The sequence below is a fragment of the Lycium barbarum genome, chromosome 4 (genome assembly GCF_019175385.1).
Source record: "Lycium barbarum isolate Lr01 chromosome 4, ASM1917538v2, whole genome shotgun sequence".
Lineage (NCBI taxonomy): Eukaryota > Viridiplantae > Streptophyta > Magnoliopsida > Solanales > Solanaceae > Lycium > Lycium barbarum.
In genome coordinates this window covers 23,167,335-23,239,423 of record NC_083340.1, presented here as the reverse complement: position 1 = coordinate 23,239,423, position 72,089 = coordinate 23,167,335, and the positions used below count along the sequence as shown (strand labels likewise).

Here is a 72,089-nt window from a genome sequence, read left to right as displayed (position 1 = left end):
TTCGTTCAATTGGGTGGCGGAAAGGAAAAAATATAAAAATAAAAGGAAAACGTTTTCAGAGACAAAAAAGAAGTTTTCAATAACTAAACTATCTGGGCAAAGCTTTGATAGAAATTTTTACTATATTAGAAGAGTGGTTGAATCGTCGTCCACCCATTCTTTTTTATTTCTACTACAATTAGAAGAGTGGGTTGGATAGTCGTCCACCTGCTCTTCTAATATAGTAGAAAAAATAAAAAAAAATTAAGGTAGGGCCCACTCTTCTATAATAGTAGAAATATAAAAAAAAATTAAGATGGGATCCACGTGAAGAAGTAGGAGACAATTGCAAAAAATAAAAATAAAAAATAAGATGGGGTCCACGTGAAGAAGTAGGAGACAATTGAAAAAAAAGGACATTTAAATAATCATAATAAATTCAGAAAATGGTAAAGGTACGCTTAGAGAAAATTTAAAGAAGAGAAATTCAGGAAAAAAGAAATAACGATTTAAATTGATCTATGATAGTAAGTTAAAAAAAAATTAAGGTGGGCTCACTCTTCTATAATATTAGAAATAAAAAAATTAAGGTGGGGACACGTGAAGAATTAGGAGACAATTTGCCAAAAAAAAAAATAAGGTGGGGTCCACTCGAAGAAGTAGGAGACAATTGCAACAAAAAAAATGACATTTAAATAATGATAATAAGTTCAGAAAATGGTAAAGGTACACTTAGAGAAAATTTAAAGAAGAGAAATTCAGGAAAAAGAAATAACGATTTAAATTGAACACAAAAACCACTAAAAAAGTCATAAAACCAAAAGATTTAAAACTTATACCCACATACATCTCACACAAATAATGAGGAATAACATTAAGAAGACGAAATATAAACGGTCAAGAAACATATGCACATATTTTCTTTAAATGATGAAGTTGGTTTGTACTTAAAAATTTAAGACTACAACAGATGCTGACACATGAAAGCGCTTTTCAGTGTTGTTGAGTAGAAAGAGATGATGACATAAAACTTGGTAGCATAAGGTGTATTTCAAATCTTTCAATTGGAGAACCAAAACCCAGGAAAGTCATAAATGGGAGAAACCGATTAAGTAAAATAATTTATTGATATTTTCAATTAACTGAATTAGAATACTTTCTATAATAAAATTTTCATAATTATATTACGAAAACGTACTCTCTCTGTCCTAATTTATGTGATACAGTTTGACTAGGCACGAAGTTTAAAAGAGAGGAAAGATCCTTGAAACTTGTGATCTAAAACAAGTCATAGATATTTGTGTGAATTTAAATCATTTCATCTATATCTATATTTTTTACTATATTAGAAGCATGAGTTGGGGGTGATTTCGTCGTCCACCTCCAACTCATGTATTAAAAAAAAAAAAAAAAAGGTGCCTACTAGAGAGAGAGGTACCAGAGGAAGGATAGTCAAAGAATATGTATTGTGACAGAAATTAAATGATAACTGGTTTATTATTACGTATTCGCAAACATAATGATCTTGGAATTCAATTAGAAGATAATAATCGAGATCATTTATGGTAGACCATTTAATCCTCCATATATTAAGCGTAGAAGTGCTGCAATATTTTAATGCAGAGGTAAGTTAAATGTTAGTAATAATTTTTGGATTTAGTTGTTGTAAGAATTATTCATCTTTTTATATTGTACTACATATCAGCCCACTTATGCAGGTTGACTAAATGGCTAGCGGTGAATGATAGTTGTGCACCTCAAAATACATATCGTAACATGTAGTAGCATGTTTGTGGTTCTCCTTTGCTTCACATTGTTGGTTTCATGAATTAATAATTTACTCTAATTTTTAAGTTTATTATCTTTGAATTGTTAGAACCAAGTTGTGTTTTTTATTTGTGCTATTGCATATCAAAGCTATATTAACACTTTTCGTTGACCTTGCACTGCTCAGTTGACTTCTTTGTGGTAATAATTAGATTTTTACACTTGAATTCCTCCAATTAATCACTAAGATATATTTTCTAAACGGTGTTCTCATACCCACGTCAATTATGTGGCCCTTATGCTTCCTACTTTTTCATCACTGGATCTTTTGAATCAGCCTCTTGCTGGTAGTTCCTGCATCTACAACATTATTGTTAGTCAAGTTAATCCTGTGGATCGTGAGTTTTCAAAGTCCACATAGCCTCTCAACTCTTTTCGTCCTAGCTAATGGTTTTCTATGACAGACAATTTGAAAGCTCACTTAATGTTTTTCCAATGGCATATGAATTGAGAGTTCAAATGGCAGAAGACCCGATGGACTTCCATCAACTTATTGGAGATATATTTAGTTTTGGTAACTCTTATTTCTGTAGTAACGAATTTGAAAAGTTGTAATTAAAATATCTTAGTTTGTACCATTAATTTGGTGACACTCACTTAATACTTAGACATAAGTGTTGGGTCCGTGCAGCACACGGGCAAGTCATTGCTAGTATTATTAAAAGCCAAGGATAAAAGCACCACATTAAGCCAAGTGACAGTCTACAAAAAAGCCACATGTAATTAGGAACTAATTAACTATTAACTAATAACTAATTCAACCATGTGGCATAATTAGAAATAGTCACATAAACATATTAAGTAATTAATTTAAGTGGCATAATAAAAAAAAAATAGACACGTAGTAAGTTTTGAATAAAATATTGGGCAATTCCAATAAAATAATAATAATAATGATAATAAAAACTTATTCACTAATTAATTTAAGTGGCATAACAAAAAATAGACATGTAGTAAGTTTTGAATAAATTTTGTTGGTTTAGAATTAATGTAGTTAATTTAAAGTTTGACTCAATCCAACTTTTTACATGTATTTCGGGTGAAAATATCTATATATTATTAAAAGCAGAGGAAGAAGCCCCCACATTAAGCCGAGGTTGGTATTCATTTCCTTTCTATTTTGAGAACTAATACAAAGCTTTGAGACCACTTTTGTCATTCAAGCAACTTATTTGTTCACCTTTGTTGATAATAATTATATCCTTGTAGTAAGGATGTGTTGGGTGTGCGAACAAAGTACTACATTGATAGCTGAAAAGAAAAAGGAGTTGTTTATAAGGAGTTGAATACTCTTAATGATGTGAGGCCTTTTGGAGAAAACCGTGCGGGCTTGGCCCAAAGCGGACAATATCACATCATGTTAAGAGTATCTTTGGGTCGTTTTAGCCCAACAAGACGTTGAATGACGAGCATTCTAATAAAAAAAAATAAAAAAAAGGGGATCCATGCTAACAACTGTTTGATCTTTTCCTTTGCAAATTATACCGTGCCCATGAACATATTAAAGATGTTTAAATCATGTATTCTGCTGTGTATCGGTTTGTAGATATTGGATGAACATATTAAAGATGTTTAAATCATGTATTCTGCTGTTTACCGGTTTGTAGATATTGGATGAACATATTAAAGATGTTTAAATCATGTATTCTGCTGTTTACCGGTTTGTAGATATTGGTGCTGTTGATATGCCAAAATACTGCTAGCGCTATCTCTGCTACTTTGCCTACTGTGTTCTTTCACTAAAACCTTCAAGATCGTTCATTTTCTTACACCCTTCAACCTATATTTTTGTGGGTATTCAATCAAATTATAAGCACCATATTAAAAATTCACATCTATATGTCATTATAGTGCTGAGGAGGTCGAAAATGGGTAGGAAAGTTGAGTTTGGTGGGCTGGAACTCTATGGAACTACAGCAACAAGATAGCAATGGCTGAGAAGTACATGAAGTACAAGGAACCAAAACAACCAGTTGGGGTTAGAGTTAAAGATCTTCTTCGTCTAATGACCCTTCAAGCAAAGATAGGCCAGATGATTCAGATTGATAGGACTGCTACTACACTTGAAATCATGAAAGACTACCACTACTTTTACTATTTTCAAATCTGTATAGTACTATTGTTTCCATGTTTGTAAATTTCTTTGTGCTATATACGTTGTCTTGCAGCTAATTTTTCTTGTGTAGTTGTTTTTTTGTCACTTTTTGGAGATTTGATAATGTCAGTCTAAAGAAGATAGTAAGCCCTCTTTACTTGGACTACTACTTCATTAAAATCTCAAATCTATATAGTTGTATTGTATCATTTGAATATTTGTTTAGTTTTTTACTACTTAGGAATAAAGGAGCAACCTCCTTATACTTTGTAGAGAAAAAGAATGAGATGCATGTAGTAATTTTGACTGACTAGCTATATTATCGCTATTCTTTGAATATCACCATTTGATTCTACCTTAGTAATGTGATTGTTATGTAAACTTAACTATTAACTGTATCTTCTTTTTTACTCTTGACGTTTTTAGGATAGTATAGGGCTTTGGATATATTGAGACATTCCTTTTTTTTATAGGTTAAAAAGTAGAGATATCATTTGAGGTACAGCGTCTGCAAGATAGGTTTCCATTTATTGTGTTCGAGATAAAATAACGTGCTTCTGGCATTTGAAAGGAGATTATTTAAGGGGCTTGAAATTTTGAAATTTCTCTGAACAGTTATGGATAAATGAGTCCTATTAAAAATGCAATACTACATAAATAATTATATTGGCGGTGATGGTAGTAAATGCGTACGTGACTTTTTTTTTTAAACTATTCACGCATCACGCGGGTACGTATACTAGTTATATTATTAAAAGCCAGGGATAAAAGCACCAAATTAAGCCAAGTGGCAGTCTACAAAAAAGCCACATGTAATTAGTAACTAATTAACTATTAACTAATAACCATGTGGCATAATTAAAAATAGTCACATATAACATATTAAGTAATTAATTTAAGTGGCATAATAAAAAAATAGACACGTAGTAAGTTTTGAATAAAATATTGGGCAATTCCAATAAAATAATAATAATGATAATAAAAACTTATTAACTAATTAATTTAAGTGGCATAGCAAAAAATAGACACGTAGTAAGTTTTGAATAAATTTTGTTAGCTTAGAATTATTATTATTATTATTATTATTATTATTATTATTATTATATTATATTATTAAAAGCCAGGGATAAAAGCACCACATTAAGCCAAGTGGCAGTCTACAAAAAAGCCACATGTAATTAGTAACTAATTAACTATTAACTAATAACTAATTCAACCATGTGGCATAATTAGAAATAGTCACATATAACTTATTAAGTAATTAATTTAAGTGGCATAATAAAAAAAAATAGACACGTAGTAAGTTTTGAATAAAATATTGGGCAATTCCAATAAAATAATAATAATGATAATAAAAACTTATTAACTAATTAATTAAAGTGGCATAGCAAAAAATAGACACGTAGTAAGTTTTGAATAAATTTTGTTAGCTTAGAATTATTATTATTATTATTATTATTATTATTATTATTATATTATATTATATTATTAAAAGACAGGGATAAAAGCACCACATTAAGTCAAGTGGCAGTCTACAAAAAAGCCACATGTAATTAGTAACTAATTAACTATTAACTAATAACTAATTCAACCATGTGGCATAATTAGAAATAGTCACATATAACATATTAAGTAATTAATTTAAGCGGCAAAATAAAAAAATAGACACGTAGTCAGTTTTGAATAAAATATTGGGCAATTCCAATAAAATAATAATAATGATAATAAAAACTTATTAACTAATTAATTTAAGTGGCATAACAAAAAATAGACACGTAGTAAGTTTTGAATAAATTTTGTTAGTTTAGAATTAATGTAGTTAATTTAAAATTTGACTCAATCCAACTTTTTACGTATATTTCGGGTGAAAATTTGTTTAAAGGATAAGCATAATTCTTATTTAAAAAAAAAAGGATAAAATTAGAAAAAAGACCCCAAAAAAAAAAAAAAAAAAAAACTAAACCAATCCCAAAGCCTTCACCCACATAACTTCCCTATTCCCCATTTTCTCATGCATGAATCATGACCACACACGATGCCTTTTGAGAGAAAAAGAAACTACTTTGAGTTTGAATTTGAAACTTGAAGCTGCTTTGTGTTTTGTCCTATTTATATGCTTCTTCCGTTTTTTTCTTTCTTATCCCACTTTCTTTAAATTACTATCCGATGTTTATTCTAGAAAGCCATCTTTCAACAAAGTGATAAAATAAAGCTTCAGGTCTTCAATGTGAAAACTCTTGAAGCTTGGGTTTTAAGTATTCTCTCGGGATAACGAAATAGCTTAATGATACTAAAACAAAACTAGGATCCTAAGAAACTTATTGTTTTTTCTCTTATAAGGCCGAAGATGCTTATTGTTTAATTGTGTAGGGCGCGTGGCATGTAGAGCATTACTTGCAAGAGCTTGATGATGAAGAAGCTAAGAGTGATTCATTGGGCGGGTTCTATTGTATTAGAAAAAATTTACGTTGCAATAAGAACAAGCCTTCTTTAGGTTACACAATCTGTTCAAAGAAGTTGTTAATATCTGTTGTTGATATGAATGTGAGTTCTCATATCAAGTTGGGGGCAAGAGTTTATTGTTTATAAAAGGTTAGGCTCCACTTTCTCGATGAATGTCTTTAATTTTAATCTATTGCATCTTTTCTCACTTAACTCTTTACATATCCCAATTTTATACATGTGAAAAATCACTGGTGACTAAAGTTGGTGAGGTTTTCATTAATACTATTATTGTCCACTATATATTAATTTGTTATTGTTATTTTAATTAATTTTATGTAATTTACTTAGCGAGGTTTTTACTTGAAAATAATTACTTAAGAATCATAAGATATTTTCTCCAGTGGATTTAGCTTATTCAAATATGAGTGGGTTCCATCGATCATTGCTTTTTTAAAATGTGTTGCAGAATAATGATTGTTGAGAGCAAGGATGTGTCTCTTGGTTGCATTTCAGAATAAGGTCTCAGGTTAAGACCTCTACTACATTTATGTTTCATTTTGGCGTTCGATACTTTCATGCATTCATTAGTCCATTTGGAATGGATTTTAGCAATAAGTATTATTTGAGTATCTTGCTTGTGTTTTGTTATGCTGCTTCAAAAAAAAAATCAAATGTAAAAATACTAATATTAGTGGCCAAAAGATCAATCAATCTCAAGAATATTTGAATTTGAATTTGAATTAAAAGATAAAACTATTTGAATTTGAGCAAAATATTAGGACAATGTTTAAAAGAATTTGAAAAGAAAAAAATTAGCATTGAATATTTAAAATTTCATAGTCATTAAAACCTAACTGTGATTTTAAATTAGAAACAGTTACAATAAATTACATATGCAGTAACTTATTTTTTTCAAAGATTTTGGTTATCTATTTTGTGGAAATAAAATTAAAATTTAATGATATCTCCTAAAATTTTGAAAGTACTAATACTATGCGGTAATTTATCTTTTTCGCATATTTTGATTATCTTTTAATGGATTTTGAATCCAATTAAATTGAAAAAATGATTGTATCTCCTGGAAAAAAAATTGATTATAGCTCCTAAAATCACCGGGAACTGATACATATGCAGTAACATATTTCTTTCGCTTATTTTGGATAATTTTTTAGTGGGTTTCCAATGCAACAAAAAATCCATTTGATTAAATCTTCTAAAATTTTGATAACATATTAATTAGTTTTAAAATTCCAATTGAAAATTTAAAACTGAAAGTTAAAAAACTGAATGTTAAACATTATCTGTAACACACGGTAACACTATTGTAATTATCTAGAGGTTAAAAAAATTGAAAGCTACCACGACATATTTGGTTAGTATGGTCTATGGTGCGTGACTCCGTATCAAAATGGTTCCTCATCAACTGCACTTGAAATTTAGGTAATCAATTTTTAATGACTACCGAATTGGTTTCTTATCAACTGCCCTTGGACATCAGGTGATATAAAAATTGATATGGCTATTACAATCATATGCATATATCTTTTTCTTTATTCTTATTTTTATATAGGTATTTTTCTAAAATTGGTATTTTTTGTTTATATAGTTGTGGCATGATTTATTAAAGAAGGTGAATTGGATGCATCTATATATGTGGTCCGGAATGCACACTGTTGACACCTAATTTTGGCTCGTCATGCTTAAAATTAACGTTTCGAGGGGCCCTGATTCGTTAAAGAGCACGAAATACCATTTTCTACACATTTTTGCATTTTTTGACACTTTATCGATAATTATCCTTATTTTAGGAATTTTATCAATTTATTGTCATTTTTAAGAATCATTATTTTTGCACATGTACAGCGTAATACTACCATTTTCTGCAATTAATAATTTTTTCTTTATTTTATAGCAGTACATTTTTGTATCTTATACATTAATATTTAAATTTTATACTTACATTATTATTTATACATGTATTAGTTAACTATATTTTAGTATAGTCCGTCAGTGTAGAGAAAATCGAAGCAATTAATTCTTAAACGCGGAGCAAGAATTCGATTAAGTCAAAGTCTTGTCACTTTTAAAAAAGTGACATTTGAAGTGATGAGTCGGGTTCTTCATCCATTGATTAATAGATTTTTATACGTTAGTTAAAAGGGTGAAATCCCCATTGGACAATAACCCAATGATTAAAATGAGCATTGAGGGGACAAGAGGGTATGGCTTTATATTTTTTGGACAATAAAATGGGTCACTTTATTTTATAAAAGAAGTTGGGGGGTTTAATTTTATTTTTTCATCTTTTGTATTCATTTGCACAACACACACAACACACAATTTGTCAGATTTTTTAATCTCATTGGAGATCCTTCCTCTCAAAAGTTCTTAACAGACCCTTCACCCTCACTGCTTCTTCTCCGACGAAGCTCGTCGGAGTTCCGAGCTCTGGCCACAAAGTAACAACACCCCACGACGCAATTGACCCTCTCCCCCCTTCGTTCTCCTCCCATCGCCACCCCTACTCCAACCAAACCACGCCGGAGCAGCCAATAAACAGACCCCCAAACACCACCCCCACTGGCCAGCTCCAGCGAACCCAGGATACCGGAGAAATCGATGAACCACCGCGAAACAGCCCGCACACCACCCAACTCCGACCAAACCACCAGCGACGTCCAAACACACACCGTCGTTGTCCCACCACTTCATTTTCCTCTCTCCATTAACGCCGACCACCACCCCACTGCCCAGCTCCGGTGAACTCACGACGCCGGAAAAATTAATGACAACACCATTATTGTATCCGGAGACACATCCCGAAGACGACACTCGGAAGGAACCCGAAGACTTCATCGAATCCTTGTTTGTATTTACTTTCGCGCGTTATTTAAAATTGTACAAAACATAAACTCGGAGTAGTGAAAACTTTACTTTAATGCTGGGCGGGGATATTTAATTACTTGTCACTTGTTTGTTTAACTTAAAATCTGTCATTCGCCTTAGGCAAGACTTAGGCCGTCGATACTTTCATAAATAGGTTAGATTGACTCGATATAAACACTCGGTTAATTAATTCACTTTTGACGTTTAGACAAAAACATAGTTCATTCTTTATTTCAAAGCACATTCTTTATCAATATACTTTTCATACATATATCTTTAGTTTTTTCCTTAAATAATTAACTTTTTTTTACAAGTAATTCTTTCATAAGTATTCTTTAATTCTCAAATACACTTTTTCTATTCTTTGATCAGCCCTTAAAACAAAATCATCCCTTTACATGAAGGAAGATACAACTCAATTAACTTCGTCATTTTTCAAACACTTTCCTTAAATATAGTTCTTTACATTATACGATTTATATTCCCTCATATTCAACTTTTTATATCTTTATATACTTTGATACATTACTCTACATACACTTTTACACATTTTACTTTTGATATGCACCGTCTATACTTATAATATACATTCTTTATACTAACAATATACGCTCTTTATATACTTATTATACAACCTTTTCCACATTTCTTTTTTATATATATGTTTAATATACATTACATTCTTTGTATGTTTAATATACAGACATTCTTTCATATTCTATTATACTCTTTTATACATTCTTTATATAGTTGTTTATATTCTTTACACTAGCATTATACCAATAGATGTACACTCTCTATACCACAAGTACACTTTTATACTTACAATGTACATTTTTATACTCCTTTATACATTCCTTTTTTTTATATACATTCTTTATATATATTTGATACTTGATATATATACATTTTTATACACTATATATACTTAGCATATTATCACCCAGTGTAGTTTTTCACGAAATCAAAACATTTTGAAAATAGGTAATAATAATGATAAACAGATAAATAATCCCCCTCTAGTGTTCAGTTAAACTAAGTTTAAGGACTGTCTTCGGACAGGCTCTGAGGGATGCTTAATACCTTCCCCTCGGGGTAAATAAAACTCTTATCTAGAATCTCATAGGTTTCGTGGACTAAAAATGGAGTAGACACACAAATACGTATAGGTTTTACTGAGTTTCCTAAAAAATAAGGTGGCGACTCTAACCCTTTTTAAACTAGTTAGAAGAACCGGGAAGTTGCAAATTATCTTGGACCCGTTCAAAATAGGGCGTAATAGAATGACGACTCCACTAGGGAATTACCTAGGTTTTGACCTTAATAGACATAGTTTAAGTGGGCACTTGAGGAATATGTGATTATTTATCTATTTTTATTATTATTACTTGTAATATATATCGTGAACAGTTACAATATTATCTTTGAAAGGACGCGAGCAAAGCCAAACTTGTGTTCCTTATTTATTTTAAGACACTACATGTTACTGCTTTCTTTATACTGTCATCGCACTTTCAATTGAGTCTTTGGCCGTACACACACACACATTGTGCAAGCGAGTTGTGCTTTGCGCTCCTCCGAACCTTCTTAAAACTTCTTAGTTTCAGAGATTGGTGGGCTAGTCTTACTACTTGCCATCTCGCAGTTGTCCGAATATTCTTTATCAGCTTAGGTGAATCTACTCTTAGAATTCTTAGGCCGTTGTATGCATAATTTTAATCACTAACTAGCCGGATTAATTTCATTCTTTATTTGTCACACATTCTTATTTGCTACATGCTCTTTACATATTACATATTCTTTGTTTGTTTCACATACTGTATTTATTAGACATTCTTTAGTTGTACATATATACTAGACATACCTTCTTCCGCCTCGTCTGCTTTATCAGACAATTTTGGTTGACTTGTGTTGAGCTTGGAACCTTTCCAAACCCTCACACTCATTTTTTGGTCTTTACGACCACCGTCACAACCACATTATTTTTCATACCCATTTCTGATCTTGGTACCATCGTTTTGACTTTACCATTCTTTTTTTTAATACAAAACGACCTTGTACATTTTTTCCATCTCCTGAACACACTTTTCCAGATCCGAATTCTTGTTCATAGCCTTATTTCTTTTCAATACAACCACCAATTTATAGAAATCATGTACAACTCTGTATCTGCCCGAACTACGTCTGACCTGATTCTTGTCCTGACAAGATACGTAGGCAACCCTCAATAAGGGTTCGGTCTCCGCACTGTTTCCAAATAATTCACCGGAATAAAAAAATTGGGACAATTATTTTGGAGCAGTTCAAAGAAGCTCTCCAAAAAGACCTCTAAGAGCGTCAATCAACCCCTTGAAATCCAAAACCCAACAGCGGCAATACCAGCCTTACCCCAACCATCACCTAGCTTTGGTCCCAAATTCTGGGATATAAGCTTTTCTTCTTCTCCCAAGCATCGCAAGGCATGGAACTTTAGCGTGTCGGCCTTTATTTTTCAACCCCAAAAGTTCAACACAAGTAAATCCTTCCCCCCTCAACTATACAATAATCGTGTCGACTGACAAGGAGTAATGTTAAAGCTCCACAAACAGTTTTGTACCCAATCATTGTAATCTTACCGATGAGCGCAGAGTATTTTTAGAAACTCTGTAAAGGTCGGAATCCCCTCTTACCACCTTGCCAGCATACGCGGATTGTTTTTAAAGCTCCGCCGACATTTCCTCATAGCCAACCATGCCAATGATGCAGAGTAGTGTCAAACCTCTGTCAACGTCCGACCTTCTCCTCCATAACAATCTTGTTGACGTACTGAAGTAATGTCAAGGCTCTATCTACGGTTGACATCCTTCTTCTCGGCCGCTGTTAGAGTATTTTCAAAGCTCTGGCTGCGATCAGCTCATTTTTTCTAACCGCCTGTCAAGGTATTTTCAAAGCTCTAAGCCTACGATTAGTCCCTTCCTGGATAATTTTCAAAGCCCTATGCCTACGATCGACACACCCTTTTGCCGTCTGTCAAAGTACTTGCAAAACTCCACCTTTAATCGGTACCTCTTCTTATATCTTATCTGCAAGAACTATACATATCTGATTCTCTTCTTTGATAAGATACGTAGGTAGCCCTTTTGGGGTCGGTATTCATTATGCAAAAAAAAAAAAAAAACAGAAAATCCTTTATTTGGAAAATCACAAAAATATTTTCTTTCTTCCTAACTATCTGCAAGAACTACGCACACCCGATTCTCTTATTTGATGAGATACGTAGGCAGCCCTTTTGGGTTCGGTATTCATTATTAAAAAAAAAAAAGTCTGAAAATTATTTGAAAATCACATAAAAAAAAAACTTTGTTCTTACCTCTCTGAACGAACTACGCACACCTGATTCTCATTAAACATGAGATACGTAGGCAACCCTTCTTGGGTTCGGTACCCCTTATTCAAAAAATACAAAAATATATTTTAGATTCATATCTTTGACTTGGTTGGTACCAACACAGTTAGGAATGTGCATAGGAAAGAAAAAAGTAACAATCGATATGATGGAGAGGACTGACTTCGTGGTAAACCATAGATTCTTTTAGTACCTCTCATTCACACCTTAAGTGACACTTGAAAAATTCTCTTGCATGCTTGTATGACAAGAACAAAACAAATCTCATTGTTTCATGTGCATTGTGTGGTGAGCTTTAGACATCGTTCAATTGCATTGCATTGTGATCTAGAACTTGGCCTGAATGTCTGTTGAGGCGAAATTATGAGTAACACTTGGTATAGGAAAGGATCTTAGGCCTTCTTTGACCCGTTTGAGCCTTTCTGACCTACCAAATAACATTGTCCCTAGCATTCCCCCTTTGAGCCAAAAACCTTTTCTTTGACAACCACATCATAAGCCTATACCATTTCTGAGTGCTTACACGCACTATCCCTCTCTTGGCCCAACCTCCCTGAGCGCAGTAGAAACGTGCAACCGCGGATAAAGATCCAAGCTGAAGTTGCCATAAAAATATATATATAAATACAAAGGTCCCATAAAAATAAAGAGGAACAACGACCTCCAAAGCAAGAAGGAGCAAAAAAAAACACCAGTTATCATTCAGGATCTCGGGCATACAACCCGTCATTCCTTTTTACTTTTCACACTCCGGCATACAACTCGGAATTAGCATCAAGACTTCGGGCATGCAACCCAGGTCAATTCTCTTAATCCCTACAGAGTCTCGGACATACAACCCCGAACTCCCAAAAAAAAGCTCCAACTTGCAAAAGAAGTCGCACAAGTACAAAAGAAAGGGAAAACAAAACGAAGCAGATCAACATCAGAGCACACAAATACCAAGCAAAGACATAGTGCAACGCTCAGGGAAGGATTAGTCACTCCTTACCCAAATGATATCCTACCTTTTTCCCAAGCCTACATTACAAACCCATAACAAGCCCTACGTGATCCTATGCCAAGGGTTCTCACATTAGTGGATACTTACATGACGGCCAAGCTTATGGTATCACAATTGCATGCATTGAACATCTTTCTGAGTATGAGTGTACTTCTCTAGACATCCCAGAGTTCAAAAATACTGAATATGTGTGAAAAAGGGACTTTCTTTCTAGTGAGGGCACTTGAAACATGAGGATAGGTATAGTTCAAAACCTTTACTTGAAGCAAGACGAACAAATCTTGTCGATACTTAGGTATGTCTGAGGTACCACTTGAAGCTGTAGGAATTACCCTAAAGTCAATCTCGGTTAGCTGAGAAGAAATTGATAGAATTCTTATGCACAAAACTAATTGTTGGTACCAACTGAAGTCAAGACACGATTCTCTTCACTTTTTCATTTTCCAATATTCTTTACAACAAAAAAAAACAAAAAATGCATCAAAAAAAATAAATTAATTATAGGCGTCCACCTTCTAATGCGGATATTTCATTTCAAGTACATTTTTTACAGGTGCCCACCTTCTAATGCGGGTATTTCATTTCAAGTACATTTTTTACAGGCGCCCACCTTCTAATGCGGGTATTTAATTATTCAGTCAGGCGCCCACCTTCTAATGCGGGTATTTTAATTTCAGTCAAGGCGCCCACCTTCTAATGCGGGTATTTTAATTTCAGTCAAGGCGCCCATCTTCTAATGCGGGTATTTCAAATTTCAATTCAGGCGCCCACCTTCTAATACGGGTGTTTTAATTTCAGTCAGACGCTCACCTTCTAATGCGGGAATTTTAAATTTCAATTAGGCGCCCACTTTCTAATGAGGGTATTTTAATTTCAGTCAGGCGCCCACCTTCTAATGCGGGTATTTTAAATTTCAGTTCAGGAACCCATCTTTTAATGCGGGTATTTTAATTTCAGTCAGGTGCCCACCTTCTAATGCGGGTATTTTAATTTCAGTCAGGCACCCACCTTCTAATGCGGGTATTTTACTTTCAGTCAAGCACCCATCTTCCAATACGGGTAGTTTAATTTTTTTCTACAGGCGCCCACCTTCAAATACGGGTATTCCATTTCAAAGCTCAGGCACACAAAGCAGAGTATGCATCAGGATCTCGGCACAAAACACGAGACTTCATTTCATTTCAAGACTCTGGCACACAAATCGGAGTATGCATCAAGGTCCTCACACACAATCTAGGACCCCTCTACATTCAAAGCTTTGCCACACAACCCGATGTTTTCATCAGGGTCCCGACATACAACTTTGTAGTCCATTTCAATCCATGGCTCTGAGTTCGGTCGCCCCTCTAGCAATGAATCATTTTCCTCCCCAACAAGTTTTCCCGAACTACAATCGGTCTGACTCCCATCTCAGGGATATGTAGGTAGCTCGAATTCGAGCACGATCGTTCTTCGTCCTACACTTGCTAGGACCATTCTAACAACACTGGGGCAAAATTTTGATCGGACGATCAAAATTTGCCACAACATCCATTAGTTATCATTTTTCGAACTACATTGACCTGATTCTCGTGATGGACGAGATATGTAGGAAACTCTAAGCAGAGTTCGGTCACATCGGGGCGAGAATCATTCTTTTCCCAGTAAGAATACAATCTTCTACCCTCCCAGCGTCTCGTAGCTTGATACTGGGGCAATTTTGGAAGCGATGAAGTGGGTACATGAATTTTTTTCGGCCCTGGACAATCCTTCCCTTTTTATCATTTTTCTTTTTATCACAACCCTGCCGACGGACTGAGAGTATTGTCAAAGCTCTATCAATGTCTGGTTTCTTTCTCCGTACATATCCTTTTAGTAATTCTTTGCCGAGCTAAAATAGGCTACACGTCAACGTCTTCGTCCGAAAACTCTTTCATCATCTCCGATCGAAGAGGGACAAGCTGTTGACACCTAATTTTGGCTCATCATGCTTAAAATTAACATTTCGGGGGGCCCTGATTCGTTAAAGAGCACGAAATACCATTTTCTACACATATTTGCATTTTTGACACTTTATCGATAATTATCCTTATTTTAGGAATTTTATCAATTTATTGTCATTTTTAAGAATCATTATTTTTGCACATGTACAACGTAATACTACCATTTTGTGCAATTAATAATTGTTTCTTTATTTAATAGCAGTACATTTTTGTATCTTATACATTAATATTTAAATTTTATACTTACATTATTATTTATACATGTATTAGTTAACTATATTTTAGTACAGTCCGTCAATGTAGAGAAAATCGGAGCAATTAATTCTTAAACGCAAAGCAAGAATTCGATCAAGTCAAAGTCTTGTCACTTTTAAAAAGGTGACATTTGAAGTGATGAGTTGAGTTCTTCATCCATTGATTAATAGATTTTTATACATTAGTTAAAAGGGTGAAATCCCCATTGGACAATAACCTAAGGATTAAAATGAGCATTGAGGGGACAAGGGGGTATGACTTTATATTTTTTGGACAATAAAATGGGTCACTTTATTTTATAAAAGAAGTTGGGGGGTTTAATTTTATTTTTTCATCTTTTATATTCATTTGCACAACATAGACAACACACAATTTGTCAGATTTTTTATCTCATTGGAGACCCTTCCTCTCAAAAGTTCTTAACAGACCCTTCAGCCTCACTGCTTCTTCTCCGACGAAGCTCATCGGAGTTCCGAGCTCTGGCCATAAAGTAACAACACCCCGCGACGCAATTGACCCTCTCCCCTCTTCGTTCTCCTCCCATCGCCACCCCTACTCCAACCAAACCACGCCGGAGCAGCCAACAACAGACCCCCAAACACCACCCCCACTGGCCAGCTCCAGCGAACCCAGGATACCGGAGAAATCGATGAACCACCGCGAAACAGCCCGCACACCACCCAACTCCGACGAAACCACCAGTGACGTCCAAACACACACCGCCGTTGTCCCACCACTTCATTTTCCTCTCTCCATTAACGCCGACCACCACCCCACTGCCCAGCTCCGGTGAACTCACGACGTCAGAAAAATTAATGACAACACCACTATTGTATCCGGAGACACATCCCGAAGACGACACTCGGAAGGAACCCGAAGACTTCATTGAATCCTTGTTTGTATTTACTTTCGCGCGTTATTTAAAATTGTACAAAACATAAACTCGGAGTAGTGAAAACTTTACTTTAATGCTGGGCGGGGATATTTAATTACTTGTCACTTGTTTGTTTAACTTAAAATTTGTCATTCGCCTTAGGCAAGACTTAGGCCGTCAATACTTTCATAAATAGGTTAGATTGACCTCGATATAAACACTCGGTTAATTAATTCGCTTTTGACGTTTAGACAAAAACATTAGTTCATTCTTTATTTCAAAGCACAATCTTTATCAATATACTTTTCATACATATATCTTTAGTTTTTTCCTTAAATATTTAACTTTTTTTTACAAGTAATTCTTTCATAAGTAATCTTTAATTCTCAAATACACTTTTTCTATTCTTTGATCAGCTCTTAAAACAAAATCATCCCTTTACATGAAGGAAGATACAACTCAATTAACTTCGTCATTTTTCAAACACTTTCCTTAAATACAGTTCTTTACACTATATGATTTATATTCGCTCATATTCAACTTTTTATATCTTTATATACTTTGATACATTACTCTACATACACTTTTACACTTTTTACTTTTGATATGCACCATCTATACTTATAATATACATTCTTTATACTAACAATATACGCTCTTTACATACTTATTATACAACCTTTTCCACATTTCTTTTTTATATATATGTTTAATATACATTACATTCTTTGTATGTTTAATATATAGACATTCTTTCATATTCTATTATACTCTTTTATACATTCTTTATATAGTTGTTTATATTCTTTACACTAGCATTATACGAATAGATGTACACTCTATACGCTTTTATACTTACAAGGTACATTTTTATACTCCTTTATACATTTTTTTTACATTCCTTATATATATATATATATATATATATATATATATTTGATACTTGATATATATACATTTTTATACGCTATATATTCTTAGCATATTATCACCCAGTGTAGCTTTTCATGAAATCAAAACATTTTGAAAATAGGTAATAATAATGATAAACAGATAAATAATCCCCCTCTAGTGTTCAGTTAAACTAAGTTTAAGGACTGTCTTCGGACAGACTCTGAGGGATGCTTAATACCTTCCCCTCGGGGTAAATAAAACCTTTATCTAGAATCTCATAGGTTTCGTGGACTAAAAATGGAGTAGACACACAAATACATATAGGTTTTCTGATTTTCCTAAAAAATAAGGTGACGACTCTAACCCTTTTTAAACCGGTTAGAAGAACCGGGAAGTTGCAAACTATCTTGGACCCGTTCAAAATAGGGCGTAACACACACGAGCCATAAAGATTGTCAATGTGATTTTAGATATCATCGGGTTGTTGAAAACAATTCAAGAATTGAGACGACTTTATGCTTAATTTCATCCTTCTTAATTCTATATTATGACCTCAATTACAATATTTATGTTTTTAATACTCGATTTATTAGAGATGGAGGCCGTTTGAATTTATTATATTTTGTACTTTGAAAAATTGTGTTCAAGCAAAAACTTTACATGCTTAAAATTCACTAAGCATATTATTAAAGAAGCCTAAAAGAATGTTCATATGGTAGAAGATTTATACTTGGTTTGTATATAAATAAAATCGTGTTCTCCTTAAGTGGCTAAATCTACTAGATAACGATGATTTAGATCTTATAAAGATTAAAACTGGATTTTGTGATTGTTTGCAAGGAATGTTAGATAATGTGAAGTGGCGAAATTTGATTTATAAGAACTGTGTGTGTACAAGTTTTGTAATTATGATTACAATTTTTAGAAAATGCAAAAGGAGATTACATAGTTGTTAAACAAATCGAACAAAATAAAAGGACAATAATTATTGACATAGTTTATTATAATCGAACTTTAGATGAGACTAAAGGTTCTCAAAACTTTTTGCAATATCCATCTAATATTATTTGAAAAGAAAAATGCTATTTTCAAATCATATTTGTACCTTATCTTCTATTATCTGAACATAGTCTAACTATAATAGTAACTCCAAATACAACCAATAGTTACTTATTATAATAAACAATTTATATTAATATTTAAAAATTTAATATTTTAATAGTTATCACTTTTTAGATTTCATAAATTTAGCATTCTTAGATATACCAATGGATTATGAGTCATGACAAAATAACTACCACCCAAGATATGCACAATTGGTGCGGTAAAGACATTTTAAAGCTTATTTATTATCTGGACAAATACGTTAATATTTCTTAATATTTATAAGCATATTATATTTATCACAAAATTTAAAAGGAGAGTAAAGTTCTCTTTTACTATATTTATTGTATAACGTAAAGGGGTGCTATATTCTCGGTCAATTGGATGAATTAAATAGTTGTAAGTCAATCACTATATGTTGTTATTTCTTTTGAATCATGTTATTCAAGTTGTTGCATCATAAAAGTTTATTCTTAAATAAATATATTTATAGAAAAAAAATGAAATCTAAAATTTTGTTCACATTTAGACTTAATGTTCTCATATGATAAGATAATAGTTTACTATGATTAATTCTTCTTTAATATTATTCGCGCATCGCGCGGGTACATGTACTAGTTAAAGGCAAAAGAGAAAGTTTCAAATTAAATAATTTCTAAACATAAAAATATATCATTCCTTTTTAGACATATTAAAAAAAAAGTATGATACTATTTTTTATGTTGGGCCCATGCTAGCACGGACTTTCATCATCTAGTGTTAATGTATATATATGTGATACATTTGGCAACAACAAGGTCATTTTTGAAGAAAAATTCTAATGGGGGATACAATTACTAATTTTCTTACAATGAATAATAAATGAGTTAAATTATTAAAAATATAAAATAAAGAAAATATGATAAATTACAAAGAAGATTAATATAATTCGATTTTGAGGTGTCTAAAAGAAGAAAAAGAGTCGGTTTTGTTGTTCTAATAACCAAAACCCGAAATTTCCCCCCAAAAGAAAACCCTCGTCTCTTCTCTACTCGCAAATCTTCGCTTTGATTCAACTATTCTGTGTTTCAATTTTTGGAGTGAGAAGAAGAAGAAGCGATGGGAGAAAGGAAGGTGTTAAACAAGTATTACCCGCCGGATTTCGATCCGGCGAAGATTCCTCGGCGAAGACAGCCAAAGAATCAGCAGATGAAAGTGCGGATGATGCTTCCTATGAGTATTCGTTGTGCTACTTGTGGTAATTACATCTATAAGGGTACCAAATTCAATTCCCGCAAAGAGGATGTCGTTGGCGAGGTATTTTACACTTGTTGCTTATCTTTCAATTTTCGGGTTTGTGTATATGTGTTGTTTAATTGAGATTCTTCATGGCTTTGTGCAATTTTGTATGTGATATTGGTTTTGCTTAAATCCTGTAATTGTATTGACAAATTCATTAAATTTATATAAACATTAGACTCTCAACCCAGTTATTAATGTATATTAACTTAAGGTCTAGTTTTCAGTGACTTGTTATTAACTTAAGGTCAACCAAACTTCTTAATTTTTTTGTCTTGTGTTGTTTTAGAGATGTTTTTGTTTCGTTCAGTTGAAATACTAGTTTCACGAACCTATGTAGTGGCATTTGAGATTCTTGTTAGGTTTGAGAATTGGGTGACTGTGGATGAAAATTTCCGACTTGGCTTGGAGATTGTTGTTAGTTAGAACTAGCTTTCCCTGTTTTGGTTAAGTAATATATTGCTTCTTCTTTGCTGCTAGTGTTCTTAAATTCGTAGATTACCCGATAGCTGACATCTATGTTTTGGCCAAGAAATCTGGTGATTTCCCATTCTAGATTACAAACTATACTCTCCCTACTATCGACTTTGCCATCTAGGATGAACTCACGACTAAAACCTTATTTTATCCTTTTTAGATTACCTTAGTGTAGTCTCAGTATCATTCAAAATAAATACACCATGGAGGAATGAAGCTGAACTACCCCTGTACTCCAGTAGCTTCGAGTGTACAGTATAGGAGTAGATGCTCTGCTGACTTAAATCCACATCGTAATGTCAAAATATTTGGATGCAACACTATTAATTGGGACGGTGAACATGAGAATGGAAATATGCCATTAGGTGTACCTTAAACTCATTTTCCCAGTTATGATAGGGTGGCACCAGGGATCAACTCTTAGCCCATTTTTATTTTCCTTGGTGATGGATGGATTGACGCGGCAAATTCAAGGTGAGGTGCCATAGTGTATGTCATTCGCGGATGACTTAGTCTTGATTGACGAGACTCGTAGCGGAGTTAACGCTAAGCTGGAGGTTTGGAGACAAACTCTAGAGTCTTAAGGGTTCAAGTTGAGTAGGACCAAGACAGAGTACTTGGAGTGCAAGTTCAGCGATATAGTGCATGAGGCTGACGTGGAAGTGAAGCTTGGCACCCAGGTCATACAGAAGCTACATAGTTTCAAGTATCTTAGGTCTATTATACAAGGAAATGGGGAGATTGATGATGACGTCACACATCGTATTTGTGTAGGGTGGATGAAATGGAGGCTTGCCTCCGGAGTGTTGTGCGACAAGAAGGTGCCACCAAAACTCAAAGGCAAGTTCTACAAAGTAGTGGTTAGGCCGACTATGTTATATGGGGCGGAGTGTTGGCCAGTCAAGAAGTCTCACGTTCAGAAGATGAAAGTGGCGGAAATGAGAATGCTGCGATGGATGTGGGAACACTAGGAGCGGTAGGATTAGGAATGAAGTTATCCGAGACAAGGTAGGAGTGGCCTCGGTGGAGGACAAGATGCGGGAAGCGAGGCTGAGATGGTTTGGGCATGTGATGCGGAGAGACACAAATGCCCCAGTGCGGAGGTGCGAGAGGATGGCTATGGACGGTTTCAGAAGGTAGAGGTAGGCCGAAAAAGTATTGGGGAGAGGTGATTAGACAGGACATAGCGCATCTTCAGCTTACCGAGGACATGACCTTAGATAGGAGGGTATGGAGGACTCAGATTAGGGTAGAAGGCTAGTAGATAGTCGCGTTTATCCTTTCTTGCGAGTGTTGCGTTGATCTTTAGTTTGTTGTCCCTTGATTTCTGCGAGTATTTGTTTACACAGAATGGTTTATCATGGCTTATTCACTTTCGTTGTTTTCATTTTCATAATTGCTTTGAATTTTTTACCCGTATCTAACCTTTCCTATGCTTTTTCTTGAGCCGAGGGTCTTCCGGAAACAGCCTCCCTACCTAAGGTAGGGGTAAGGTCTGCGTACAATCTACCCTCCCCAGACCCCCCATTGTGGGACTCACTGGGTATGTTGTTGTTGTTAATATCTGAAAGGAGCAAAAACTTGGCTCATAGTATTTGCAAGTCAAGATTGTAGTAAAATCTAGAATTACGTCCTTAGCTCTTTTTGCCTTTCCCTTTTGATGAAAAAATCATTGCAGTTGATAGTTGCTCATTAACAATAGGAGAAGCATTTCATATTTGTTTTACCAAAACCAACTATAAAAAACACATCTATTGTTTGTTTTCTTGCAGTGAAAACATTGTTTGTAGAAGAGGCTTTCTTGTTAAACAATTTATTCAGCTTGACGCACCCAAGGGTGTCGCCTAGTGGTCAATGAAGTGGGTTAACGTGAGGCTTGCACTGGGTATTGATTTTGAGATTTATTAGTTGTAGAGTCCACTTCCTACTCATGGTGCATCGTCTTCAATTCTTGCTTCCAAATTTTCTTCACCTTGTCTTCACAATTAGTTTCAATTATATATGATAAATCACAATAACAGACAATTAATATAAACTCAATAATCAAGTTAAGTTGGGCATAATTCACATGAATATGCCCAATATCAGCAAGTGTCTTAAATTCACTGGCTTGATCTAATTCGAATAATTCGCTTAAATGATATTTAATCAGAAAGGTCACCCTCTCATGTAGTGCCTATGCAGTCTCAGGTTCAAATCCCAGAGGAGGTAGAAACACTAGGTAATTTCTACCCTTATGTCCAAGTCTTGGTGGACAAAGTTACTGATGCCTGTGCTTGTTGGGGTAGTAGGTACCCCATGGAATTAGTCGACGTGCGTGCAAGCTAGCCCGGACACCACAATTGTAAAAAAAAGGGGAGTGCTTGACATTAAACATACTCACAGACTGGCCAGTTTGAAGTCCTTATAGTTGGTAGAAATTTGATAATTTGAGCAGTAGCCCCTTTGCTCTTAGAAATTTGAGTGATAAGGCTGGCATTGATAATTCTTTAAAAAGTTACTTTGTAGTGGACATGTTCCAATGTATGTGTATTTTTGTATGTTCATGTGTATTTTTGTATGTTCTTTATCTGAACTATTATCATGTGTCAAATTATGCAGACCTACTTGGGGATACAAATCTTCAGATTCTATTTCAAGTGCACAAAGTGCTCCGCGGAGATTACCTATAAGACAGATCCCAAAAATTCGGATTATACTGTTGAATCTGGTGCAACCAGGAATTTTGAGCCTTGGCGTGGCAAAGACGAGGTAGGAATTTTATCAACTTGTAATCCTATCCACCACTTTCTTCTCTATAGGAAGGAGTGTGAACCTTCTATATTATATGAAGTTTCTTTTTTTCATCTTTCAGGCTTCAGTATCTTGTGAATTCATGTTTATGTTTTCTTTTTATTGTAGGAACTGGAGCAGGAGAAACAAAAAAGAGATGCTGAAGAAATGGGTGATGCAATGAAGTCATTAGAAAATAGAACTCAGGATTCGAAAAGAGAAATGGATATTCTTGCTGGTTTAGATGAAATGAAATCACTGAAGGTGAGTCTTGAAGTTTCTTCTTCAGTTATTTCCAGACCTAAATTTGCACTTACGTTTTTTTTTTTCCCTCATGTGTGGTTTATATTTTGTGTTTCTATTCTGATAGTGTTCTTACTTATTAATCTTCAACTTTTCCAGTCAAGACACGCAACTGTAAGTGTTGATGCGATGCTTGAAGCTTTGCAACGGTCACATGAGTCAAAGGTATGATTGTGTTTTATATTGTTTACAGGCTTGATTAGGAGTAAAAAAATTGCCCTTGATGACTAGTGTTCATTGTTATCTCGATTCTGTTGATTGGTAAATTTAGAAAACTTCAAATCCACTCCTGCATAAAGTTGCTGGATGTATAAACGTCCTTTGACAAATAATTTGGAGTTCGCTTGATGACCAAAGCTTTCAAATGAAATTGCTGTTTATCAGATCAAATCAACATCCCACTATTGGGATTCTGTATGCTGAATTGATGATATAGCCCTTGTAATTAAGAACCAAATCACAGACTAAATTCTTCTATTTACTTCTTCATTCTTGAACACTTTATCTTACGTATTAGATGTTGTGCGGTTGCCTACCTCAAGCTCTAGACGACTGTTGAACAGAATTACTGAAATTAAAAGGAAGGATTTTTTTTTTTAAACCAGACGTTTTGAACTCTGATTAGATCATGCAAGGTGCTCAATTATTAGTGGAGAATTATACAGGATTGTAATTGAAATCGTTAAATGTAAAAGCAAAAAAAAAAAAAAAAAAAAAAAAAAAAACTTAAACATTTTGAGAACTAGAGTTGATGTTTTTAGGTTGAATTTTGGTCACTTATTTCAATTGTATATTTTGGAGTTCTTTTGGTAATTTTGATTGTTGGCTTTAAGGTTCCATTTTTACTTTACATGCAAGCAATGTTAGCTTGAAGATGATATTGGTATTTGTTCTTAGGAAGCACTGAAAGTATCTGTAAATCCAGTAAGGAGTATGAAGAGTTTAAAAGAAAATGCTGACTTAAGTGATAGGTTATCCAGGATGATGAGCACAATTATGTGATTAACTAATAAGGGAGCTCCGTAACTGCCGCTCTTCACCGGATCGTGGTGGATTGTGAAAATCTGTTGAAATACCTTCTTATAATTAGTTGATGAGTATGTGAAACATTTGACAGACTGCCTTCTTTATCATATTAATATTAATCACCTTGACAGGAGAGGAAGATGGAGGAAGAAGATGAAGCTCTCATACGAGCACTTTTCCAGGTTGGTATATCATAGTCTGAATATATTTGTTCATAGGTGTATTTTTAAGAGCGTTAATTTCTCAAGAAGTTTTCTTGGCCTTGTGATTTCAAATCAGGGATCAAGAGAGATTGTTAAAAGAGTCCATGATGAAGAACTTGAGGACGACGACGACGACTTAGCTTTCTTTACCCCTGAAAGTGCAGGGTCAGAAAACAACTCTCTTAAGGTACAAGTGCCTGGTCATTTAATTCAGTTTTCTAACTATTATGTTGCATCAACTTTTTTTTTTTTTTTTGATTAAGCACCGGGTGTCTGGGTCTCTTTGAGCCCCGACTAATCCCGGGGGTGCACAGGCCCTCGGCAAGGAGTTTCCCGCAAGTGCACCACGGGTAATTCAGGGTTTTACCCCAGTCCGATGGCCCTCAGAAATTGTTTGCACCCAGTGGGTTTCGAACTTGAGACCTTGAAAGGGAGCACCCCAAGGCTCAAGCCAATTACCACCAGGCAAACCCCTGAGGGTTGTTGCATCAACTTATTTACAAAACAGAATTAAATAATTATCGTCTTTGTTAATTGGCTTGCATACCTAGAAAGTGCCACATGTTAGTGTCATAGCTGCCTCGAGCCATAGACATCAAGCAAGTGAAATCTAAATTTTATCTGGTACTTGTGCTGGTGGAGGTAGCAGGTACCCTGTGGAATTAGTCAAGTTGCGCTCAAGCTGGCCCTGCCACCACAAGTATCAATAAAAAAACATAAAATGTGCGACGCAAGAATATAAAATTCTGTTAATTGACTTCTTTTACTAGAGATGCCTAAGAAAGTGGCAGCATCTGCGCAATGATCAATCTCCTTTACGTTTGGATCTGTCGTATGTCTGACATGCAACTAAAGAAAAGTATAAAAAATACAATCTAAATCCATAAATTAGATTACAGTTTTGTTGGGGGCAACGCATCTACTGTTAGACTGAAATCTGAATGCAATAATATCATGCCTAAAGTCTAAACCCGCTTTTTGTTGCTTCTTTTTAACACTAAGCTTGTTATTGTTTAAATGCAGAAGAGAAAGGTTTCTGAGGAATTTGATGAAAAGCCCACAGATATTTTGACAAAAGCCAGCAGTATTGACAGCTCTAAAAACGAAGGTAGGTTCAGTTTTTCCATCTGATTCTGTTCCGAGTGTATCATTGCTTCCAATATTTCCAATATCTTCTATGACAAAAAATATTTCTTGGGTCAGAATACCCTTCATTCATGACAAATCATGGGAGTGGATTTCTGTTGTGAGAACAGTCTTCGAAGTGATTTTTGGATTATGATTATTGTCCTACTTGAAAAAAGGAGGGAGAGGTTTTTTATGCTCTTATTTTCTGAAGGCTGGTAATACTACTGCTGCATAGTTGTCCATGAGCAGTCTGTAATCTTCTTCCACCTTTCTTTTGCATGGCTTGTTCTGTGTCTTTTATTTCCTTCGGGGAAGTGTTGTGTCTGTGGTTTTGGGTGGGTGCGTGGGGGGGGGGGGGGGGGGGTAAGAGGTATCAGCCTACAAATTTGATGGATGAGATGTTGTTAACTCTTCAATAATCATAGAATTTGTTGGTTTTACTTGGAAAAAATAGTAATAATTGTCATAGTACTTTTTTTGGACACCTGGTTATTAATGTTGATAGAAATAGCTTATGAGGGATCTTGCTCTATTTTCATGACCTGTCTTGCAGATAAAGCATCGGCAAGTGATAATAAAATCATTTTGAAGTCCTCATCAGTCAAAATATCCATAGTCAAGAAGCCAGTCTCGGACTCCAACAGCAAGAAGGCAGTTGAAGGAAACAAGCAAGACGCCCAGAGTACTGGTGCTGCGACAAGCAGTAGTCTACTCTCGCTATGTCAACAGTATGATAGTGATGAAGATGATTGATTCAGTGATCCCTGCAACTTTTATATGTCCAGATATCCGCCAAATTTAATAGTCGCGGGTGTGATTTTCATTGGGTATGCTCTTTCCATGGGCACTTGAAATGTATCTCTCTGCAAACCGGCCTCTGTAGGTATAACCGTATAAGAATGAATATGCTCTACAGTTGACGCTCCAAATCTTAAGCTGATTCTCGTGGCAATTGAAGGGTCTTTGTTGTTGCTTAATTGGGATGTAACGTTGTTAGTCATTGCGCTTGTCATTTTTTACATTTTTACAACTATCTCAATGGTTCGAAAAAGTACTCCTGCATGTAAAGCAGTTCCCTCCGTGGTTAGTGCATGTAACCAGTCTTTAACTCTTTCATTTACTCATCGTACTTCTCTCTAAATGGTTCCACGCACAATAGAGCTTTTTTTTTTTTTTTTAAAACAATCAAGTTCGTTTTTGGGTGTTAATTTTGTTTGGTAAGAAAGTGGCATTGCAAGGAATAGGAAGGCGAAATTTAAAATGCATATCTTTTTCTTTCACATTTGGTTAGCTTAAATTTTAAATGGAAGATAAAGGCAGAAATAAAACTGAGAGGAGAAACATTGATATTCCAATTCCAATAAATCTAATATCCTTCCTTCCCTTTCTAGTATATTTCGCAAAGATTATCCAAATTAACCTTCAAAAGTTAAAATTAAACTACTATGGCGTTTGTTTAAAAACAATGATGATTTTTTCTTTCAGTTTCTGTTTTTTTTTTTTTTTTTTTTTTTAAAAAAAAAAAAAGTGAAAAGCTTTTCCCATGCGTTTTGTAAATAGGGGCCATTTTTCTCAAAACTAGGGAAAAGAAAAATTTCACCAAATTTTAAACAAAAACTTGTCCCATCGCTCGGCCAATCGAATCGGGTTTTGACATATCCAAGCAGTCCGACCCGACGAAATTACAAAACCCTAGCCACCACTGTTATTCTAACACACTATATAAATCCCCTTAAAACCTAACAATACTCCGCCCTTTTGTGGACCTCAAGTGTCTCAAACTCATTTACTCTCCAGCGGAACTGGAGAAAATCTCTGTTTACCTTTGTTGCTATTTTGTCATTGTTTAGGTACAATACTTCACCTTGAAATTATTGATCAACTTGTCTTACATAGATTTATTTATGTTAAAAAAAAAAAAAAGGATGATAAAAGGTGACCAATTAGCCAGTCACACACAATCGGCCCCTAATAAGGACCGATTTTACTCCGTGTGAATGGTCAGTATGTCACCAACAGTAATATTAATGTTGTTTCATAGCCTTATTCTGGTGAATTGCGTTGATTCCGCTCTCACTGGTAGGCTATTTGACATTACATTCTTCTGTTTCAATTAATTGAGAGAGTGAGTTGATTTTTTTTTGGGATTCTTTAAGAATAGTTTGGATAAAATCGGGCTTATTAGGGGAGTTTTTTAGTAGCTTGTTGGCTCAAGTTAAATTAAAAATAAGGGTAATTGTGTGCTGTTGATAGTGCTGCAATTTTTTCTGTTCCTCTTTATTTGCTTCTTGTGTCACTGCAGAGGCGGATGTAGAATATCGGAACCTGGTTCATTTTATCCCATTATTTTTAATGCAAACTATAAATTTATGTGTAAAAATTTACAGGAATTACAATAAATAGTATATATGAACCCAGTGACGGAGCTAGTAAGAGCCGAGGGGAACTCCTTCGGGGAAAAATTACACTTTATATATACAAAGATATACAAGGTGAATTATATTTTTTATCTATATATAATAGACGTTGAACCCATAACATTAAGGAGTCTATCGCACCTTTCACCGGGATAAAATAACACTATAATCTCAGGATAACTAACTTGCGATTTTATCTCAACTAAACGTGGAATAAATTCATTTCAAATTTGATCTCGAGATTATTTATGCCTTATTTCTCGTACCAAACGAGCTCTAAGAACACAATGGTACCAATGCTAAGAAACTTTAAAAATTGAACACAGAAATTTAAGTCCCGATTGCGCTTCTGGTTGTATGGAGTGCTTCAGGGTCTCAATAGAAAGATGCATGAACAATGCTTTATAATATAGATGGTGAAGATATTGAAATGGAAATATTCATGATGAGTATAAATAAAAAATGAAGTAAGCCAACAGATACTATTCTTTTAGTGTAAAAGGCATGGTACTGATACACTTTGATCCAAAAAAATTAAAAAATAGACATGGTATTGGTATTGATACTTTCCTCAATGTTTGTGGGTTGGTGAATATGTATTGGTTTTGTTTGTATAAATTAAACAATGAGTCCGTTTGGATTGGCTTATAAGTTAGTTTATAAGTTGTTTTTAGCTTTTTTGAGTGTTTGGCTGGTCAGCTTAAAATCATTTTATGCTTAAAATAAGCTCAAAAAAATAATTGGACTCATATTACTTAGTTTATCTAAAGCAGCTTATAAGCTGTTTTCAGCTTATAAGTTGCAAACAGCTTTAAGCTGTAAGCCAATCCAAACGGGCTCAATATTACGTAAGAAGTGGCATTTCTTTTATCCGATGAAGAAGTAGCATTTTTTTTTTAACATTTAGTCCATCAATTTGACAACTTCACTACACATCTTTTAGTAAGGGAAATAGATTGACAAAGTAGTTTGTAAAGTTGGAGTTATGATGTGGATTATTTTGGAAGGCAGTAGCAAACTAAGTTCATAAATTAAGTAAAATTATGTAAAAGTAGTATTTTTTTTAATGTACACTATCTATTTCAATAACTGTACGCATTTATTTAAGAGAAATTACTGACAGACAGTATTTCGTGAAGTTGTAGTTATAATATGGATCGTTTCAGGAGGCAGCAACAAACTAAGGTCACTTGAACAAACAAAACAAAGTTATTGATTATTATTGATTATGTTTTTAAGTCTGAAATTGCTACGGTCCTGATTTATTCAAGGTATAACATAGCTTATGTCATATGTTTTTGGGGAAAGAACGCCCGTGCCCCCTCAAACAAAAATAATTACCCGCCCATATCTCCATATATTAGTACTCCCAGAAAAAATTAAAACTATCTGAGATGTTCCCAAATTATGATACCAACATAGTATATAAATATACTGAGATGTTCATTGAAGACTGCTTCAGTCCTTCTATTAGTTCTCCATGATACCATCATGGTATATAAATATACTGAAATCGTATCATCGAAGACTGCTTCAATCCTTCTGTTAGTCCCGTGATACCATCAGAGGGATTTAAGGCTTTTTGAGCATGTTGTGCTCTGTTAACATGCATCACATACGTAGATTAATTTTGGCCAGTCGAAAGTAGCATTTTTTTTTTTTTAATAAAACAGAAGCATCAACTTTGAGAGTATTCAATAACTTGACAACTGATGGTTTCACAATGGCCATAACAATGAAGAACCAAGTAAGCTAGAAGGTCTGATAGAAAGCTTATTAATACATTTGTAGTACCACTACAAATTTCAAAACAAAAAATAGTTCATTACCTCCCTTTATTGCGACACTTATTAGAGGCTTTTCGTGGGATTCCAAGAAATTCGCAGGTTTCACATATTTCTCGTTTTATGTTTTGCACAGATGTCAAAGTTTAAAAGAATACCCATTAATACACTTAAAAAATAGATGAAGTTATTACTGCTTTTTTGCCTTCCCCTTGTCCTTTCGTTCTTCATCTTCAGCAAGCTTCTCTACATCAAGTTTGTTGCATGCTGATAAGATAAGGCCTTGCAACAGGGTTGATTAAACCCATGTATTTACCATGACTTTTCTTGGCATTTCCTATCTGCAGTTAGTCTGTGCCTAACAACTTTTAACCTATAAATGTGTTGAGCTGCATTTGTTTGGAGGAATAATAAGAACGTTAGTGACTAATAAGGCACCTATACTACAAATTATAGCTACACACACAGAGACTATTAGCAGAATGTTAGTGAGGAATATGGCACACTATACTATAAATCACAGCCACACGTACAGACTATTAGCAGAGGGTATGGACCGGAGGCAGGAATGCAGCATCAAATCTAGTTGAAGTAGTACTGCAGCATCAAATCTAGTTGAAGTAGTACTGCAGCATCAGTGCTTCATAACATATATTTCCAAAATGTAGGATAAGTTCACAAATTAACACTATTGTAAATTCATAAAGTAGATAAAAGCTTAATCTTTTACATACCTTGGTATAACTGTAGGCTGAAGATCTTTCATTGAATCGTTATTTTTCAATAGCAGCAAAGAGTTTCAGGGGTAAGATTCGCAAAGTTAACAAAATCAAAGTCATTCTTAGCTCAACTACGAGAATGCTTTGTGAATAATTTCATCATACACTACATTACATGTTGAATGATCATCATTACTGTCTGCTATAGGTGGACGAATTAGTATTTTGACACATTTTGAACTTTTGACTCTGATAAAGCTACATAGAGTTGACCATGCGAAAAAACAGGTTCCTGTAAATAAATTCCAACCAAATCTAATGTTTGACCTTGAGCCTTGTTTATGGTCATAGCAAAGCATAATCGTAGAGGAAACTGTATTCTTTTAAACTGCACAAGAATTTTCTCATCTTGAGATGTCAACAATGGTATTCTTGGAATAAAGACGTGTATTTTTAAAGTCACCACTTTCAATTTTAGCACTGATGACATGTGTTTTAAAGTCACAACATGTTAATCGTGTGCTGTTGCATAAGCCTTCACAAGGGTTCAAATTCCGTAATAATATAACTGGACAGTTCTCCTTTAAAGTTAACTTATAAGGAGGTAAACCCGGAGGATCTAAAGTATGTAAGAAATCTTCAAATTGACTTTGATCATTTGGTTCGACAGTTTCATCTATTGCAACATATGTTCTAGCCCTTTCAGGAAATTTCGTAATTAACATATCATTTATTTCATTTATAAAATCATTCTTCGTTGTCAAAATAACACGAGAACATATCATAGATGAGTCAGAGGAAAATGCATATAAGTCAGGATACGTTACGTTAAATAATGCATCTAAGGATTGTTCTTCAGTCGTAAAAGGAATAATAAGAGAATCAGGAATCTCAACTTTGTTTTCACAGTTGGCTGTTTCTGTTCCATTTCCAATTCTAAGCATATATTCACAAAAGGATGAATCTGTTCTTGCACGCATATTTTCAGATAGATGCAATTTCTCAAGCTCATTCCAACAAGCTTTCATGAATAAAGTCTTACTTTTTGCCGTTTCGAACAACCGGAAGAGTTTGTCTAAAGTCACCCCCAAATACCACTACTTTACCACCAAAAAGTTTGTTCACATCCATAATATCTCTCAAAAGTGTATCAAGAGCTTCAATCATGTTCTTTTTTGCCATGGACGCCTCATCCCATACAATTAATTTTGCATCTCGAATTAAACTTGCAAGTGAACTCTGTTTACTAACATTACAACAAAAATTATCATCTATCTCGATAGGCATTTTGAAACATGAGTGAGCAGTTCGTCCTCCAAGAAGAACGGAAGCTGCTACACCAGAAGTTGCAGTTGTCAAAGCTATGAATCCTTGAGACCGAAAAATTGCTAACAATGCACGGTATAAGAAAGTTTTTGTAACATCTCGGATCTTCGGGCTAAGGTTTAACACATAAGATGGGGGGTATAATGGAATCAATATGGGAGATATAGGAAGTGTTTTGAAAACTAATCAAATCACAAGAAGATTCTTTGGGCAAAATAAAGTTGGAAGCCACCCCACGGGGCATGTTTTCAAGTGAGTTTGTAAAAGGTATTACTTCCAGTGATCATAACCCCTTTATTATTTGGGAATTTGGGAAAACTTCCTTGATAAAAGTTGTAGATTTTTGAAATACCTTTCCAACGGTATATTATGGAGGTCAACCGGACATATGTACAAAAAGTTATGGCCATTTTACTGAAGAGTCGCAGAGCAGTCCAAAAATACGAACCGAAATATGGCTAGTATTTTGTTGGGCTTAAAATTCAATGTTCCAAAACAGTATATATTCGTCCATATTAGTCCAAATCATTATTTTGCTTTCCTTTAAGCCCTAGAACGACCTCCTATCCTCTCCCGTCATCAAGAATACCAAGGTAAGCCTATTCTAAGCCTTCTAAGTCAATTCTAACATGTATCCATGGATTCTAATCAAGAATTCATCATTTCTAATCTAGGGTTTTCAAGAAAACCCAATTAACGGGAATTCAAGACTAGGCTCTGGGATTTTTCTTCCAAGAACAGATTTTTAATACAAGTTTGGAGCATTACCAGATATGTAGGGTTGCTATCTACGTGTGGGAACATCATTGTTCTTCCCCACGCTTCTTCTTCCATAAAGTATGAAGCTTTACGAAAACTAAGATTTTTAACCATGTTCATGATAACCCTAGGTCCATGCCCCATGTTATATTATGTATTAAATTGTTATAAATTCTCCATTGTGATCTTGATACATCATTATGATTATTAACAATCTGTCCGTAATCCATGAAAACCCATACCTTGCATTTCATGGGTTCTTACATGCAAGTTTATGAACTATTATGATATTTTCAAGAAAAGCTATATATATATATGTGTGTGTGTGTGTGTGTGTGTTTTATAAGTTCACGCAAGTTATGATTCATGAAAAGTCATGGGCAGCAAGTGCCACTTGTTTTCCATGTTCATGTTTTTGGAAGTTGCATTAATTACCGAGAAGGCTTCAAACAGCATGAAACTATGTAGCTACCGTAGGATGAGGATCTCTCCACCCATGCTTAGGACGATCTCTCATAATGACTGGATCCTTTCATAATATTATTAAATCTCATGTCCCTGGCAAGGTATGAGTGTTCTGCTGGTAGGACGCAAGTACCAGACCATGTTGTCGGTTATATTTACTGCTCTCCGTTCTCACGAAATTTTACACATGTTATATATGTATATGTACTCATCATGTTTCAGTGCAGTCTCTATTATGTTATTTCCATGTCCCATGTTATTTCATTCAGTTGCTTTACATACTAGTACATTCAATGTGCTGACGTTCCCTTTTATTGCCCGGGGGCCTGCATTTCACCATGTAAGTACAGATTTGCAGGACGACGCATCTGCTTAGTAGGACTCTACACGTATCAGCTTATTGGTAAACCCCATCTTATTCGGGGTTTTAGTCAGTTATCTTTATTTTATTATTTATGCATTTAAAGGTATGCTGGGGGCCTTGTCCCAACGAATACGTTTTCCAGTCAAGACTCATGATTAGAGGTTTCATAGACTAGTCAGTCAGTTATGCCATATACTCAGAATCGTGTAGCCATTTTTGGCTCAATTTAAGATATTTCTGCATTCACGATTTAAACAAGTATTTCATTAAATTATTATGACATCTCATGTTTTATAAAAGCTCATCACATTTCATGTTATATTCCGCTCATGTTATGCCTCATGATGATTCAGCAAGCCATGTGGTTCGCTCGATCACATGCAGTAAGGCACCGAGTGTCGTGTTTTGCCCAGGCCATGGTTCGGGGCGTGACAGTTTTACCTGTTCAACAGTGTAACACTCCATTTTCCTCATTCTCTCTTATCTGAATTTTGTAACAGTAATACTCACGACAAGAAACCAGATCTCTTTTTCGTTTTCCTTTTTTAAAGTTCTGAGCTTCAACATCAAGAACTCCGTCAATTGAGTACATGTTCTTTGCACTTGGTAATTCTTCATGTTCACAGTAAATTGATTTCTTCGTATAATCTTTTTTATACCACAGTGCTATCCGTTTTGGCCGTATGAAAATAATAATGGGTACTGCAAGGGATCATAGCAACCTTAATATTAATTTACTGAGCGAGTGTTATTACTATGGGTGTATATACGAATATGTGGTGCAGATATAGTATCAAAATTATCTTGGGCCCATATTCCAGCTACCTCAGATGCAGATAGTAAATTATAAACACGTTGATCTAAACCTGGATCACATTTAAGAGCGATGCAAAAATCAGATATTTTTGGAATGTTTATCAAGGACTTTACAAATATAGAATATGGATTCTTTGAGAGTATGTTCATAAGTGTCTTGACGATTGATAAGCTGATATGTGCTGAACAGGCCATCCTATTAGCTAGTTCACTTTCATTATCATAAAAGTATAATTGCAGATTCTTTGCTTTTTCACCAGAAGGAAGTAAATCAGGTATAAAATGACACATTTGGCCCTGAACTCGAAATGTATATATGCCATGATATCTCCTCGCTAAAGCTTTGTCATAAGTTACACCAAGTGAGGTGAACGCAAACATATTATTGTATGTTCTAATGCAGGTTCGGAAGTTCATAGATTCTTCTGTATTTCCCGTATACAGATCTAATAAGTCATTAGGAAATTGAATATGAAACTAACTTAACTGATCCTTTGCTACAACATAATCCAAGTGATTCATATCGGAACCTTTTTGCATTGCAAAATTGGCAATTTGGAACATCTTTTAAACATACATAAGTCGATTGATTTTCATTATGTTTCAGCTGGACCTGTTTGTTCAACCTATGACCTGTACGTTATAAGTATTGTTAAAACTAAAGGGTAGTCCTAAATTCAAATAAAATAATAAATGAAATTACTTTTACATAAAATTAATACTAACCTTTGTTTGTTACAACTTCAGGGGTGACATTTTGTTGTCCTTTAAATGTGTTGGATGTTGAGCCTAAGCCAGAAATGGTCATAATTTAGATGTATGCCTAAGAGATGATGCAACAACAAAGTTAAAGCTAGAGGTTGTGGGCTTACCTTTTTCAAATACATAAGAAGGCTGGAGTACATTTTTTTCCTTTGCCAGAAGAACTCGACAAAGTATTAACTTCATGGCAGGCGCCTCCTGCATGGAATGTCAAAATGTCAAGACATATTCCACACTAAGTTAGTATGGAGACAGATCATTCTATTTTGACATTAGCAGAACTAAAGAAACGGGGGTTTCTCATTTCAACCTTAGATATTAGCAGAAGAAAGCTCTCTTATAGTAAGGGCGGTTTGTTTTGACTGAACCACTGATTCTATATGAGCACTGCTTTTCTGCAGCTGCAGTTCTGTAGTGCGCCATTGCAGTAACATTGCCTCTTTTTTATCAGCTGTTATCTTCATATAAGTATTGCGCCTTCTGAGTTTCATTTGATAATTTTGCTCTTCTGAACATGGATATTTATTTGTTTGTTTGGAAGACATGTCTTGACAAGTTTATTATCGCGATATATTTGCATTCCAAAAAGTTCAGAAACAATGGAAAAATGCCATGTTAAACTTTAAGCAACATAAGTTATTGGTGATTCTACTAGCAGCACAAAGTTTCCAAACCATGAAAACAGTTCGTGGATCTTAACCACGTATGACAAGTATGGCCAAAAAAACATCGTCAAAAAACAGCAACACAATGCCCCTTTTTCCTTCTTTATCTAGTGAAAACTCGAAGCTAAAGATAAATTGTACTGAATAAATTTTACTACCAAGAAAAGGTAGCGAAACACATGTATAGGCTGCATAGAAGTAATTGAGTTTAGAGTGTAGTAATAATCTTCTTAAAGTTTTATCCACATTCAGGGTAATCTCTATCCGAAATGGCAAAATCAGCTGGCCTCCCTTAATGTCATGCCTTGAAGACTACCTAAACTGTTGATGTCTATCACTGCTTGGCTGATTGAGCTCTACTGCTGCTTAGAAGATTATCTAACATTGTCTGATTGATTAGAGATATCAGGTGGTCAGCCCTGATTTTGCTTTGTAATGCTTCACTTTGGTATTAATAAGAATCCTTTATTTATCAAAAAAAAAAAAAAATCTTCTTAAAGTATGAAATGAATAACACAGATTCAACTGTACTCATGAAAGTAGGCACTTCGTTTATTGTAGCAGAAACCGTCACAATGTTGAGGCACGATTGCGCGGGCAGAACCTATTGGAAGCTAATGCTAAGCTAAACATACAGGTTTTATGGTTCCTGGAAGGAGGAAAAGTCGGAAGATAGATAAGAAATATACTCACCGAAGCGGACAAAACCTATTGGGAGCTAGTGCTAAGCTAAAGATACAGGTTTTATAGTTCCCAGAAGGAGGAAAAGTTGGAAGATGCATAAGAAATATACTCTTAATAGAACACCTAATTTACCGCAAAATTCATCGTACAACAGAAAGGGCTGAGAGAAACAACAACTTAAACCGTAAAACGATAATAAAAATTTAACGGAATCTTTGAGCAGTTTTCTCAAACACCTACAGAATAAAGCACATATGTTTTTCTGTGCATTAAAGTCGATATTCTCAAGCGGAAGCAAAAATAAGTAACATGGAATCATCGATAAAACAGAGAAATCGACAATGAGATTTGGAAAACCCACCCAAAAAACTCAGGCAACTATTAAAAAACACTCTATCCAGAAAGGTGAATTTCCAACTTCAAAAGAATGTATATTCTAGTTGCAGGCAATTTATCAAACTACTAGGCTGCATTTCAAACAACCAATTTAACAACAGCTCTCAAGTCTTCTAATCTTCAATAATTCCGTAAAAAGTCGTTATTACAAGATTCAGAGCTAATTTATTGCACTCTTTCAAAAATCGTTGATTAGTTTCAAATTAATGATCGTAATTTCAACATTCATAAAAAAAAAAAAAAAAAAAAGCAGCGAGAACAACGAAATAAATTGCTAAGAAGCAACACTAACACTACGCTCACTTGTGATAAGAAGAAGCTGTAAAGTTCACTGAAGTGCAGAGTTATGAACAGAAGGAGAGAAACAGAGAGATTAAACGTCCTAGATTGAGAAGTGTTTGGATATGGCGTTACTTTGCAGAGGTGATATTGACAGACATAACAAGCGGTGACTTCCCAATCACCAAATTGGACTGTGCGTGTAGCAACATGGAGAAGCAGCTGTAAAGTAGGAAACCTTGAAATGACCGAAGTACCCTCTAATTCAAAGTTAATCAGAAGAAGCACACATGTTGACGCCCAGGTGTGTGCTTATTCCCTCTTCTTAGATAGTATATTTCAAAATGTATACATGGAACTTCACTGTATGTATCAGAATGTCTACATTGTAATCTTCTTCTCCATTAATGAATCTCAGAAAAATATGTGAAAATCGCTCAAACTTCGTCCTAAGCAGATTTGACCAAAAAAAAAAGTATACACACACAATGCAAGTGGTCCAATCGATACGCGCAATCACGCCATATAAGCACTCATTTGAAAACACCATCGTCCCACCATGTAAGGCCGTCGTGAACCACTCCTAGATAGCCCTTCTTCTTTGTTTTCCACCACTTGAGCCACCAAAACCTCATAGTCGTTGTCGCTCCACCATGTGATCAACTGGTTGTTCTTCTTCCCTATTTCACCAGCTAAACTCCATCTTCATCCAAAACAGAACTGTAATCCACTTGTCAACACCCCTAAGCACCTTTCTTCCGTTATAAACCACTGTAGACCGCTGATAAATAAACTCAGAAACACTAGCGAAATATAAATTTCTTCAAAACGTGAGTCTTTTTTATCAAACGGCTTTGATCGATCTTGGATCTAAAAGTAGAGATTTTAGGAGAATTGGATTGGAACGGTATGTGCAGCTGTTTTAAAGGGCTGATTTATGAGCTATTAGCGTACAAGTTTTAATGGCCCAAAACGTGTCAATCATTGCCAACTTCTTAAATCATGACTATTGTATGTCAATTGTATGTCTTAGTTGATATACTAAGCCATTTTCTCTTTTTAAATTATCAGGTCATTCAAATGACATGTACTGATAAGCTTTTTAAAAATATGTGGTTTAGAATCTTAAAAACTAAAAGATATATTACTTGCTTTAGCCTACGCCAGATAACGATGATATGATGAACTGATGATTGAAAAAATATTGCAGTACTTTAAACTCTTTTTAAATAGAAATTTACGGGTCTATATACCCATAAAAATTGGCAGGTTTGATCATCCTTCCGTTAAGAGTCTCCAAAAACTAACGGCTCCCACCATAAGTGTGCAATGCACGTGACTTCCATCAAAACTCCTCCATCTGACTGATTCAAATTTCAAGTCAAAAATATTTTGACTTCCACCCTTCCTTGCTCTTTCACACTTCCTTCAAGTTCTCGGTTATTTCAAAATAAAATAAAGAAACTGATAAAAAGGTCAAATTGAGTTAGCGGGAAGCGGTGTTTGCTGCAGCTTCAAAAATTTTTGCTAACAAAACTAATGCATGTAAGTGTAATATATCGAGACACGTGAATGCATTGTTGCATGTCGGGTTTATAGGAAATAAATCTGAATTCATTGGCAAGTTTTTCTCACCTCAGTATCAGAATTGCCCCAACATTGTTGATCTTTGCCCAATTTGACTTCAGTGGCGTAGCTACAAAGTGTAGTTGAAGATTCTTCATCAATATTACATTATGTATATAAGAAATCATGTTAGTATATATATATATATATATATCTCAAAAATTAGTTTTAGTACACGCATACTAAACTTGAATACTCTTCACAAAATTTGAAGAAGGTGAAGATCGTGTAAAAGCGCTAATTTCTTTCAGTTGGTAAACGAAAATAAGAACACACATACTCTGCCTCTTCACTGTGTCCTGGCTTTTTCTCCAAATCAAGTCAATTTTGATAATTGTTGGAGCATTTCTCAATTGGTGTAGGAGTATTTCAAATATTTTGACACTTGCCAATTATGACCGCGTCTTATACATAATATGGTGGTGACATTTTCATAGATTTTTAAAGACAAGTAACGCTTGTCTAGTTTATATCATAACCTCTCCCCTATAGATACCCATACTGTATTCATCATTAGCATCCATTACTTCACTTCTCTTATTTCCTTGTCATAATGATCTTAACAACGTTTTTTCTTTATTCCTCATGCCTAACATGCTGATATTATTTAATTTTTTTGCTTTCTAATTCCTCTAATAAATTAGAGATAGACTTGTTTAATTCCGGGGAAGCAATTCACATTGCAAAAATAGTTTCTTAAAACTGTGCGCAACACGATTCAAGCAATTCGTGTGTTTACTCAAAAAAATATTATCATAGTAATATTTAATTTTTCAGTACTATTATTTTGCTAAATAAATAATATTACTTATTGTGATTTTATCTTGGTTTTCCCAACAAGTGATGGGAGTTACGAGAACAACACACTTTGTTGAAGGAATAGTCAGCTTTGGATGAAAGCTATCAATTTTTGAACAATCTAAGGATATGTTTTGTTAATATCGATAGCTTAAGGATGTAATTTGCGTCTGCTTACATAGTTAAAGGATGTTTTGGCCAAAAACTCATTTGTGAACAAAATAACCCACCCATGTTGATCTGGGTATAGTAGCCTAATTTGTTTTCTTATATACCACAAACAATCTCCAATTCAGATTTTGAAAATTTATTTTTAGGGATAATTTGAGAGAACCCCTTCAGGTTTAGTTTCGTTTTGCTGACCTCCCTTGTGGTTTACGATATTACGCTTACCTCCCTTATTTTCAATTATTTGTAACAATTCTTTTAACCTATTTATTATTGATATAAAAAATTATGATATGACGAATTTACCCTTTAATAGTGTACTTTTGTTAATCAAAGTTATTTCATAAACATACTTTTAAAAATTTTATTTCCATCTATCCCCAATAATATTACTCTGAAAAATTCATAGAAACACCTTTGATGGCTCTGATGATATTAAGTACATCAACTATTACTGTAAGTTTTTTATTTCTTTTCAAATTTTTATTGAACATCAATGTTAATTTAAGAGAATTCTCATTCGTCTTTCCCATTGAAAATGTTGCAGCATGATGCCGCTCTTCATCTCTAAGCATAATGAGAAACATTTAGCTTCTAATTAACCAAATGGGATTCCTTTAAAAATTGAATGGTGAATTTGTTGAATAAATAAATTTTAATCGAAGATGAAAAAATATATGATTCTAAGGAAGTTTAAAAGATTGTCTACAAAGTTAATTAAACAAAAAGTACATTATAAGGGGTGAATTCAGCATATCATACAACAACAACAACAACAACAACAACAACAACAACAACAACCCAGTGAAATTATGAATTCAGCATATCATAATTTTTTATATTAATAATACATAGGTTAAAAGAATTGTTTCAAATAAATGAAAATAAGGGAGATAAGCGTAATATCGTAAACCACAAGGGAGGTTAGTGAAACGAAACCAAACCTGGAGGGAGGTCTCTGAAATTATCCCTTATTTTTAAATATTTGTTTCGTCATAAAATTTAATCAAATTTTGAAAATTTATCTTCAAAATATTTTTAAGTTTCAAAAACTAGCTCAAATCAGTTGTTCAGATAAATTTCACTTCTATTCACAAACTTCAAATTTTTTCCAAATAAAATGTATGTCCAAACACAACTTCAAAAATCAATTTTTCAATTTTCAACTTCAATGGCCAAACGGAAGCTAAAAGATACTTAAAAAAAAAAAGGAAAAAAATATCTCGCCCTGATAGGGCAGCTATTCAAAATTCAAATTTTCAAGTTTCAACCCGTTTAAATGGACTTATGAATTCATTCCTAACTTATGACTTATTTTTGTCTGGCTTAAAAATGTTTTTTTATATTTATCCAAACTCTATAAAAGTGCTTAAAACACTTAAAATAAACCAATCCAAACGGGAGCTAAAAGATACTTTAAAAAAAAAAAAAAAAAAGGTTATCCGAAATTCATGAACCGATTTACCCGACCCGATTAAGTTCGGGTATACTCATCTCTCTGATATAAATAAATACAATAACAAGTTGCCCCAAATTATCCTTAAAGTTAGGGCTAAGAAAATCACAGATATTTGTTCTCCATCAAAGATGTATAACGGAATCGGGCTACAAACGCCGCGAGGCTCCGGCACTAACGGCTACATCCAAACGAACAAGTTCTTCGTAAAACCTAAGACGAATAAAGTCCTTGTAGATGGCGGCCTCAAGGGTTACGAATCCGGTCAAGGAACCGCCGGAGTATCGAGAGGAGCGAATAAGGATATATTGGAGCATGACCGGAAACGGCAGATTGAGCTTAAGCTTCTTGTGCTTGAAGAGAAGCTTGCTGATCAGGGTTATACTGATGCTGAGATTGCTGACAAACTTGATGAAGCCAGACGGAATCTTGACAAGGTTTCTGAAGATTCTGGTGGATCTACTTATGAGAAGTGAGTTGCTTTTTTTTTTTTTTTTTGAATTGTTGTTATGCTTTTTGCATAATAGACGAATTGGATCGATATTTGTTGTAGATTTGACTGATTTGATGCTATTACCAGTTGTGTGTCTTGGAGAATTTGCCATGTAATTGTATTTAGAGCTAGGCAGAATTGTTAAGGAAATGAAATATGATAAATCTGTGTTGGAAGGACTAGTTACAGAATTTCTAGATTTGGTGCTGTTACGAGTTGTGTATTGGAGAATTTGTCATGAATTGTAGTTAGAGCTAGCAGAATTGTTAAGGAAATGCAACATCTGAAGAATTGTAGAACGACGGACATAGTTTCTAGATTTGATGATGTTACCTATGAAGAGTAACTTGCTTTTCTGAATTATAGTTATATTTTTGCATAATATACATATTGATTGGTTCAATTTTTGTTTAAGAGCTAGCTACAGAATTTCTAGATTTGACTGATTTGATGCTATTACCATTCGTGTGTTTTGGAGAATTATATTTTGAGCTTAGCAGAATTGTTAAGGAAATGCAACACCTGAAGATTCTGGAGGATCCGCATAGGAAAAGTAACTTGCTTTTCTGAATTGTAGTTGTACTCTTTTGCATAATATGCACATTGGATCAATATTTGGTGTAGAACTACCTATGAAAGTAACTTGCTTTTCTGAATTATAGTTATACTTTAGCATAATATAATCATTTGATCAATGATCAATCATTGTTTAAGAACTAGCTAAAGAATTTCTAGATTTGACTGATTTGATACTATTATCGTTCGTGTCTTGGAGAATTTGCCATGCATTATATTTGGAGCTAGCAGAATTGTTAAGGAAATCGAAATATGATAAACTGTACTTGTTCTTTTCTTTAGTAGTAAAAAAGAATCGAATGAAATTGGAAAGGGAAACGAAGTGTGGTTATTACCATTTTGTGACAGTTCATGTTGTTTTAGTTTTGACATTAAAGAATTTGTTATGGATTACGGTACAATTTTGAGACGTTAGCATCTTTTTGAATTTGTAGGCTTTTCTGAATTATAGTTATACTTTTTGCATAATATATGCATTGGATCAATCTTTGTTGAAGAACTAGCTACTGGATTTCTAGATTTGACTGATTTGATGCTGTTACATTTGTACCTTGGAGAATTTGCCATGCATTATATTTGGAGCTAGCAGAATTGTTAAGGAAATGGAAATATGATAAATTGTACTTGTTCTTTTCTTTAGAAGTAAAAAAGAAGCGAAGGAATTGGAAAGGGAAAAGAAGTGTGGTTACTACAATTTCGTGATGCTCTTTTAGTTCATGTTGTTTTGTTTTTGACCTATAAGCATTTGTTATGTATTATGGTACTATTTTGGGAAGTTAACATCTTTTTGAATTAGTAGGTTTTTGAAGGAGACAAAAAGTGCTTTTTGCTTTTGTTTAGTCTAAATGAGAGGAAGAGTGAAGTGTCAGTTTAGCATGATGAACAATAGATTTTTAGATACATATATGATTAAGTCTGGTTGATTATTGTGTCGACATTAAATTTCTTAACCAATTTCGAAAATTATGACCTAATCAGTTAGATTCTTTTTCAGTCTTTTTAGAGATATTGCGAGGTTGATATGCAGTAACTATTTGGTTCATTGCAGGGTTTCGGAAACACAAACACACCAGATTGCTGCTATAAAAGAAAAGCAGATGGAAACCTTAAAAGCTGCCCTCAGGATAGGGGCTGAATACGAGACTCAAAAGAAGCAGCATGATGATTTAGCTCATGCTGAAGAGAGTGAAGATGGAGATAATGACCTGGGAAAAGAGAAGGATGAGGGTAAGCGTCATAAGAAAAAAGAGAAGAAAAAAGAGAAGAGGAGAGAACGTGACGATTCTTCTGACACTGACAGCAGTGGAAGCGATGCCAAAGAGTCTAAGAAGAACCGTAAAAAGACTCATGCTAGTTCTGACTCTGACTCTGATACTGCTGGTGATAATAAGTCACGAAAATTGTCCGTCAAGGACAAGAAGGACAAGAAGGTTAGAAGGCGTCATTATAGTGATGATTCATCCTCTGATTCTTCATCAGATTCTGATTCTTATTCAGAGTCTGATCATGAGAAGACACATGTGAAAGCCCATAGGAGACATTCTGAGGGTGGTGATGATGGCCGTGATGCAAAAACCAGTAAGTTTCAACGTCCTAGAAGACATGATTCTGATGAGGATGACTGTGAAAATGACCGTGATGTTAAAAACAAGATGATTCAGAAAGAGAAAAGACATGTTACTGAGGGTAAGTATGATGATGGTCGTGATGCTAAAAACAGAAAGTCACAAAGAGGTAGAAGACACGATTCTGATGACAATGGTAGTGATCTTGATGTAAAAAGCAGGAAGATTCCAGAAGGAAGAAGATATAGTACTAAGGCTGAGTATGATGATGCCTGTGATGCAAAAAGCAAGAAGTCACAAAGAGGTAGAAGACATGATTCTGATGACGATGATGATGGTACTGATCGTGATGTTAAAAGCAGGAAGATTCAGGAAGGGAGAAGACATGTTTCCGTGGGTGAGTATGATGATGGTCGTAATGCTAAAAACAAGAAATCCCAAAGAGGTAAAAGACATGATTCTGATGACGATGTTGATAGTAGTGATCGTGATTTAAAAAACAAGAAGATTCAGAGAGGGAGAAGGTATGGGTCTGATGACAGAGGGTACGATGAAGGCTATACTGCAGCTAAGAGTAAGACTCGAAAAAGTAAACAATACAATTCTGATAAGGACGAAGGTGAAATCAGCAGTAGTGACGGCATCAGTGATTCAGACAGTGAGAGAAGTTATCATAGGCGGAAGGCTGTAGATAAGACCAAGTCTGAGAAGATCAATAGAAGTGGTCGGGGAGATGATTCTGGTGGTAGGCGGGAGAGTTCGGTTGTGGAAGATAGGGCATTTCAGGAGGATGATTTGAAAAAGGCAGAAGGTGCACAAGTTCTTGATAAAGGACTGGACACGTTAAAGAAATTGGAGAAGTTGTATCAAGCAAAGGAAGATGTGATTGGCGGATCAAGTGCTAGTCAGGAGTTGTTGAGGGGTAAGAGAAAACTAGACGATGAAAGCTTGAATCAACGTGAGGGGAAGTCGAGGAGGAGGGGTTCTGGAAAAGAAGAAAAGTATGGAAGGGCTACTAGTACTGAAACTGAGAACCAAAATAGGTCATACAGGAGTACGGAAGATAGGAGTAAAGATCAACAGGCAAGAAGATCTGGGGGAGAATATGAAGTTGATGAAAAAGAGCGTGACAATAAAATTCAGAGTGGTAACGAGCTGCAGCATGAAAGCCGACGGGAGAATCGAGATTATGAAGTGCGTGGACAGGAGAGAAAAGGAAGTAGGGATGATGATCGCTGGGAAAGGAAACACAAAAGAGATGAAGAGGAAGATCAATACCGGAAGCATGAGAAAGAAGGGGATTCTCTGCGTGGAAGACATGAACAGGAGGAGGAGCATAGAAGCAGAACGCGTGACAGCTACAGAGGTCATGATTCTTACAAGAGGGCTAGACATGATGATTCACATTCTAGTGGAAGGAGAAGATATGACGATGACAAGTATGCTGATAGGCAGACTAGGCGGTGAAAGCTGCTTTAGATTTTGTCATGCCAGAAGATCAAGAGGTGAGTTCAAACTTGAGATACACTTGCCTTGCTCTTTACAGGACAGGTTCCTTAAAGAATAAATTTCATAAAGAAAATCATAATTAGAGTATAGTTTCTTTTATTATAACGTACTGCTTAATTACTTTAAAAGTCCTTTCACTAACAAAAATATACCAAATGAAACTCTTCACTGCTTGGATATGAAAATATACTGTTGGAAGTGAAGACAAAAAGTGTTCGTAGAAGATACTCCCTCTGGTCCAAAATAATTGAGGTTTTAGCCCCTAAAGTTGGTCCAAGATAATTTATGTTTCACAAAACCAAGAAAGTATTTAGTTCTCTTTCCCAAATTTGCCCTTGACACATTCCCATATCCCCATAATAGTTATGCTAACCTAAAAAGAGAAGAAAATCATAATTAAGGGTATTTTAGTCCAAACCCCTCTTACTTTTTAGGAGTTAATGAATTCCTTAATCCATGTGTCCAAGCTTAAAACATCAATTATTTTTGACCGGCGGGAGTCCAATAAGAACATTTAAACTTTGCTGACCTTAAACCTTAATTCCACAAACAGATAATCAAATGGAATAATTGCTTTCTATTTACATCTGGGGTCTTGGTTTTTATGTATGTTATGGTATATGGGCTTACATTGCCTTCTGTTTTTAATAAATTTTAAAATGATGTTCATGCTTTTCATGGAAAACCGGAGCTTTGATCACACTAAGCTGCCATTGTGTACAATTTTTGAATTTCAAAATTGCCATCTGAACCCCGGAAAGAAACTTAAAATGTGCATATGATTTGACGAGCCTTTGAAAAGAAAGTAAATCTTTCCTCTTTGATGAGTGTTTTGTTGCTATTTAGGGTGTTCCTTATTCGAACTTAGTTATCTATGGGGGAGTATAACTGCTGGTCAAGAGTAAATTCACACGGCAATGAAATAGAGAAACTGGGTTTAAGCTGGCATGTATGTATAAATTTGAACAAATTCCTTTGTTGTTAATGAACACCAAAATATTGATAAGAGGCTCTTCTTTTCTTTATCCCGGGTTCCATACACCGATATTAGGATTGCTCATAACTCCCTCAAACTGGTTATACCGTTGAACTCCGATTCAGTTACAAATTTGACACAGTAAATTAAAGATTTATGGTTACCACTCTGAACATACTCTTTTCCAAGCGCGCTATGCTTCAAAGAGAAGCTTCAAAAGTGTGCCACATTAATATCCTTTAGAAGAATTACATAATGTGATAGACTAGCATCCTGACAATCTGTTTTCTTTGCCAGTTTCAGCAGCTCAGTGGAGGGGAAGAAGTGGCTGATGTTCAGAAAACAAGCATAAAGAGGCAAAGCTTGGTTAAGCTTTCTAGTGTCATATGTAGAGATGTGAGCTTTCTACAAAGGGATGTGTGTGGGGTTAGTTCTTGAAATACTTCTAAGCATAGCTAAACGGGATTTTCCTGATGACCCTGATATTGTTGTGCAAGAGATAGCTGTAATAACAAGTAATGCTTTCTCTTTTGTTGCCATTCGTCGACTCTTTATGTCTTCTTATTTGTGAGTGTGAGTGACATTTGCTTACTCTGTGAAGTAAGGTGCCAGGTCCATGTATAACATGCATGTTTTCCTTAGGGTGAATTTTGATTGCAATGCCTTCCCAATCGTGATGTACATCAGCTTCAAGTACTGTTTTCACATGCCTTAAAGCCCCAGCTTTAACTGGGCTGAGAATGACCAATAGATTCTGCGGAACACATTGTGGAATGGAAGATTTGGATGCATGCCTGGTACAGTACTAGTTCCATTGTGGAATGAGGATGGTCACACGCACGTGTCTGTCACGTATTGTGTAGAGCTTTTTCCTATCATTTGCAGACTTGCTTCATACTATGTCAAAAGCCGATTTGTAGCTTCCCACCTCCTTTGGGGTTCCTCCCTTCCCTTTTCTAAAATGCTTGAGTGGTCTGTTCACCGTGTACATTTGCTGAGTAGACCAGGCATTCTAGAAAAGGGAAGGGAACTTCTCGCGTCCTAAAGGAGGTGGCAAAGATAAGCAAAATGGATTTGGTTCATGGTGCATATTCTCTTTCTAATGAACTCATTTATTGCACTTGCCCGTTACATTCTGGCCGTATGTAAGCTTTTCTAAATTTTCTTGCTTTCTCATCCAACTAATAGATATGCAGTTTCAGTCAATTTTTTCTCCCATATTGTTATTAACTTTTTTTTTTTTTTTTTTTTTTTTTGAGTCTGCTAATAATTATCAACCGGATCTTTAAGTGGAACTGAAATTCTGAACTAAATATTCGAATGAAAAAGCCATCAAGTTGATGAAAAGGAAAAAGTTGGGACCAGAAGATGATCTACTTATCAGTTTGAGAGAATTTTGGTGAAGCAGAAATCTGAATTTGTGAACTTCTCACTAATTTCCATATTAGTCTCTTTACCACTAATTCGATATTAGTCTCTTTACGATGCCATCTCTCTGTGAAGGATTAGTGCTTGAAAGAACGATTTGGCCATGTTTGTCAACTCCTCAACTATCATCTCCGACCCAGTAGTACTTGCAAATTGAGTGTGCTTAGTATGATGGTAGTTATTTTCATGAAAAGAATTTTCTGAAAAATATTTCATGATATTTGATTAGTGGGTGTGAAGTACTTTTGAAAATGAATATATCAGTAGTATTAGCGAATTAGAAAGTATCGCGGTGGAGCTTCTGATTACTACGGGCTAATAATAATGTTCAGTGTTGATTCTTCTCTTGAGTAATTGCGTTGGAAACTCGAAAGAAATACTTTTTCTATTTAAGGAGTCCTAGTGTGATTTTTGACGATCATTCTGATCCAATTTTAAGAGTGATATTGGACTTCAGTTGTTCAAAGTCTATGATATCATAGTAGGTAGTACTTCTTAAGGTAGGATTAATAACAATCAGGTTCTAAAATTTTAGTTCAGTAATAAAATATGTATCTAGGCGTAATTCGATAGCCAAACTAAATAATTTTGACTTCCAAAATCAACTTAGAACTTAATTTGAGATAGAGGAATTATTTTGAAAACAAACCGTATTAGTAAGCATTTGGATGATAATTGGTTGAAGTCGAAATAAGATTAAAGTTGAATACTTGTGAAAATAATTATTTCACTTGACATGCTCATGAAACAAAGTTTATTAGTAAATATTTGGACAATATTTGGACAATATTTGGTTGAAGTCGAAGAAAGATATTCTTTGAAGTTGAAGTTAGAGAAGAATATTTGAAGTAGTTGTATGTAAACATGAATTTTAACTGGGAAAAACTTGAATATCTGTGAGTCAAAATCATTATCACTTTAAATACTTCTCAAACAAGTTTTTCAATATTGCATGAGAACTTTAAATACCGACGTTCAATATTTGCAAATAAGTAATTTTGCAGTGGTTTCGTGACCCTTTTATTCAAATTGTAAAGGGTCGTGTTCACCCATTTCCTCGTAGCGCGAAACGTATAACGGCTCCAGACACTGGTGACCTTAATGAATTAATATCACTAAAGGAAGAAGGTATTTTTCAGGTAGGGATCAGATTGGCATATTGTACAAAAGAAAAGATCATCAAATAGGCACCTTAAACTTCGGCCATGCATACATACATACATACAATACATTCATACACTTTTGAGATAAGATGAGGTCTGAACCAGCTTGTGCGCACCTATACAAGTCCACGAGTAATGTCTTTAAGTTAAGGAAGTTGAGTTGAAAGCTCGCAACAGCACACAATTACAGGTGTCTGGTAAACTTATCCACCAAGGTAGGAGCAAATGGGCTCACATAGAGTATTGTAGCTAGATGGGGTTTCATTATATCGTCCTCCCCGAGCCATAAATGTAGTTAAACTTACTCGGGTATAAGAGGGGTTTGATTCACGACAGAGATTTCTGATGTTGCCGAACCCAGTTATCATAATCCTGAAGCAATTGTTGCAAAAGCAACGGTACTAGCCTGTCCACTAAAGCTTGCATCATTCTGTGCGGAAACATAATTTGCATTAAGGATTGAGATGAAATACAAAAGTTACAGAAAAAGGTAAAAGAACTTTGATTTCAGACTTCTTAAGCATGATCAATGTGTATAAAAATTGTACTGGTCATATCTATTTTGTGATAGAAGTATCATTTATCATTTTGAAACTATTAATAAAAATCCAGGTACAGTATAGCACACATGTCAATGAACGTAGTTTCGTTAATGTGTAATTTCACTGCATTTTTCGTTTTTATTACTATTTCTGATCATAGAGTAAAGACTGTGTAAAAATAGACTCACATGTTACCGGGACTCTCAACAGCAGAAGTAGGCAGCATGGTGAACGGCATGGTATATATCTGCAAGCACAATCTAAGGTGACAAACTCTATCTAGAGGGTCATTACATGCAAGAAACTTTTTCTTGATAATATGATAATTATACTGGAATACTGTAGAGATTCAAAGGAACAAAATCAATGATCAAATAGCAAGTTTCACTATGGCATGAAAAGAATCTAGTCATTCAAATACATTTAGACCTAGGTTCTGTGGAGTGGAACAAAATTCTGAAGATTGATAGGTCATTCACGACATCAACAAATCTGTCAAAACAAATTTGACATGAAGAATAAACATAAATATTCTAGGAAAGAGAGGGATAACAACCTCAAGGGAGACATTTAATTTCACATCAACATCTAGGAAAGGCTGAGACCCAACTGTTTCCCACGTTATACGGTTTACCATTGATGCTGCAAGTCAAAAAAAATTGCATGTGTAAATATGTCACTATAAATTCTAATAAATATGTTACAAAAGCCAATTTTCATTCAATTTGATAGCAATGTCATGCTTCTAATCTTGTTTTTGTTATACCTGCAAAGTGGTCATTCTGCTGTTCTACCAGATCAGAACCCTCAAACTGCAACGAACATCAGGCATTTAGGATTACATATCAACTCCTTAAAGGATAACTAATGTAAGAAACACAAATCTCAGCTTTATCGAAAAAAGAAAAAAAAAACTTACCTTGCAAGACAACATCTCCACAGTGTAGTCTTTGCTGGTTGGGTTCACTTGTAATATCAAAACAGGGGCAACTTCAAAATTCAGAAGTTGAACTTGTGGCAGAGTACACCTACACTTAAACATAATCACGACGATCTTATAACTCTTACTCCTTGTGTCCCAATTTATGTGACACTATTTGACTGAGCACAGAGTTTAAGAAAGAAAGAACGACTTTTGAAATTTGTGGTCTAGGAACAATCCTTAGACATTTGGGTGGCTATAAAACAGGACATTTAACGTTAAATTATTTCTAAATATATAATGGTGATTCGGGACAGACTAAAAAAGAAAGTAACGCCACATAAATTGGGACAGAGGGGGTATTTGGGATGTATTGTCTGGGAAGGACCACATGAATTATTTTCTCTGATAAACATTGGAGTATCTGGTAGTGATACATGAACGTTTCTGATTTTCAATCACCATATATAAAAGGCAATAGCGCTAAAGTGGTCAAAGCTCTCAGTGACTAAAGACCATTTTTATGAAGTGATTAATTCACAGTTCCACTGAACAGTTCTATCCAAATCTCCTAATCTATGTTGCACTTCCCCCTTGCTTTTGCCTTGCCACAACTTTTATGGATTCCTCAATATACACAAAATCTACTAAATGTTAACCTTTTTTTTTCGAAGTAATTCATTGAAAGAACATCAGGAAGATGTCAGATTAGCAAAGACATAAAACATGTTGGCCCAGTACAAGAGTGTCTATGCTAGAATCAGGGAGCTAACAAAGTCCAAAAAATTGTCAACACTATTTACAAGGGTAAGAAAGTTCCAACAGAACAGACTAACTAAATATCTAGCTTTCAGAGAGTAGGTCATAGTTGAAATTCCATCAAAACGCCTGCGGTTTCTTTCATTCCACACACAAAAAAATTACTGCTCGGATCATTCTCCAGATTCCTTTGATGGCTATGTCAACTCCGGAAAACATCCAACTGACATAGGCTTCTCTAATGGATTGAGGCATGCTGCTAAATGGTATTATGTTGGACATATATAAAAGTCTAAGATACAGCTCAAAGTTTGCAAGATAGTTCCTGAGGATTACATATCTTCTCAGTTTACACACTTCTATTCCAGGTATAGGCTGATGATTACCTTCTGGAATTGAAATCTACTCGTCCAAAAGGTTAGTGAACCTAATTAAGCATATCATCTCCTCCATTAAGTTAAATGTGTAATTTAGCATGAAGTGATATCAACACACTAAAGGAGAGAAGAACTTTATAAGTTTGATATCTCTATTAGAAAAGGGCAAAAAAGGGTTGCTCTAGTGATAGAGTATTTTCTTCCAACCAAAGAGGTTGGTCGTTTGAGTCACAAGGAGGAAAAATATGAAGAGGGGGATTTCGGGGCTGGAGTTTACTAAATTAAGAAAAAGTATTTTTATTTTAAAAAATCAATCATCACACAACATCTGTTTTATGTTGATAAATCCTGGTCATCTATGTTCTTCTCACTAAGATGCTATAATTAGATTTTATCAAAATCTGAAAAACATTTAAATAATATATCATTAGTGCGAAAGATATGCTATGTTCTTTTCAACATAAGTGCAGTGGGATTCCAGATCTAAGTAGAAGTTAGGCCACTTAGCATGTCCACTGTTGATTAGTTCCTACTGGAGTTCATTATTCATCCTTACTTAGGGGGTATAATCCCATCTATATGAGTTCTACTTTAGTCATCAAAAGTCATCCCTTTTGTTGCGTACGCTGCTGGTTGCACAATTCTTTGCCTGCTGCTCAATTCACATTCAATTGGATCTCGCAAACATCCATTACTGGATGCTCATAAGAATTGGTTTTATATACAATGAGCCACTGTTTTAAATTCTATCTTTCCTAGTGGATTAACAGGCCAACTGGATATAGCTAGGATATGAAGATTTTGGAAATGGAAAAGCACAAGGAACCGAAGTATCATGCCTTTAAGCAAATGATAAGATAATAGTTTATGAAAACAAGAATCAAGTTATGTCAACAAATAGCAGGCGGTCATTAGGCAACATGTATTAACAAAGCTTACTAAATCTTTAAGCCTTTCCTAACTACTGATGAATCTCAGAAACAAGCTTCTCAAGTTACCAAAAGCAAAACTAGACACACTAATTGATTAAATTTATAGTAGTTATTACAATTCATATTCGTATTTCAGGACCTGTCTCTGCAAAAAAGTGGATCCTTAAGTCATTTAAAATGCAGTATCGAGGCTAATTCAGTAATTCTACATCCCTTATGGTTCATATACCAATAGGAAATAGGAGTATAAGAGTATTCAAAAAACTGTATGAAGTGGTTAGCTTTTCCAGTATCCTAATACCTGCTCCGAGGCTTAATAATTCAATCAACTTCATCTCTTTGCGCAGTGGCTTTGTTCTGCAAAATTTCTTTTCCATGTATCAATGACATGTATGACTGAAGGGTATTCAATCTTTTTATCAATACTTAAACAGACAACTCGAAAACTACTTAACATCAAGCCACAATATTAAAAACAAATTCCAGGTGGTTCTGCAGAATAAAATGCAATATGTTCACACAGCAGGAACTAAGACAGAAGAGCAAGATGAAAAAATCATTACCTGTACACGTTAGAATCAATAGATTCAAAGCTCTGCAAAGCTCTCTTGTTCAACATTGCCTCAACACCAGATTTATGGCTCAGAAACTCACTTATATGCAATGATTTATTATCTCCAACAATACCGTCATATTTGGGAAGCTTAATTCTTTCCTTCTTCCTGGCAGAAAGGTTTGCTCTCTTGGCATCTGAGTCTGACAAGTTAGACTTGATCACTTCGACCACTCCAGTTCTCTTCCTGAAAATCCAGAGTTTGATTTAGCCATATTATGAGGAGATCAGAGAAGATTGAACACTCAGTATTTAATTTGAACGAGAGTTTAGGTAATATACATTGTCAAGTGTAACCAATTTTTACACCATCAAGTAATTTTCACCTGTTGTAGCAGGTAACATATTTATTTTCAAGATTTCACATGTCACATTTTAAGGAGGCTTATCTGAAGATATCATTTGGATGACTTCATGGTGTAAAAGATAATTTAAACTGACAGTGTATAAAGCTTAAACACTTTGAACATTAGGAGTATGGCCGGAAGGAAACAGGGTTAAAAGGAAGTAAAAGGAGACAAGTGATAGTTATATTCATGGTTAGTATTTGTTTAGATACAAAACCTTTCCCTTTCTGTCCATCCACCCTATACTTTTCTATTCTTTATCATTCTAACAACAGACAAAGCATAAGGCTCACAACAAGTCATGAAAAAAATAATCAAGCATTAGACATATCTCTGAGAAACATGAAATTTCTTGTTCCATGGAAACAAATTAGTGAAAATATTCTTGATTCTACTATGACTAAATTAAAACCATATCAGTAAATGATACTACCCCCCCCCCCCCCAACCACCCAACCTCTCCCCCAACCCAAGTACCCAACAAGAACAATTTCATAAGTTTAAAGGAGAAACATAGTCAGAACTCTAAAAAACATTAACACTAGGGTACATGTACAGTTAAATTCACCTGGAAAAGGAGGATTCTTGGAATTGAAATAATGGAAATGAGCAAGACCCATATTGAATGACCCTCATAACTACTTATTGAGGAACAGCTTCTAAGCTTTAAAGTACAAATTAATGTGTAACAGGCATGGCATTGACTAAGTTTGTGCTTCTATAGTTGCAAAGAAGGGAACAAAGAGGAGGAATTGAAGCAAAGTTGAGATTTTTTTACCCGGGAAAGTGGGGTGTATGACACTAGTTGTTCCTCGTTGTTTGGCAGTTAGGCTCATCATCATATGTATCCATTCCACGTGTACAACTTAGAACGAGCCTACTCCAAAAATAGGGATTTTGGTCCACCAATTTGTGTCTCCACCCGTAGGGAACGGATTTCGGCTTTGTTTTCCCTAAACGAATGAATGTAAAATACATTTTATGCTTTTTAACATTTAATTATGGTTAAGTGATATGCATTTTGACTTTTATTTATTATTTCTCAAGGCTAATTATTTAATTAAGTGTAAATACTCGTGCGAGTAAGTATTTACCTGAATCTTATTGCTTCGAGTAAAGTTGTCTTCTTGTGAACTATAGGTCATGAGTTCGAGCCATGAAAACAGTAATTAATGCTTGCATTAGGTTAGACTGTCTACATCATACCCTTAGGGTGCGTCCTTCCCGGACCCTGCTAACGCGGGATCTTTGTGCACCGAGCCGTCCTTATTATTGCTTCGAGCTCAATATTCTATCATAACCCATTCTATTTATTGGCTTCGAAATTTATTATTGGGGAGTTACATATCTAATTGCTCGTTCAAAATATTTACATCTGTTAGATAATATTTGTCCATTTTAACAAATGGAGAGAGATTTGTTAATTTTTTTCAATATTGCCCCCTTTTTTTTTTTTTTTTTTTGCCAAAAACCACCATCAGTTGGTTGGGGGGGGGGGGGGGGGCTATGGCATGACCCCATCCTTTCATTCCATCAAAAGCATGTACAAAGAGGTGGTGTAGTGACCAAGCCTCTTTTGTGTTACAAGAAGGATGAAGATTTCATCCCTGTAAAAAAATTGCCAGCTAAGTTAAGGTTAGGGGGGGATCTCTTTACAGTTATAGTGTAAAGAAGGTTTATCCTTACAATCTTGGGGAGGAAAGTTAGCTATATAAGCTATACAAAAAATAAGCTCCATACTAATCATGAGGAATTTCATATTGATTAGTTCTAGCTTTGATCCGGAAAGAGGGTCGTCCTTCAAAATCATTCTTCAATAGTGATTTAGCTCTTGTGGGGAGGGTTAAATCATCTGTGAAGAATTGTTCTTGTTTGGTCTCTTCTCCGTGGTTAGCTAAGTAGTCTGCAACTGTGTTAGTTTCGCGAAAGCAGTGTTTGAAGTTAATATTGCCTTGATTTTTTGTCATGTCGATCTATTGAATGAGATCTTTGACTTGCCAAGCAATGCGAATGTCACCATTAATCATGCCAATAATCAGTTTAGAGTCTGATTCGATGTTGATGTTTTGGTAACCTTTGTCGATGCACCACTTCAGCCCCATCAAGATAGCTTTTGTCTCTGCAATATTATTGTTGCACTGTCCATAGTAGGCAGAGAAAGCCATCAAAAAATGTCCATTCTCATCTCTAAGTATTCCTCCTCCTCTTGAGCTGCCTGGGTTGCCTTTGCTGCATCCATCTTTATTTAATTTAAGAAAATGTGGGTCAGGTTTGATCCATTTTATACATTTACTATTGATTTTAGGCTTAAGATTTTCGATCATATAGCAGTAGTTATGCTAGGGGCTCTCAAGTTTCAGAGAAGTAAATTGAAGATTAATTATCAATCTAGCAAGGTAAGTAATTTGATCAATGACCCTTCTCTGAGTGTATTTGATGCCTTCATATCTGTAAGTACACCTTGCTTTCCATATTTCCCAACAAATAATAGTTGGGAGGCATTTGAGGAGCATAGCATGGACTTTGTTATTAGACTTCTGAAGCCACCAGTTCATAGCAGTCACCCTAATATCTCTGGCGGTAGAGATAATACCACAGCTAGCACCAAAAAAGTTCCATATATCATTGGCTAGCTCACTATCTCTGAAAAGATGATTAGTGTTCTCAATCTTGTGAGTGTTGCAATAGTAACATCTGGAAGGACAACAAATATTGAATCTGTGTAGAACAGTATCAGTTGGAATTTTATTTGCTAACATCCTAGACATAAAAAATGAAACCTTGAAGGGTAGCTTGCCAACAATTAGCAGCAGTCATAGTATTAGCCCTAATCAATCTCAGTGATTTCCAAGCAGATTTACAAGTGAAGATCCCGTTATGATCAGGAGTCCAAATAGGAAAGTCAATGCCATCTTTGTAAATCTTGATATTCTTGATGTCCATGATCATAGAGTTAGGAACTAAATTGAGGAGCTTGTTAGTGTTCCATTCTCCATCAATGATGTAGTCTGAAACTTTGATCTTTTTGGACTTGTAACCTTGATGGATGAGTTGGGCTAAAGGGCCCTTTCCAGTCCAGTTGTCCCACCAAAAGGAAAGATTTCCTTTACCCACTTTCCAGTTGATGTTGTGCTCACAATATCTTCTAATTTCGACCATTCTTTTCCAGATATGGGACTGTCCAGGGGCCCATTTCTTAGAGACGGGATGTGCCCTTGGACAATATTTAGCTTCCATGAAATCCCTGAGAAGAGAAGGTCTAGTTCTGAAGTTCCACCAAACCTTAGCACTAGCAGTCAAGCACATATATTGAATGGATCTGAAACGAACCTCACCTTCTTCTTTAGGAAAGCAAAGATCCTTCCAAGCTTTCCCGTGATGTTTATTCTTACCAGCAATGTCACCCCAGAAAAAATTAGCAATGTATTTCTCAATAAGAGAAATGGTGGTTTTGGGAGGTTCCACTACAGAGAGCAGGTGTACTGGGAGAGAGTTCAGCACTGATTTGATCAATACGACTCTACCACCAAAAGAAAAAAGCTTACCATGCCAGGATTGAATTCTAGCAGCAACTTTGGAGATAAGACCTCCAAAATAAATAACTTTTTTTTTGCCTGTATAAATAGGACTACCAAGATAATTAAAAGGAAAGTTAGAGTGAGAGAAGCCAGTAATACCTTTGATGTCTTGAATGGTGGAGTAGTTGGTTTTTGGAGTTACTAGAAAACAAGATTTACTCTGGTTTACTAGTTGTCCAGAACATTTTTCATAAATTTGGAGCTTGTTCATCATGGCCATCAGAGAAAGATAGTCACCAGAAGAAAACAAAATAGTATCATCTGCATAACTGAGGTGCGTAATGACAGGGCATTTCTTATCAACAGAGTAGTGAATAAAGCTTTCATTTTTTTAATTGATCCATTAGTCGAGTAAAAAGCTCAGCACCTATAATAAAAAGGGATGGGGAAAGGGGATTACCTTGTTTTATGCCTTTGCCTGAATGGAAGAAACCATGTCTATTGCCATTAATATTGATAGAGTATTATTTGAAAGAAGTTTCCAAATCATGCCAATCCACTCTTCAGAAAAACCAAATTTTCTCATGACATTACCAAGAAATTTCCAAGACATTCTATCAAAAGCTTTTGTCATATCCAATTTCATGATAACATTACAATTTACATTAGGCTTTTTGATGTTATGAACAAGCTCCTGAGTGAGCATTATGTTATCAGTGATAGATCTATTTTTCAGGAAACCTGCTTGGTTTTGAGAGATTACCTTATGCATTACCTTAGAGAGCCTGGTGTTGAGAAGTTTGGAGATTATTTTGCAGCTGAAGTTGCTCAGGCTGATTGGTCTGTATTCAGTGAACTTTTGTGGATTGTTGGTTTTGGGAATCAAAATCAGGCAGCTATGTGTGAATGATCCGGGGAGCTGATTACCTGCAAAAAAACTAGTAACCATGTTAAATAAATCAGGAGCTATGATATCCCAATAGTGTTGGACCATCTGGTCCAGGGGCAGTGTCTGTGCTAAGAGAGAAAACAACGTTCTTCAGCTCTTCAAGAGTAGGTCTATCATTCAGCATATTGTTATCCTCATCATTAATAACTCGTGGAAGACAATTCAGAACAGCGGGGCCATCATCCACATCTAGAAAGGTAAATTGATCTTCAAAGAATTTGACAGCTTCTGAGGCAATATTATCCTCCCCTTCAATCCAGGTATCATTTTCCTTCTTGATCTTGTTCATGTGCATCTTTCTTCTCTTAGTGTTGATGACAGGGTGAAAGAACTTGGTATTAGCATCTCCATCAGTAATCCATTTAAGTCCAGCTTTTTGCCTCTAAAAGGCTTCTTCCTTCTTCACATGTTAGATCAGTAATGCATTAGCATTATTATAAGCCATCCTATTTTCCTCAGAATTATCTCTTAAGCAGACTTCTTCCAGTTGAGCAATCCTAGCTTCCATCTTTTTGGTGGTTTCAAAGATATTACCTAGAGTATTTCTGGACCATTCAGAGAGCTTTTTGCAAGTATTCTTAAGTTTCAAGTGAAACTTCCACATAAGAGTTCCAACGGTTTCAATAGCCCATGCATCCTTTACAATATCCGAAAAATCAGGCTCTTCTGTCCACAAGTTTAAGAACTTGAAGTATTTCTTATAGTTAGCCTGAGAGTGTGAGATTTCCAACATTAGAGGGGCATGGTCAGAGCCAGTTCTGACTAGATGAGTGACGGTGGTGTAGGGGAATTTGTGGTTCCACAGTTGGTTGGTTAAGGCTCTATCAAGTCTTTCCCAGACCCTATGCCTTGGTCCTCTACCATTACACCAAGTATAAGTAGATCCAATATAACCAGCATCTTCAAGTGAACAATCCATTATACAATTGAGCAAAGGCATACTTTTGCTCATTCTATGAATTGTACCTCCTCTCTTTTCTTCTGGGGCAAGAATACAATTGAAGTCACCTACCACCATCCAAGGAGAGTTTGAGTTGTTAGCAATTAGTCTAAGGTCATCCCACAAAGTTTCTCCGAGTTGCTCATCACACTTAGCATAGACCGCAGTTAATAGAATAGTATCTTCTTGATATTTGATGCTACAAGTAACATGTTGTTCCTTGTCTTCCAAAATGCTACATTCATAGTTGTGATCACAGAAAATCCAGATTTGGTTGTTGCAGTTAGAGTAACAGAATTGATACCCCAATCTTCTTTTAAACTTATTAATCATGGTATTTCTACAAAAGGGTTCAAACACAGTAACAAAATCGAGTTTGTAAGCCATCTTGATTTGTTTGAGTCTGTCAAAAGCACCCATAGTTCGGATGCCTCTAATATTCCAAATGATAGACTTAATCATTGAGAATGTTTGGGTTTTGGATCTTTGCTTTGAGCTCTGGTAGTTTGAGGTTGGCTTTTCCTGCCTCCACCTCTACCGTCCCTGTTGGATTGGGGACCTCTTGGAGAAACATTCATGTGTTTTGTTATTTCTCCAAAAGCTTGATCCAATTCTATGTTTGATGCGGGGTTGAAGTTAATTGTTGGTTTATCATATGTTTCCTCCTCAGAATCTGAACTTTGGACACTTTCGTAATCATCTTCTGCACTACTCTCTTCTTCCTCAGTGTCCTGCTCTTCTTCGGTGGAGGCATCAGGGTTAGAATCATCAGACTGATACTTCTCTGTTCTGTGTTGTTGGGTTTGCTTAGAATTGCTTGGGTTAGGATGGGAGAGAGTTTGTTTGGTGTAAGTATTTTGTATTTGTGGAGGCTGGTTTTGGTTGTTGGTTTGTTTTTGTATTGGTTGAGGTTTGGTTTTAGAAATTATGTTCTTTTGGTTGGTGTGGGTCTGTTGGTTTTTCTGGGGTCGAGCAACTACATCTGGTGAATTTGTAAGGATTTCATCATGTTTTGAGGTTTGGTCTACCTTCTGAGCATATTCAATCTTTTCTTTGGCCTTCTTCTTCTTGTTTTTCTGAGCTTGTCTTTTTTTCTGCTCCTTCAAATGTTGCCCCTCTTTTTCTTGTTTATTCTGTTGAGTTGCTTCCTTTTCTATTTTGTCTTCTTCATATTGATCTTCCATGTCATTGTTTGTTTCTAGTTGTTGGCAGAGTTGCGATTTGTCCTCTTTGTTTTTAGTTTTCTGGTGTTTGCTGCTACTGGTTTCCATATTGTGTTTCTTTTTGGATTGCTTCTTGTTTTTTCTCGTAACTTCAGTGAAACCATCTTGATCTTATGTGTTGTTGTCTTGAGCAACTTTTTTTTTTCCTTCTCTTCAGCTTCTTTCTTTTGAGCCTTGATTCTGTCATCTCTAGCCTTTTTTCTACATTGAGATTCCAGGTGCCCTTGTATACAACAGTAATTACAATAAGATGGTACTCCCTTATATTCAATATCAAGCCACACTCCATCTTCACCACCTTCCAACCTATTGAAGCCTAACCAAATTTGATCCAATCTTGGTTTAAGCAAATCAATTTTGACCTTGATTTTGGCAACATTTCCTCGGGATTTAGAATAAGTGGCCTGGTCAGGAGCAACCGCCGTCCCGACAGACTTAATAATCCTAGCAAGAATGTCCCATTTGAACAAATGCCATGGGAGCTTATGAATGAGCACCCATACCAGAACAATAGAGGTTTCCTTTTTAGGGGTAAAATCTGGGGACCATTTGAGAACTTTCATGGGGCATTCATCAATATAAACATATGTTTTGGATTGAATGTGAGTGTAATCTACTTCATTGTAGAAGTCTATATACACATGCTCCGGATCAAAGTAAGCTATTTTCGGAGTGCGCCGCAATTGAAATTGACTAACAAAACTTTTCCTAATATCCTCCATAGGCGGCTTTCCTCTAATGAATTTACCCACTATAGTTAATTTGCACTCTTTGGCAAGATTAACAAAATAATCTTCGGCATTGAAATAAACGACACGTTTTCCCAGATGAGTACCTTGTTTGATTTCAACCGGTTGATGCTCTGCTTGATTGCTATGCAGACTTTCTTGAACAATAGCAGAGAAGGTTGGTTTGGAGTAAGTAGATTTGCTGCCTGAGATCATTTTTTCTTTTTAATGGTTGATGGGATTCTGGTTTTGTGTGTTAGCTTTGGGGATTTCTTCGTAAGCAGAGGTCGGAAATGGGGGTTTTTCATTCGAGAGCTTATCGAAGTTGGAGGATATTTTGATAAGTGGGGGAACTAATGAGGAGGTGCACGGTTTGATCTGGGTATTTTCCTCTGTTTTCTTTCTCAATCTGATCCGGACACCCATTAGTATCGGAATTCCCAAGGAGAAGGGGTTGAGGAGTTGGGGAAAGTGAATCAACTGGTTTTGGGAGAGCACTGGTGTTCGAATTAGGGGTGATAAATTGTGATTGATCTTTGGATTGTAAGGGAGGTGGATCTTAAGGATCCATGTCGAAATAGTACGCCTGAAAATGTTAGTGATCGGAAAGAATTGAGATCCTAGAGAGAAGGGAGAGATTCTCTCTCTAAGTTACCGTCTTTTTTTTCTAGTAGTGAATTAAAAACTTACTCTTTTGTACTTGTGCCGGTAGGAGGTAGGGAATTGAACCCGTGATCTTTAGAATACAAAGATAACCTTTGACCAATGCTCTACTCAGCCTATTATAATGATAAGTTAATTCAATATTGCCTTTATTGTTAACTAACAACATAAAGTATGAGAGATGGTATACTGGTCTATGTCCAGTAACTTGCTCTGTTTTTGTACTTAAACGTTCACTTTTGGTAATGAAATTCATTAGTTGCCAAAAAAAAAAAAAACTACATAAAGCATGAGCAATTAAATTTAGATTTTCAAAACATAATAAGTAAGTTTAATATAGTAAAACAAACTCCTAATAAATAATTTCTTCGAGAGTATCAAGTCAACAAAGGACAAGTACAAAAAATCAAGGGAGTAGTATACATCAGTCGGCTATCTTTTTGGATGGGCCAACTATTTATTTGTACTTATTTAGTATTTTTTTTTTGGGAATTAACTCATATATATGATCCACGCATCTAGTTTGTAGATAATGTATATGCTATGTATAACTTTATACAAATATTACATATATTTTGTATATATCTATATGTTTTGCATAAACACACGAAATCAATTCAAATTGCAATGTATAGAAGTATAGTTATATATAAGTTGCTCAACTTCTTTTGTAACATTACGTATACATCCTTATACACTATAATACATTACATATACATTCACCCAAGCATAGAACTTGACCATGATTTCCTAATCTCCAACTGGTTTTATCAATCCCCAACCTTTGTTGACCAAGTTTTGTGTGCAACTAAACACCTAATCTCCTTCGATGTGGAAACCAACGATGGCATTGCAAAAAAAATTATAACAATTTAAAAGCTTCTCTTTTTGTTTTCTTCGTTCTTCTGAATTATTCTGCAATCGAAGGCAGTCCCAGTGGAATGCTCTTTTAGAGGAAAAGATACCAAAATCACTTAAGGAGGAAAAGTCCCAAAGCATTTGCTTTAAGAAAAACGTTCAAACACAAATATCAAATACTGATATCCAAAAGAATTGATTAAAAAATATAGAATGGACCAGATGAAAGAAACCTTAATTTCTGTCTTTTTTGAAGATTCACACAGCAAAATTGAGACAATCCAATAATATTCTTTGACTGAAACACTCACTCAATCAATTTTCAGGTTCTTGATATGAGAAATTCAAAAAACAAGAATGTAGAAATTCATGTTGACATTTTAGGGATGAAAGAGAAAAATCATAAGACAAGAAAGAAAACCTAGAAGGAACTTAAGAGCCAAGACTCAAGGAGCGACTAAAGAGGAATACGGGAGAAAGGAAATGGGTTAGTTGAGAAGGTAGCTCAGGGAAAGTGTAGAAGGAAATGGAGAAGCCACGGAAGAGATAGACCCAAAAAAACAGAGCATCTTGCAAACTAAATGAGCGAAGGGATAATTGGAGTAAGAAACGTATAAGTGGGTCAAAATCGGCAAAACTAAATGCCCAAACGGACACCCACCCAGCTTAATTTTCTCAATTTTGCTCTTGATATTAAGAGAAGGGCAAAATACATATGACAAACATTTGGGCTTTAATCAAGCCACATAGTAAATATTTCAATATTTACATTTTGTAGCAACAACCCAGCTACCAATGGTTGTATACGTTTTTTTTATTGTATTCATTTTTTATTTTCGCTATATTCATGAATACAACAATTCCCCCCCCCCCCCCCCCCCCCCTATTTTTTCACTGTATTCATGAAAATGACTATCTGTATTCATAAATTGGTTTGTTGTATTCATAAATACAACGAGTAAAAAATGAATATATAAAAACATATGTATACCAAAAATTAACAAACACCATATTTTTCAGTATGTATACAACATAGATACACAAAAAAATATTAACAAAAACAGGCGAAAAACACTGTATACAACATATGGACATCAAAAAAAAAAAAAAACAAATACACTCAAAATATTGAATACAAAAAATAAAATTGATTGTATACAGGCGTTAATTCACTCTATTCATTTGTATACAAAAAGATCTTCTTCGAAAAACGCGAAAAATATTATATACCGTGTATGTATACACCGTATGTATACACAGATCTGGAAAAAAAACTTCCAAGAAATATCTATACAGTGTATGTATACATAGATCTGGAAAAAAACTTCCGATTAAAAATTTCGATCAGATCTGTGTACACCTTTTTCTACTTCACCTTCATTTCTCCGACATTATCACCGTCACTTTCAGATCTGAAAAATTCCGATCGGAGACGGGAGAACAAAGGAGCAACAGAGGTGGTGGTTGGCGACGTGTGGTTGTTGTGCCATCTTCGGCGTCAATCTATTTCGCCGGAGCTCCACTTGCTTTCCTTTCTGGCTATGCAGCCATGGTGGCGTCAATATTCTCTTTAGCTCTATTCAAATAGAGCAAATCGATTTCGCCGGAGCTCCAGCAGTGGTGGCCGGCGGTGGAACAGTGGGGAAGACGGGAGAGAGAGATGGGAGGGTTGGGTTGGAAGTGAATAATGTGATGGGTATTCTACTTTGTGTGTGTGTGTGTATATATATATATATATATATATAGTTACTAAATGCCATTAATATACAAATGTTTGCTATGAGAAGTAATTAAGTTAAATTATAGCTACTAAATGTCAATACCCACTATATGTTTGTTATGTCACGTAGCTATACCTTAAGAAATTGACGGCATAATAAGTAATAACATTGGGCTTTGTTGTTTATCCATAGCCCAAGAGTTAAAGTGAAATATTGATTTTCATGATTATGGTTGCAGATACTTTCTCCAGATCCAGCCCATTTAGTTTTCCAAGAGAACTCATATGTATGACACCTTTTGGAAGGGAAATTTGCACGATTGTCCGTCATACGGACTGATATTTAATTTTTATTCCTCAATTCGCTAGTCTTTAGTTTTTGCTCTTCGCTTAAAAAAGTAATTAAAAATATCTTGAGGTTCCGGGTTCAAAACCTAACAGAGTAGAAAATAATAATAATTTCGCAAGGCATAGATTTCTATGAACCTATGCCTATTCGGGTGAAGTTACATAGAACCTATGCCGGAGACGGCAGACTTTGCCTTGTAAGGCAAACTTTACTTTATAAGGCAGACTTTTAGTTATGCCTTAAGGCAAAGTCTGCCGCATAAGACAGACTTTTGCAAAAGCCTTGCCTAGCGATTTGTTTTTTGTTTGACTGAGCGGGGTTCGAACCCAGAACCTCAGGATATTTTCGGCCACTTTTTTAAGCGAAGGACAAAAATTAAAGACCACCCCAAAAGAAGGGAAATCCGCGCAAAAAATGGTTTGTAGCATCATAGATTCATAAAAGACGGATTCAAAAAATCTAAGCAACTCTTGAACCCTTTTATGTTTCTTATGTTAAGAACGTTCAATAATTTATATATAATCAAAAAGGAATATTTTATCCTATGTTCATAGTATAATTTTTTGACCAAAAGAATTCAATTGAACTCCCCTAACTAATTTCGCCCCGTCCAAACACCTATTTATTGTACAAGGGGAAAGTTTCAGACTAAACTTGCATGCTCACACTAGCATAGACGAATCTAGGAATTTAAGGCAACGAGTTCAAAACGAATGGGATATATTTATATATTTGTTATTTTGAATATTTTTTTGTATATGTATAGGTGATTCGTATTTGAATGTAGTGATACATCTGAATTTACTCTAAATGCACGTTTACGTACAATATTAAATTATCGCGCTGTTTCTATAGTGCAATTCTTCATGGTGACTCATGATAAGTTACGAGCTAGTTACTACAAAGCGACTATTGCGAGGCAAGTAGCTAATAACATACCAGTTCTAGAAGTAATGTAACTTAAATGTGGAGATTTAGATTTCTTTGGAAACTTCATGTGAAGTACTTTTCTGGTCCGTAAGATAATACTCCCTCCATCCCATATTACTTGGTCATTTTTTCCTTTTGCACGCCCATTAAGAAATCATAAACAAAAAATGTATTTTACTACCTTATCCCTATCTCTCTCCAATGATATCATTCTAATCAACAATGACTATTTTCAAGAACATTTAATACTAAGGGCAAGATGGGAAAGATTTAATTAATTTTATCTTGGTTTTATAAATGAACAAGTAATTTGGGATATATATTTTTAGTAGTGTGACCAAATAATATGGGACGGAAGGAGTAAAGAGTTTTTGTTATTTGCAGCTATTGTGTTAGAATTTCATGCAACAAACTTTCTTACAGCAACAACAACAATAATATATCAACAACAACAACAATAGGAACCATGACAAAAATATTATATTTCTATAGTTTGTAATATTTCAATTATATAGCAGGAATAAAAAAGAATACTTGAGACCAATCATTCGAGTTTCCTAAAGTTAAGGAAATTCCCTTCCAACTGTTTTAACATGCTTCTTGTAAAATTTTCTTTTGGTTGCTTACTGAAGAATGCCATAGAAGATCACTACTTGTAAATATTAAATTTTAGTATTTAACACACGCGTGAAATATTGAAAGCTTGTTTAAGAATATATCAAATGAAACAATAATTTTCACCACAAGTTCTTTCTTTTTTTCCCCTTAGCTGAAGTTCAAATACAAACTTTCAAACAGTAACCCTTTTCAATTTCAACTTCAAATACGTACTATTAATTTATATTTTCAGTCCTTGAGATATCGACAAATTTTGGTGTTGGTCCTTGTGAGTTGTGATATCTGGTTAAGCATATTTATCATTCAATTAATCGAAACATGCACTTTTAATCTTTCTGCTCGTGGATATACATTTTTACAATATTTACAGTTTATTGACTAATAAATCATTTAATTAATGGTGTGTTATGTCATTGTATTATTGCTCTATATTTGAAGGTACTCTAATCTAAACATAGCATACTTTCCATGTAAAAGGAATCAAAAACACATCTTAGTCAATTTAAGATTAAATGTGCTTAATGAAATATATTTCAAAAGACCAAAATTGAACTGACTAATAATTGAGGCACCAAAAGTAAAAATATTCCAATCAGATATTGGACAAAAGTCTACTAAATAGTTCAACACGAAAACTTCCAACTATATATGGTCAAAGTATTGCCCCAAACCCCACTAATATTCAACTACTCGTCACATGAGTTAAAAGGCAAAAACACCAAAGAGAGTACAACTAGCTGTATCTGTTGGAACGTACATTTCTCGCAGGTTTCAATGTGTGATTTTTATACGGTTCTCGTTTTGCCACTCAATTAACTCAAATTTGTATTGAGAAGTGTCACCATTCCTTAACAAAAATAATTTCATTCTTACTTGTTAGATCTCGGACTTTTAACCTGCTTAAGAATGAAAAAATACTTATTATTGGTGACTGATATAGAACATGAAAAGAATACTTATTACGGGTGACCGATATAGAACATGAAACATAATACGATATGCTTTCTCCTGTGAAAAGATCCTGTTGGCCAACCAAATAAAATAACTTTAAAGTAGTAAGAGTTAATAAGTCATTCATAAAATACTGTCCAATTTGTTCTGACGAGAGCTTATATAAAACAAAAGTTCTGCGATAGACCAAATTCTATGTTACAAATTCTTATTTTGATCACTTCAAAACACATTTATATAGCTTTTGCTTTAGGTTCCGCAAATTTTAACATTAATATGTCAAAACAAATTGTATATATATGAGTTATGACACCTCTTCTTCTTTCTAACCCAGCGTAATACTACCTTTTTGTAAAACAAGATTACCTATCATGTTTTTATAAATGTAATCATACCACCATCCGTTTGATCACTTCTGCAAACAATTTTGACACTCTTAAAAATTAAAATATAAATACAAAATAAATGTACGGTTAAAAGTAACAAGATTTGAAAAATGAAAAAGGAACACTAACTAAATATAGAATCGAGAAATAGCATATTCTTAACTTTTTAAAAATGTAAACTTTTGTAGTATCCTCGCTATCTATAGGTATATCTGTACATGCATCAAACAATGAAACTGAAAACATAACTAAGCTAATTTAATTGCTGGTAGATGGTAAGCAATTAAACACACAATTGACATACTTATTCATTTATTAATCATAATTTAATTATGTTATGTAAAATATAAAAGACTGTGTTACAATCTATAGGGAGGTAAATGTAATTTTATCTAACAAAAAACCAATTTCAGATTGATTAATGCTCTAGTGAACACAATATTTTAAAATCAATTAAATTGAAGAAAAGAAGACTCTAGTTAGTGTAATAGGTATGTTACTATTTCCTAATCTGATCGTTTTTACTTTTTAAAATAATTGGAGTCACAATTTAAGTGGCTATGATTCTCTACACGTTTTTCGTATGTAGACGAACATAGACAAGTGGGAAAACGAAAAATGTTCAGTAACTTTCGAACGAGTTGTATTTCTTATGGAATCCGTGACTTTTATAATATAAAAAAAAAAGTTGAATTAAACTAATACAAAAAAAAAAGAACATAAGTAGTATTCGCGCACGAAATTCGTGCATGAAAGGATCAAACTGCAAATATAACAGTTTGACCTTTCGTGCGTGAATGAGGCATGCCTCAACAGTGTACTAAATTGAATGGTAATGAAGAATTGAAAGTATTTAAAATAAGCAGCAATTGGATCGTCTGGATTGTAGTGGTTATAAGTAGACAAAATGACAAAAGCTGTTTGATTATGTGACCCCCACTGCCCAATGACAATAAAGTAGCTATATTTTGTTTGTGGACAAGAGATTAGTTTAGAGTCCGGAGCCTAAAGAGTATAAAAATATACGGTATAAATTAAAAGGGGGTAACTAAAAATTTACAGACCAAAACGGGTATAACGTGGAGCAGTCCACATTAAACCCCAATTTTTTTTTTTCCATTGTCAGAGAATGATCACGGAAAAATTAAAAAAAAAAAATTAAAAGGTATACGTGGATTGATCCACGTTATACAAATAATTTTGTATAACGTGGATCAGTTTTACAAATATATATATATATATATTGTAAATTGTGAGCTGTCCAACAATCTGAGATAATATTTATTGGAACCAGTACAAAAAAAATAAAAATTGGCCAACTTTATTTTTTGGAACACTTAGTGTTTTTTTCCATACTTTGACCAATGATTAATCGTGTCTCAAGACTCCAAAACGTCAATATTTTATATAGAACCTGATATTTTTTTCTGCGTACAATAATGTAGGCTCAATACATCAAGGATACGTATTCGTTCGGATCGTCATTTTAGGTGTTGAAAAGGTGCCCGAAGTAAGTTTTGTTTGAAATGGAAAAAGAAAAATGGCCCACAAGGGCCTGTACCTGTTGATGAGATGGTTCATGAGGAAGGTTGAAACTTGCAAAAGAGGTTTCATATAAATTCCCTTCATGGAAATTAAACCTCACAAGAACTAAGACTAGCCATTTTCATTAATTTATTTGGAATTTATTCGAAAATACATATCTTGAATTAAAAAAAAAGTTATGAAATTCGTTGTTAATGTGTCGATAAATAGCCTGTAGCTAACATGATTTTTTTTTAATTCTCCGCAGTGACGACTTTTATGTTTAGTTACATGAGTTGTCCGCTAATTTCTGTTCTTTTCTTTTATAGTAATGAAAATAAGGGACTTCGTTATCCTAATGCTGTCACCGGATGAATCTGGTAACTAATGGCCAGAAAGGCTGAGGTGAGTATAAAATGCAGAAAGTATAGCTTTGCGTTCACATGGTGATTGGGTCATTCATGTCCCACTATTGAACATGGCGGTTGGGTCATTCATGTCCCACCATTGAATCGTCCGGGCAAAATTCTATGGTTTTGGCCACTTTTCACTGTTATTCTTATTTATTTGTTTCTTATATTAAAAGTAGATTTTTTTTAACTTGTTCATTTTAGGAAATCAAAAATTTATTATTTTCCTTCAATATTATCCTTATTGTTAAGTAATTACATAAAATTTTAGTAGTCAAACTTAATTACATTTTGAAAGCATAATTAATAAGAATAATTTAGTGAAAAAACCCCATATATAGTTTATTAAGAAGGGTGCCAAGTCAATCAAGGTCAAATAAAAAGGAACGTTTTTTTTTTGAATACTGATAATGCTTTAATCAATCATATAAAATCATAACTAGCGCAATCAATGAATCAGCTAGCTATACTTCTACCGAAATCAACTATATAATATAAAACTTCTATTTCTATCTCCACCCTATTTCGTGCATTTGTACACATTCAATGTAGTATTAATAGACTTTTCTGTTAAACAAAACCATATCTAGCACGCAGCTGAAGAAATCGAAAGAGGATATGAGAAGGTATTGGCATATGTAAAAGTGAGTGTTGCACTTGGTTTGGGAGGTGCCGCATCATTGACAAGGCAGTCATTAATGATAAGTCTCCTGAAAATCGGAAGATTTCTAAGTCTTGCTGAGGCGAATTCACCAGAGGAGAAGTGAATGCCGCTACAACTTTTTGCCATGCACACGGTTTCAATTATGACAGTGTACGTTGGAATGCCATTAGGAAGTGTCCTGAGGGATCTTGGTTTACTAGGATGCTGTCTTTTGAGCATTGCGAGCCTGGTGACGGCTTTACGCGTTTGTCGTTGCCATCACCGTGACTTTCTTGAATAGCACCACCTTCCTTTACTAGTCCCAATGCATGATCAGTTTGCATCACAGAGAATGAAACAACCAAGAAGATCATGCAAACCTTGAAAAGGGCTCTGTCCACCGTTAATACTCCTCATTGTCAGTTCTTATATGAGAATTGTATTCTTTAAATTAAAGTGAAACTGCAAATAAGCGGAAAAAAACTTAGGTTGAGGGTAAAAAAAGGGAATTTAGGGAGTAGTTTTAAAAATATTTTAGTTTACTTTGAAGAACTGCACATTCAGAAGTTCTTCCAAGGCTATTGTGACATCAATTTCATCTTATCTAAACTTATATGTCTTTTTTTTTTTCTAGTTAATTCCCCGGTCACTGAAGTTTACGGAATTTCCTACAAAAGTCACTTTTATTTCATTTAGGATAATAAAGACACTCAAGTATCACTACTTTCCTCTAAAAGCACCTAAACACCTCAAAGTTTCTTTCTCTCTTAGTTGGCATGTCACGTCATTAGAGCCCCATATTTTTTAAATAATGGACTTGTTTAACTCATCAAACTCATTTAATTAAATTCATATTTTATATCCAATCAAATATGAACCAGTTTAAAAACGGCAAAGGAACAAACTAGCATGTAATCTAAATGAATTAGAATTAAAATATGAATTCTTTAGATCTATAAATAACTTTAAAAAATTAAAATTAAAATTCAAAATTTGAATTTGAGTTACTTTAGAGCTTTAGTTTATATATTGCTAGACATTAACATGACAAGTCAGAATATCTTTATCATAACATGAAATAAATTAATAATATATTATATTTCATAGATATAAGACTAATAATATAATATTTCAAAATAAAAAATAAGAATAATAATATAATATTTTAAAACAAGTATTATAGTAATGAAAATTCTGAGAAATAAAAAGATCTCGATAGTATGGAATGGAGATGCCAAAAATTATACACTACATACATAAAAATAAATAACTAAAAATAAAGAGGAAAAATTTGCACTGGCTTTATTTTTTAAAATATATGATTTTATTAGATTTTTTATAGGTTAAATCGATACGAATGTAATCTTTGTGTTATCTGTGTAATTTTATTTTAATGTGGAAAGAATATGTTGTTTAATGTGGAAAAACTATGCTATTTAAAAAAACTTGAATTTTAATTTAAATTGAAAGATAATATATTTGAATGGGGATTCATAGAAAAATTAGATTTGAAAAAGTGGCTTAATAGAAAGTATGGTTTGATTCTTTTGCCGCTTTTTAACCAGGTTATATTTAATTGGGTATAAAATATGAATTTGATTAAATGAGTTTGATGAGTTAAATATGTCTATTATTAAAATACAAAAAAATGGGGCTTTAGTGACATGATATGCCAACTAAGAGAGAAAGAGACTTTTGAGGTGTTTAGGTACTTTTTAGGGAAAGTGGTGATACATGAGTGATTTTATTGTTCTAAATGAAACAAAAATGACTTTTGTAGGAAATTCTCTAAACCTGGATGACCATAACTCCATTTTTTTCCTACAAAAAATGAAAAATAAAAAATCCGTTGAAGGTTCATTTTTAATTTGTTTCAAAAAGTTTCCCAGAGAAGTTCGCACATGAATTTTTTTAAATCTCAGATCGAGTGCAATGGATTGAAGTACTTTTTGGTCTGGCTGGCCATGTGGTAGAATGAGAAGTCTCAACGACCAAATTAAAGATTATAGACTGAAATTATTGTGAAATCGAACCAAATACAAATGGTCTGCTTTAATTTCTCTACAGTCGAAAAGCT

At 34.6% G+C, this 72,089-nt stretch overlaps 5 protein-coding genes and 1 long non-coding RNA gene across 8 annotated transcripts; 2 read left to right on the top strand and 4 right to left on the bottom strand.

Annotated features, from left to right (window-relative positions):
* Window positions 1–19,682: 19,682 nt before the first annotated feature.
* LOC132635566 (uncharacterized) lies at window positions 19,683–27,057 on the top strand. Its single transcript, XM_060351996.1, has 8 exons — window positions 19,683–20,025; window positions 23,086–23,235; window positions 23,386–23,520; window positions 23,659–23,724; window positions 24,717–24,767; window positions 24,865–24,975; window positions 25,812–25,896; window positions 26,470–27,057. Exons 1-8 carry the CDS (start codon window positions 19,828–19,830, stop codon window positions 26,667–26,669), a joined length of 996 nt encoding a protein of 331 aa, XP_060207979.1. The 5' UTR covers window positions 19,683–19,827; the 3' UTR covers window positions 26,670–27,057.
* Window positions 27,058–30,031: 2,974 nt separating this feature from the next.
* On the bottom strand, window positions 30,032–38,413 carry LOC132635565 (uncharacterized). Of its 3 annotated transcripts, none has more exons than XR_009580624.1 (5): window positions 37,377–38,413; window positions 35,439–35,526; window positions 35,293–35,355; window positions 30,651–35,199; window positions 30,032–30,506 (listed from the first exon to the last, which is right to left on the bottom strand). It is a non-coding gene; the product is annotated as an uncharacterized LOC132635565 (long non-coding RNA). The 3 variants fall into 3 exon arrangements; XR_009580625.1 differs by having other exon boundaries at window positions 35,439–35,523; XR_009580626.1 differs by lacking the exon at window positions 37,377–38,413 and adding an exon at window positions 35,639–37,365.
* Window positions 38,414–41,475: 3,062 nt separating this feature from the next.
* Window positions 41,476–47,200, top strand: LOC132635564 (uncharacterized). Its single transcript, XM_060351995.1, has 3 exons — window positions 41,476–41,872; window positions 43,518–45,539; window positions 46,817–47,200. Exons 1-2 carry the CDS (start codon window positions 41,532–41,534, stop codon window positions 45,499–45,501), a joined length of 2,325 nt encoding a protein of 774 aa, XP_060207978.1. The 5' UTR covers window positions 41,476–41,531; the 3' UTR covers window positions 45,502–45,539; window positions 46,817–47,200.
* A 1,923-nt stretch (window positions 47,201–49,123) lies between these two features.
* LOC132635563 (uncharacterized) lies at window positions 49,124–54,548 on the bottom strand. The gene is made up of 7 exons (XM_060351994.1): window positions 54,171–54,548; window positions 53,206–53,442; window positions 50,572–50,680; window positions 50,419–50,464; window positions 50,209–50,294; window positions 49,841–49,899; window positions 49,124–49,540 (listed from the first exon to the last, which is right to left on the bottom strand). The coding sequence occupies exons 1-7, from the start codon at window positions 54,236–54,238 to the stop codon at window positions 49,438–49,440; spliced, it is 708 nt and encodes a 235-aa protein (XP_060207977.1). The 5' UTR covers window positions 54,239–54,548; the 3' UTR covers window positions 49,124–49,437.
* Window positions 54,549–59,467: 4,919 nt separating this feature from the next.
* On the bottom strand, window positions 59,468–60,193 carry LOC132637286 (uncharacterized). The gene has a single exon (XM_060354400.1). It carries the CDS (start codon window positions 60,191–60,193, stop codon window positions 59,468–59,470), a length of 726 nt encoding a protein of 241 aa, XP_060210383.1.
* A 14-nt stretch (window positions 60,194–60,207) lies between these two features.
* Window positions 60,208–61,176, bottom strand: LOC132637284 (uncharacterized). Its single transcript, XM_060354399.1, has one exon. It carries the CDS (start codon window positions 61,174–61,176, stop codon window positions 60,208–60,210), a length of 969 nt encoding a protein of 322 aa, XP_060210382.1.
* Window positions 61,177–72,089: the final 10,913 nt, after the last annotated feature.

Coding starts and splice junctions, on each gene's coding strand:
- LOC132635566 (XM_060351996.1), top strand. CDS start 19,828: ATGGGAGAAAGGAAGGTGTTAAACAAGTATTACCCGCCGGATTTCGAT. Junction 23,725..24,716: donor AACGGTCACATGAGTCAAAG/GTATGATTGTGT, acceptor TCACCTTGACAG/GAGAGGAAGATGGAGGAAGA. Junction 25,897..26,469: donor TGACAGCTCTAAAAACGAAG/GTAGGTTCAGTT, acceptor CCTGTCTTGCAG/ATAAAGCATCGGCAAGTGAT.
- LOC132635564 (XM_060351995.1), top strand. CDS start 41,532: ATGTATAACGGAATCGGGCTACAAACGCCGCGAGGCTCCGGCACTAAC. Junction 41,873..43,517: donor GGTGGATCTACTTATGAGAA/GTGAGTTGCTTT, acceptor GGTTCATTGCAG/GGTTTCGGAAACACAAACAC.
- LOC132635563 (XM_060351994.1), bottom strand. CDS start 54,238: ATGAGGGTCATTCAATATGGGTCTTGCTCATTTCCATTATTTCAATTC. Junction 53,443..54,170: donor CAAGAATCCTCCTTTTCCAG/GTGAATTTAACT, acceptor CTGGATTTTCAG/GAAGAGAACTGGAGTGGTCG. Junction 50,295..50,418: donor GCAGAATGACCACTTTGCAG/GTATAACAAAAA, acceptor TTTGACTTGCAG/CATCAATGGTAAACCGTATA.
- LOC132637286 (XM_060354400.1), bottom strand. CDS start 60,193: ATGGAAGATCAATATGAAGAAGACAAAATAGAAAAGGAAGCAACTCAA.
- LOC132637284 (XM_060354399.1), bottom strand. CDS start 61,176: ATGATCTCAGGCAGCAAATCTACTTACTCCAAACCAACCTTCTCTGCT.